Source organism: Elaeis guineensis, chromosome 2 (genome assembly GCF_000442705.2).
Source record: "Elaeis guineensis isolate ETL-2024a chromosome 2, EG11, whole genome shotgun sequence".
Classification (NCBI taxonomy): domain Eukaryota; kingdom Viridiplantae; phylum Streptophyta; class Magnoliopsida; order Arecales; family Arecaceae; genus Elaeis; species Elaeis guineensis.
In genome coordinates this window covers 99,476,707-99,544,536 of record NC_025994.2, presented here as the reverse complement: position 1 = coordinate 99,544,536, position 67,830 = coordinate 99,476,707, and the positions used below count along the sequence as shown (strand labels likewise).

Genomic DNA, 67,830 nt, shown 5'->3' with positions numbered 1-67,830 from the left:
TTTAATTCAAATAAAAAATATAATTTCAAATTATTTTCCAAATTTAAAATTATTTTTTTAAAAAATATCCCAAAAAATCTTTAAAATTTAAAAAAATAAAAAATACCATAAAAAAAGAAAAATGAGAAAGAAATGATAAAAAATAAAAATTATAATTTAAATTTTAAAAATAAAAATTTTAATTTTTTAAATAAAAACTATCATTTTAAATTACTTTTTTTATTTCAAATTAATTAATTTTTTTTCTTCATACCGCACCATATATAGCTGTTCGTGCTCGTACTAGATTGAGATGTACCAGTGCGGTCCGATTCATCTCATATATCGGCTTGAACTTTGATGGTTCCCCACCGACTTATCTGATTTAACTTATTTTTAGATATTTTAACAAATATAATTAAATTATCTGATATATTATTATTATTTATGTTATAATTTGTGTAGCTTTTTTAGCATAATTTTTTCTCTCCTAATGTTCTGAGGCACATTAGAGTATGTGTATCCATATCCATAAAGCATAATATTCGATCGTTTAAAATTAAATAATATAAAATAAAATTAATAATTAATAATATTAAATAGAATAAAAATGTCAAGTGTACAAAAAATAGTACAATAAAAGTTTCATATAAATCTAAAAAAGACTAAGTCCCACAAGGATGTCGTGGTGCCCATGGTCGCTTGGACCTTCTCAGGAAGGTCCTCAAGGGCTGCTCCTGCTCCTGCTGTGATGGCTCCTCCCCTATATCAGTGGAGAGGTCTACTGGTCATGCTGCTCAGGAATAACTGATGCTGTCGGATCATCTACGGACTGAGCGACCCGCTCAACCCTCTCATCTGGATACACAGATGGGCCTGAAAAGAAAGTATCATACTCATATGGCCAACTGGTACCCGATGATGTCATCTGAGAAATGTAGGAAGAAGAAGGCGCTGTCATCATCTGGGAGATGTAGGAAGAAGAAGGCGCTGCCATCTGTGGATCAAAAGATGGTGGCATCAATGCAGCATCTTGTGATGACATCTGCGGAATATGCGGTGATGGCATATGTGGAACATATGGTGACGGCGTATATCTCATATCTGGCGCATCGACTGCTCCATACCAAGGTGCACAGCTATATGGATGAACATCAATCGCCACCAATGTTTCGAAACTTGTTCTCTCTATCTCACACAGTATCTGAATCCATTCATCCTCATCAGTCGTAGATAAAGCACAACGAGCGTCCAACACAAGACCCGACATAGAATCAGTCTACAAAATAAAAATAAAATAGTAAATATATGGTAAAATATAAAATAAAAATATAACACAAAGAATATAAATTAATTTTCGTAGTCTTACCAAAAGACGCACAGCAGAACTTTCGCCCTCGTATCCAGAAACTGCATACCGAGGCTGTCCAATGACTCGTACTGTAATGCTAAAAAACTAAGCCATATAGTCGGTATATGAACGGCCTCTCAAAATGAGATCACCATGAATAATGTGATCTCGACGTGCATCTCAAATATTGATATACTCTGCATGTTTGATATGCCAGTCAATACGAGTTCTCCCTCGTCGATCAATACAATGAAATCTCTGGCTGGTATCAAACTGCTCTGGGATGCCCTGAATCTGACCAAACTACCACAGGACACGATCAAAAAGATGCTACTCTACCATATCAAAACAAATAAGTGGCACCCTAGCAGTCCATATGTCATGTCCAACTATACACATCTGCAGCAATATAGCCAATATCTCATCTGTATATGGCTCCCACAAAAATTGATAGAGTTAAAATAAAAAAAAATTAGTAAGCTAAAATTTTAATAGATCATGAATACTGTAAAATGATATTTATAAAAAAATTAAATTTATCCATCTATATATATCAACTAATGTATCCAACTGGCACCTATAAATCCATGCCACTCTTGTCGATACATGATGAACGTTGAATATAACATTCCATCTATTTCACAATCTACTCATGTTAAATAATTTTATTAAATTTTAAACAGTAACTTTCAAATAAAAAAAGGAATATTTTTATACTTATATCTCAATGGTCCATCTAGTCTGAATGGAACATAAGATCATGCTGCTCTGATGGCATCTCGAGCAACTGTCATCGTAATGGACTGATAGTCAGCATATGCTCCCATATCCAAATTTGCATATTTCAAAAAATCATACATGATATACCCAATGTGAACTATAATTGAATATTAAAAATAAAAATTTTTAATTTACATACCTATAATAATATAAGATAACCATCAATTTCGCTTTGATCAGCATAAAAATCCCGACACATAGCTCTGTACAGGCAAGCTAGTACTGCACTACCCCAACTGAGTCTACGAGTGAAGTCTAAATCCTCTAATAATGGCAAAAACATCAACTTATTTTATTCGATGAAGTATCGGGTAACAGGATATCACCTAATAACCGCAGCACCTGACCCCTAACATACTGCTGCACTATCTCCTTTGGAGAATCATCCGCAATATGAAAATATCGATAACGATTGAATGATCGAAAACTAGGCGTCGGGCTCAAACCCTAGCAATCACAAGCACAAAGCCTACCACTCCAGAATGGTAAGCATGGGATCAACTTTGATAACTGAATCACCATCAATTGGTAGTCCAGTAAGGATGCTGACATCCTATAAAGTGATGGTCGCCTCACCAAATGGAAGATGAAATATGTGTGTCTCTGGACGCCATCTCTCAAGCAAAGCAGTAATAAGACTAACATCCATCTATATACGACCAATCCGATATACTCCATAGAATCCAAGATATCGTAAATAATCTAGCACTCTATGTGGGATGTCCTTTGTCCTCTAGAAATCAGCATCGGATCATCGTAGATGAAGATGTCAGGGCTCCTGCAATAAAATATAATATTAGATAATGTATATGACTTTTTAAAAAAAAATTAAATAGTAAGTAGGATTGGAATGCTTACGCCGCCATCTAAAATAGTCTGTGATCGATGGTGCTCCTGCAATGTAAGAATACTGCTGTCTCGAGGATCGGGATGTCATGGATCGTAAGTCATAATATGATAATGAATCTAAAATAATGATATTATCACAAGTATATTAAAAAATAAAAAATATAATAGTCATTCATTTTATGAGAAATATATTTTAAACACAATATTGTCACACAATACAGTTTAAACACAAAATTCAGTTCATCTCTGGATATTAAACACGTATATTCAAATACAATCTCACATAAATACATAAAATAATGATAAAAATACATCTTTGGAGCCTTTAATTTCTTCCACTGTTTGAAGTTGAAGTGTGTTGAAGTATCCTAGGACAGCGACGGTGGTCATGACCCTATTCCTTACAAATGTCGTAGTGGTTCTTACTTCTTATCTGTCTATTATCCATCTTATTTCGTAGTCTTGTTAACTTTGGTCTACCTTTTCTGCTTGGGTCTCAAACGATGATGATCAGGAATACATTTGAACATATGTGTATGCATCCAATAATCTTCATATGGCAATGGATTAAAGTCACTGCTCCAAGCATTCATATATATTATAATTGTATATGCATCATCCACAAAATCACTAAAATGTACAGTAATTTCTTGACACACAATTAAAATGTGTGAACATGGATATTTGTACATGCTCCACTTTTCACAAGAATATTTTCTTTCAGCTAAAGTAACAGTACGAAAATTTTCTCCACCTTGTAATCCTGCGCTTGCTCTCCTCGTAAGCACTTCATATATGTCTCTTTGAAGGTTGAATGCTGTTACTCGGTACTGGTTAGCTTTAACTTGATCTTCAGTAATCTTAATTACAACATGAGGAGTAAAAAGATTATTTGGATTCTCCTCTACATATCTCAAAGTTTGGGCATGCCTTGTATTGAAATATTTCACAAGACGATAAAATATCATTTGAATACAAGCTGTAATTGGCATATTTCTAGCTCCTCGTAAAATATTATTAAAAATCTCCGACAAATTTATAGTTAACACACCATAGCGCAGGCCATCATCATGTGCCAATGTCCACTTCTCCTTTTCTATCTCGGACAACCAGCTCCAAGCCTTTTCATTCACTATTCTGATCCTACCCATGATAAAGTTTAACTTGCGAACTTGATGAGTGCTTCTTACTTGCCATACTGCTATTTTCAGCTGTATATTTTTAAAATGAGTATTAAAATTACTGCAGATATGTCTTAAGCAGTTTCGGTGATAGGCACGTGGTGGACTCCATTTAATAGACTCATCTGCGATGGCATTTAATATACCTGGATGCCTGTCAGAAATTAAGCATATCCCATTTCTATTTTTGACGATATGTATTCTGAGCTGGAAAAGAAACCAACTCCAACTTGCAGTCGTCTCCTCATCCACAATTGCATATGCTAAAAGAAATATCCTATTCTCTGCATCAATTTCTATTGTAATTAACATCTTACCTTTAAACTTTTCATACAAGTGCATGCCATCAATGCTGATTACAAGACGGTAGTACGTAAAACCCTAGATATATGGTTTGAAAGCCTAAAAAATATAATTTAAAACTCAAACATTAGAATTCACAGTTTAAAAAAAATTCCACGAAACAACTATACCGAGATTTGCATGTTGAAGTGCAGCCATATAATAGGATAATTTAGCATAAGACGGCTCCCATTCTCCATAAATATCAACCAATGCCTTCTGCTTTCCACACCATGCTTTCTTGTATGACACTGTATATTGAAATTGATCATTAACGGTTGCCACAATAGCTTCAACTTGAACACCGAGATCTTTCTCAATAATATGTCGGACTAGTGTGCCAATCATCCTTCCACTGACATGTTTGTGGTCTCGACTCAACCCCGTAAACAAACAAGTGTGAGGACCCTTATATTTTGTGATTTAAAAATATTCGTATTTTTTTAATAATGCAGCATGAAGCCTCCATTTACAATTTTGAACATTATCTAATGATGCACATCGTACGGACCATAATTTCGAATGCGACTGAACTACATTATATGTCCGATGCTTCATAATGTGATAAAGATCAACAGCTCTCCTTACATAATCTTTACTCTCAAACATTAGACGTTTAGAAAATTCAATCATCGAGGAGTCTCAAAACTGATAGTCAGAGTTCAATCTTCAACCAGCACTAACACAACCACCATCATCTAAATTTATATTGTTAAAAAATTATGGAGATTCGTGCAAATGAGGTTGAGGTTCTCCCATATTAATATTAGGCTGAACATCTTCATCATCATTCTCATCTTCACCATCATCATCATTACTGCTACTGTCTTCATCCATCCAATAATCTTCATCTCCACTTTCATCTGACTCAAAGCCTAAATTATTATAATTTATTCCACCGACTATCCAGTCATCGTTTCTTATATGAATGTCGTCTCTCGCACTTACACTACTTCTAGCAAAGGAGAAGTCACCATAGCAGAAGACACAGAATAAGTCACTATAGGACTCTGAATAATTGGACAACTAGGATCGACAGTAGTAGAATGTTGTTCTGCAAATATGGTCTCAACACTATCGGTTTGCACCATAGAAATTACGAAAGGTGAGGAAGGCCCAACATTATTGTCCGCTTGAGTTAAAAACCGACTATAGTATCCAAAGCTCGGTACATCTTTCTTTTCAATATATAATTCTAAAAATCGATATTCTGAATATTTCAAAGAAAATATCAGTATTTCTTCGACATGTTCATCGTCATCAATTGGAACTAAGATACACTTGCTCTGCATTAACTGTCCCGACATATTAAGAGATTTTCATTTCAATTTTATTTCATATTTTTTTTATCTACAGGAATACTGCTGTATAAATGATCCAATAATTCTTGATGTGATAATGATGAAGATACTCTAATCATCCGGTTTGCAGGGTGACTGTACTGCACACCAGTTTTGTCATTCTGTATCATGCCATCATAATACAATAGTACACAAACTCGAATACTGGCTATTTTCTTAGAGAAACCTATGACAAAATCAAAATTAAAAAATTTAGTACTACTAATTATTTTATCGTTTCAAAAGATTTACATGATAACTGCATCATATCATCAACAAATAGGTACAGATAGATCCTATCCCATTCAAAAATTGTATTAATTCTATAGGTCAGTTACATTAATCAAACGATATGCAAAATAGATCGAAAGAAATTTCGATAGTATTTTTCTTTAGTTCTCCCCACACGACTGAAAATGTGTGAGGAGAACTAAAGAAAAAGACTATCTGAAATTTTTCTCGAACCCTCCGCATATTATTCGAATAATGTAATTACCTATAGAATTAAATATAATTCTCAAACTGTCCAAACTGGACAATCAATTGACCAATATATATATTTTATGGTACTCGTATAAAAATATACAATCAAATATATATTTTATACCGATATCGTAGAATATCCTACATTGGTCAACTGACAGGCCTATATTTTCATTAAATATAATATATTTTAAAATTTTTAAATTAGAATTGAATCAAATTTTAAAATAAATCTGAATCTAATAAGATAAAAATAAAAAATAAAAAATAATGAGATAAAAATAAAAAATAAAAAGATCGAAATAGAGGGACGCCGCAGGACCGCACGGGCCTGCCGCGGGCCCACCACTGGAGGGCTGCCAAGGGACCGCCGTCGGGGGGCCGCCACGGGGCCACTGTCGGGGCCCACCGTCGGGGGGCCGCCGTGGGTCCGCCATCGGGGCCTGCCGTCGGGGCCCGCCGTGGCCCATCGTCGGGGGCCACCGCGGGGCCGCCGTCAGGGCCGGCCGTGAGGGCCCATCATCGGGGGGCCACCGCGGGGCCGCCGTTGGGGCCCACCGCAGGGGGGCCACCGTCGGGGCCTCCGTTGGGGGCCCACCGTTGGGGAGGGGCCGCCACGTGTGGGGATGGGGCGGGGCGGCCAAGGAAAAAGAGGGAGAGAGAGAGGAAGAGAGAAGGAAGAGGGGGAGAGAGAGGAAGAGAGAAGAGAGAGGGGGCCGGCCAAGGAAAGAGGAGGGGCGGGGTGGCTACCAGCGGCCCACCGACGGACCAACCCGGGGGGCGCGTGGGCCCGCCGTCGGCCGTCTGTCACCGGCAAGCCAAGAAAAAAGAGGGAGAGAGAGAGAGGAAGAGGGAGAGAAAAGGGAGAGAGAGAGAGGAAGAGGAAAAAGAGAGGGGGCCGGCCAAGGGAAGGGGAGGGGCGGGGCAGCTGCCGGCGGCCCACCGACGGACCAATCGGGGGGGATCGCAGGCCCACCGCCGGCCATCTGTTGCCGGCAGGCCAAGGAAAAAAAGGGAGAGAGAGAGAGGAAGAGGGAGAGAGAGAGGAAGAGGAAAGAGAGAGGGGGCCAGCCAAAGGAAGGGTAGGGGCGGCCGCCGGCGGCCCGTCGACGGACCAACGAGGGGGGTGCACGGGGCTCGCCACAGGCGGGCCAAGGAAAAAGAGGGAGAGAGAGAGAGAGGAAGAGGAAGAGAAGAGGGAGAGAGAGAGGAAGAGAAAAGAGAGAGGAGGGAGCTCACCGCCGTCGGGAGCTCGCCGTCGTGCCGTCGGAGAGGAGAAAATATCGGAGAAACGTCGGAGAAGAGGGAGAGAGGGGGTTTTTTTTTGGATTTTATGGATCAAAAATGCCAAAAAGAATGGCATTTTCAAAAATGCCATTCCCTTTGGCATTTTCTTTCATTTTTTTATTTTTTTCCCTTTTTTATGGTATTTTTAATTTTTTTAGTTATTTTTATGTGATTTTTTAATAAAAAAATTAATTTAAAATGGGGATAGTAATTTGAAATGATAATTTTTTATTTAAATTAAAGTTAATTATTTTTTTTCAATTTATAATTATAATTTTTATTTTTTTACCATTTTTTCTCCTTTTATTCACTTCTTTTATGGCATTTTTTTTATTTTTTGAAATTCAAATTAAGCTTTTTATAATTTAAATTTTTAATTTTAATTTTCTTCCATTTTTGATCTTTTTGGAATTTTTTAGGTATTTTTTTCTTTCTTTGAAATATTTTTTAAAAATTAAATTTAAATTAATTTAGTAATTTGAAATGGTGTTTTTCATTTGAATTATAATTATAATTTTTATTTTTTAAACTCAAAATTAAAATTTTTATTTTTGAATTAGAATTACAATTTTTATTTTTTTCAATTCAATTCTTTTCCCTTTTTTCTTTTTTTTATGGTGTTTTTTATTTTTTTACACCAATTTTTTCCTTTTTTCAAATATTTTTTTAAAAAAATAATTTAAAATGGGGAAAGTAATTTGAAATGATATTTTTTTATTTAAATTAAAGTTAAAATTTTTATTTTTTTTAAATTTCAATTTACAATTTTTATTTTTTTCCCATTTTTTCACTTTTTTATGGCATTTTTTTATTTTTTTATTTTTTCTGAATTTGAATTAAAATTTTAAATTTTTTATAATTTAAATTTTTTTCCTATTTTTACCATTTTTATATTTTTATGACATTTTTTTAAATATTTTTTTCATTTGTTTGGAATATTTTTTAAATAAATTAATTTGAAATGGAGAAAGTAATTTGAAATAATATTTTTTATTTTAATTAAAATTAAAAATTTTATTTATTTTAAATTTAAAATTATAATTTTTATTCTTTTCTCATTTTTTAATTTTTTTCTTTTTTTATGGCACTTTTTATTTTTTTGACATATTTTTTAAAAGAATTAATTTGCAATGGGAAAAGTAATTTGAAATGATGTTTTTTATTTTAATTAAAATTAAATTTTTTTATTTTTTAAATTAAAAATTATAATTTTTATTTTTTTTCTCATTTTTTCTTTTTTTATGGTATTTTTTATTTTTTTTAATTTTTTAAGATTTTTTTTAGATATTTTTTAAAAAATTAATTTAAAATGAAGAAAATAATTTAAAATGATGTTTTTATTTGAATTAAAATTAAAATTTTTATTTTTTAAAATTTATTCAAAATTATAATTTTTATTTTTTTTTCATTTTTTTCTTCTTTTATGATATTTTTTTTAAAAAATTAATTTGAAAAGGAGATTGTAATTTGAAATGATGATTTTTATTTGAATTAAAATTATAATTTTTATTTTCTTAAAATTTAAAATTATAATTTCTATTTTTTTCAATTCTTTTTTTATGGTATTTTTTTTTATATCAATTTTTTTAGATATTTTTTTAACAAGATAATTTGAAATGGGGATACTAATTTGAAATGATGATTTTTATTTTAATTAAAATTATAATTTTTATTTTTTTTAAATTTAAATTTAAATTTTTTATTTTTTTCTATTTTTTTTTTGGGGAGAAAAATTAGAATCGTCAAATAAAATGATATTTTTTAAAATGCCATTTGATTTGATGATTTTTTTTTCATCCACATGGAAAATAGGTGAAATAGGGTGGTGACGTGGATATCAAAAAATATTATTTTGAATGGCATTTTATCCTGTTTGTATCATTTTAATAAATAAATTATAAATTTGATTATTTTTTTAAATAATTTTTTTTTAAAATTAATTAGGTAAAGCACTCTTGCAATGCAAGTCAAGAATCTAGACGGCAGAAGCCAAATCTAACTAACCCGAAAGCTAAGTTTGTAGACTTTTTTAATGCTTCTCTCATCTCACATGACAACCAATGGTTAAAAGCAGCAGACGCATGAATGGTCCAGCTCGGACCAAGTCTTTCAAACTTCATCGGCTGGCCCAACCCAGCTCATTCAATGTGGATAATGATTTACATGCCTTAGCATTCGCTTTCCTTTCCCTGAAGTGGTCCATCCCCGCTGTCCAGGTTCTAATTATTACTTGGCCTAGGTCCAGTGGACCATGCCAAATCCCATGGTGGGTAACACGCCACACTAGCCCTTTTTTTTTTTTTTGATAAAAATAGATAATTCATATAAACCTAGTATGAGTAAATATAATGAATTAAAAAATAAAATATCTCTAAACCCTTTCAGAGTAGCTGAATCATTAACTCATAGCACATCCATTAAATGCTGAGCCACAAAGGAGGCAACCTAATCTATTGTACTTGCATTAAAGGACCTATCGGGCCGGATCGGATTTTAAAATTGGATCTATTCTATTTTTAGGGTTAGATCTAGATTTACTGAATTCAAACCTAACCAAATCTGATCCACTTAGTTTCATGCATTGATTTAGATCTTATACTCAACGATGCGACCCAATCCGAAATCAATATTAGATCCGAATGGCTGAATCCATCCATAAGTCTCAACCTGTCAGTACCATGAGATTTATAGCTTTGTACATTTCATTGTGATTGGTACTTTGTACATTTTACCATGATGGTTCTCATGGTTTAGATGAATACATGATTGGATTCAAACCATATATCAGTATAAGTCTTGGTCTTTTTTCTTGACCTTCAATTGATACGTGGTGCCATCCTAGTTTTCAGTCTAAAGATGTAAACCATCTCCTCTCCCTTCCCATGTAAATTGTAAATCTAAGCATGATGACTTCTAATTGATATATATGTTGATGAATATGCTGCATGCAGTAATGAAATGTTAGAGGACCTGGTAATATGTTCCCAACTATTTTAGAAGATCAATTATTAATAGTGTCTATCAAAATGCATATTTCTTCTGAGTGAAACTATTTAAAAGTTTTGTTTGGTTGTTGGGGAAGTAAGAGAGAAGGTATTTAGGAAGGAATCTTCTTCCAATTAAACGAAAAAACTTAGAGAGAGGAAGAAAATGAAGTTTAGTGGAAAGAAGTAGATAAAATTATAGATTACTAACATGGTTAAAAAACAGATACAATAGTATTTTGGGATTATAGATCCGGACCCGAATCGGATCCAACTCGGACTCGAAGCAAATCTGAATTTTTTGGATTGGGGCTAGTTATATATGGATCCGACTTAACCCGAATAATTTGTTCGGAAAAATTCTTGTCCATGAACCTAACCCAACTCGATCTGATCTTCTATTGGGTTGGGTCTCGATCGAACATTACGTTCTAATCAAGGAAATGAGTCTAGTTGGGATCGGGGTTACTCATGACCTGATCTCCCCAGACTCATTTGCACTCATAATCATGGCTGAGTCCTCAATAATCAACTAATCAGCCCAAAGTACTCGTTGCGCATGAGTGATGCTCATCCAAGCCACCCTTAGCTCAACTTTCGGGATAGTATTGAAGAGGTGACTGTCCTTTGCTGCTACAAAGCCTACTTTCTAGACATGGATCACAAAACTCACACCTCCACTATCATTAGTCAAATTGCTATCAAAGTTGACCATGAAAAAGCTCGGAGATAGGGGCTCGCAGGAGATGAACACCAAGCGGCTTGATCCAAGAGTAAAGGGGAGACCCAGGTGTCCCAAGTTGTCAATATCCTTCCATTAGAGGAAAGGCTAGTGAACTCCATTGGTTTGGTCCAAGGCTCTCTCCAAGATAAACCTGGCAGGCTGCCTCCTGTCTCAAACACCTGGCTATTCCTCGTTACCCAGATCCAGTAAGCCATATAAGTTACTCTGATGGCTCAAGGCGTAAGAGAATCACCCCTCACACAGAATCATCCCTCATGCGCCTCTGCAAAGTTTGAAGAAAGCCCCTGGACCGGCGCCTTCTTCTGGGTGAATGCCAGAAGAGCACCTATGAAACTCCAAACTTGCATGGCTCTCAAACATTGAAACATGCATGATTATCTCAGTATCACCCTCACAACATGGGCAAGTCGATAGGATATCCATCCCTCGCTCCCTCAGCCCCGCTTTGGTCAACAAATAGCCCCATGCCACCTTCCAGAGAAAAAGGATAACACTCAAGTGCACCTGAAGTCTCCAAATCCAAGCAGCTTCAAGTCTTCTAGATGGCTCCCTCCTGTAGAGGTCATAGAAATCTCTAAAAGATGGTTTGGTGCCGCAGGTGGACTCCAAACCCTCTCACATCCTGGCACTCTTGGATAGAGATTGGTAGGGCAAGAATTTGCTCTGCCAATTGATTTCCAAATGAACGGATCACCAAAGTGGTATTCCACCTTTGCTTTCCAATAGACAAGAGCTCACATACCCTACAAATCTCGATCTCCTCCATATTGACTAAGTTCATCAGCCACTGATCAAATGAGAGATTGGAAACCCAATCGTTAGATGAAATATCCACCATCCATATTCAACCAATTCCTGATTGCACATTATCCACCATGCATGTGCTCTGAGTTTGCCCCAGTCCCTCGGACCTAGGAAATGCAATAATTTCTTCGGTCTGGAGGCTATCTTGAAGATCTTCCGATGGACTACTTGCTCAACAAAGTCAGTTGATACATATTGTAAATTTTTCTGATACACACTCAATAGTGATCTGATAGATATTTATAGATAAATTAATATATAGTTTATCGAATTTAGTATTCACTAGTACACAGTATATGACCAGTTAATACATATCTAACAAAATATTCATCCTATATCTCAATACATACATCTAGGTAAAGCATTACAAAGTTTTCAAAACATAACCCTTATTAGTAACCAAATGCTATATACTAAATGGCTTAATGATACATACTGTAAATTTTTTTTGATGTATGCCCAGTAACAATTCAATACACACCTATAGATAAATCGATATATAGGCCATATGTATCAAAAAAAATTTATAATATATATCAGTAAGCTGTCTAGTGTGTATCATTTGATCATATGCTATATATTGATGAGTGCTATATTTTAAAAATTATGTATCACTTTATTTAAAGGTGTGTATTAAGATGTCGGATGAATATTTTGTTCAGTATATATCAACTAGCCATATACTGTGTATCAGTAATATATATTTCGATAAATTATATATCAATTTATGTGTAGGTGTGTGTTGCATTATTACTGGGCATGTATCCAAAAGTTTATAATATGTATCAATTTATTTATAGATGTGTATTGGCTTGTTTGATGATTAAATTTTTTAATATGTATCGTATGGTTATATAGTATGTATTACTATAAAGTATGTACTAAAAATAAGAAAGTAAAAAAATATTATTTTTTAATTATAAAATTAATAACTCTATAGAAAAAAATTTTGATTTTTATATTTACTTTTTAAAATTAATATTAAAAAATATGACAAACTATGCAACCATCATATTTTTTGGTGTCCGCCCATTTTATTTTTGTTCCTTTCCGACTCATTGTTGCCACTTCCATTCCAGAACACAACGGCGAGAGCGAGATATAGAGAGAGAGAGTCGAAGGAAAGGCGGAGGCTCCTCGCTGAGTGGTGGACGAGACGTACAACCATCGAAAGTCCATGATCCCGTTCACTACAAATTCTTTGCTAGTGCTTTCAGGATTCTATCTCTCGTCCCTCCCCTCTTTCTTTTCCCCTTCCCTCTTCTTCTTCTTCCTTTCACGAGATCCTTGGTCCTAGTATTTTGAATGAATGCCGAGTGTTTCTAACCTAGGGTTTAGATTCTTGCTTCACCTTTGTGTTTTTTAAAGTTCCAGTAGAAATTAACCATTTCTTGTTCCAATGGGGTTTTCATCGATTCTTGGAGGGTTTTAGCTTGTGGGGTTTTGATTCTTCGTTAGTTTCTTCTGTTCTTTGATTTATATTATCATTGAGTTTTTCTGTTTACTTTTGAAAGGCTGAAACTAAGGGAAGTGATGCAAGGTCGGTAACTTAACCGAGTAGATGATGATCAAGTAAGATATGATCTTGATGCAGTGCCGATGGACATGACGGTGGTATGGGCCATGCTTAGTATTTATTTTTTTGTTTATTTTTAATTTTCAAAGAGCTACTAAAATATGGTGCAACGTTGCTTCCTTTAATCGAATATGAATGAAATTTTTAACCCAAAAGGAGGTAGAGGGACCTTATCAATGATGATGGCTTAGATGCATGAGGAGGACTCGAAAGTGATGATGAGAGGAGAGGATCGGGCGAATTTGAGAAGGAAGTAAGGAATAGGATATTGTAAGAAGATATAAAAGATATATGAAAATTTCATTAATTTATATATTATTTATTTTAGCATTATCGAATGACAAATTCTCCAACTGAGGGGACTCTGTTGGAAGAGCTTAGGTGAAAATATATTCTGTTCTAATATTTTATCATCAGAAAAACTAAAGATAATATTTTTTGATGTCGGTGAACTAGTTTTAATATCACTACTGCTAAAGCAAATGAGCCATCCATGATGGACTCAAAGAACCAGGCCCATATCCAAGCCCATATTGCCACTTCAAGCCTCAAAAAGAGAGGCATGTGATTTGCAGTTTTGTAGAGCAAAAATTGTTCACATAGTGGAAGTTTTTTTTTTGAACTTCAGATTTATATGGAGAGGAGCACCACTGATAGTGGTTATCTCATCTGATTGTGAAGATACGACTCTGGTGTATGGAGGCAAAAACAAGAGAAATTGAAAACTCTTCTCCGATGCCTTAAGTGGGTGCTGCTCCTTCTTTCTCAAATTAATTCTAGTGGAGTACACTGCAATTTGAGGTAACTTTAGAATGTGAACATATGATTATGGTTCGTTTTATGTAATCATAATTGAGACTATATGATACAATAGGTTGAATTTTAAGGTTGTTTGCATATAACCTTGAATTTGTTCATGATTCAAAAATCTTACATTGATATCAGAGCTGGATTATTGTTTATCCTAGTCTAAATATGATGCACAACAAGATATATGTATGCTAGAACAATTAAAATTGCATCTGTGATTTATTTTTTTTCAATTCTAGAATTTTGATAACATGATCATCGGGCCATGTTTGAGGGTGCCCCTTTGTTTTTGTTACAAAGATGGAGCGCGTGTCCCTTCTGGATAAGACCCAAAAGGGAATGCTACTTTGTTTGTTACGGTGAAACAGAGGGGCATGTGCCCCTTCTAGATAAGTCTTTTTGTTACGATGAAACAGAGAGGCGTGCGCCTCTTCTGGATAAGCCTTTTTGTTATGGTGAAACAGAGAGGCATGCATCCCTTCTGGATAAACCGTTTTGTTATGGTGAAATAGAGGGGCTTGCAGGAGAAGGAAAAAAAAAAGAGGAGGCCTCTTCTTTGAATTTTGAATTCAATAGAAGGGCCATGCCCCAATCCGTTTTCATGCGATTTTCTATGAGGGATTTGTTTCTTATGATATTTTGGTTCCTTCGGGGTTTCGAGATGGATTTTTTCATCAAAAAAAATTCCACTAAATCCAAAAAAATTAAAAATATTGGTGACATAAAAATATTGGTCACTAGAAAAATTTTTTTATAATTATTGTTTATCCTTTTTTTTATGAAATAAAATGGTATTTCAATAGATCTTATTTCTATGTTTGTTATAGAAAATGGTGCGAGTTATAAGAACTTCGAAGAGAATCTTTTTTGCTCAACAAAGGGCTAGGGTGGATGGAATGATCAATGAGTTGATCAGTATTAAAACGGATCCTGCAGACACTAATAATGAATTGGTTCAACTGGTGAACCTCATCATTAGGGTATATGGCTTAATGCAAGAAATTATTTGGGAAGGTGGTATGAAAATTGAAGTAGAAAAATATAGGGCTCTAAGAATGATTTTACCAACACCTAGTCAAAAAAGGATCATAGATTCACTTTGGTGTAAGGAGTCAGAGAGCTCTTGGATCCTATCGACGCACTGTGAAGAGCTTGATCCAGGAATATGTTAATTGGGTAGCTAGGAAGAATTCATGTTCTTCCTTAGGGCTGCCTCTTCGTGATGGAAAGCGAAGAGCTTTGGTAAAACCGATGCTGTCGAAAGTAGTTTACGAGTTTTTCGAAGGCCTCTATGATGATCTTGTTAACTCAATTCTAGTTACTTGGATTTCATGTGGAAATTGATTGTTGTTTCCATATTTTTGCTATGAATTGAACTATATTAGTTTTGCTATTAGCTATTTTTTGTTTAGGATGTTGAACAATATGTTTTGTGATATAAATATTATGTTATTTTATTTTTACATATTTATATATTATTGTTCAATTTTCAGTTTCCCTTTTTATTTATTTATTTTCTTTGAAAATTAAATATAGGTTAAGGAAAACTTAATAAATTTATTATTGAATAAATTTATTAGGTTATCAAATTTAAGTTATTTAAGAATATTACCTTTACATAATTAATTATGTTACTTTTATTATACATTAGGATATTAGATGATGATTGTGAATATAGTGAATTTTTTATTCTAAACCTAATGCAGAATAATTGTTAGTATGATTGATAGTGTTAAGGTAGACGTATGTATGCTATTAGGTGCTCATAAATATGTATAAAATATCTATATACAGAACATTAGTGTTCAAATGGCATCAGCTGCAAAAGACATAGTGGCTGAGCTTAACAAAGGTGAAAAGCTCAATGATGACCATTATGAAATCTGGAGCATGAAGATCCAGTATGTGCTAGAGGAGCAAGAGGCTCTTGAAGCTCTTAACCTTATTATGGAAGTGCTTGAAACTGGCAACACAGCCCAACATAGGAGGGACAGTGAGATGTATGACGTCTGGAGAAAGAAAAATTTAATTGCTCATGTTACGTTGCTAAGTAGTATGGATGATGACATTATATGAAAATTCAGAAAGTATGACTTTGCGAAGGACATATGGTGTGCACTTAAGAAAAAGTTTGGAGGCATATCGGTCGCCAAACTTGAGGCTCTCGCCATTAAGTTCGACACTTATAAGAAGCATCCTGAATATGACATGAAAAAATATCTGAGGGTCATGTTTAACATGGTGAATGAGCTGAAGGATGTCGGTCATGTCTTAACTGATGAGCAGTAAGTCTAGGCAATGATACGCTCTTTGCCTAATAGCTGGGAGCATATGAAAATGCACATGACCCACAATATCCATATTAAGAATATGGAGGATGCTCTGCATCACCTTGAGCTGGAGGAGGAACGCCTCCACTTCAGCAAGCCAAGTACAGATGTGTACGTGGCCAGTTTCAGCTTTCAGGGAGGTAAGGGATGCAAGCGCAAGAACCAAGGAGGGAACCAACAAGGAAAGGGTAAGGGTGTAGCCAACAAGAAACCAAAGAATGAGAAAGAAAAAGGTCCTCTCAAAGGGAAGAAAAAGAACATTATGAAGGTCAAATATTTCAATTGTGGCAACAAGGGACATTTTGCTCGTGACTGTACCAAGCCCAAAAAGATAAACGGTCTTTTAGCACTTAAGAGTGCAATAAATGTTTCTAGTTCTATTTTGCTAACTAAATCTAATCCTTTGTGGACTATAGACTCAGGCGCCATAGACCATGTAGCAAAGTATCAAGATGCCTTCGTAGATTTTTAGTGATATGGGGCGAGATGGATTTATGTCGGGAACAACTCCAAAGTAGAGGTGAAGGGGGTTGGCACATGTAGGTTAGTCATGCATGGCGGTCGAACCCTAATCCTGCATGATGTTTTGTTTGCTCTAAAAATTCATTGGAATTTGGTTTCTATTTTAGTACTGTTAAAATATGGTTTCACTATATATTTTCATGGATGCAGTATGAATTTGTTTTTAAATTCAAGTTTTTATGGTTCTAGATATTTTCTAGATGGTTTCATTGTGTTGGATATTGTTAATGATTCCAGTAATGTACCTTGTTTTTTATTTACATCTTCTGATGAGTCTTTGAATGATGTGAATGTATGGCATGCTAGATTTGGCCACATAGGTCAACAACTTAAGCAAAGACCGGCCAAAAAGGGCGTACTAGCTAGTATTAATAAGGTAGAATTGTTTACTTGTGAATATTGCCTAATTGGAAAAATATGTAGAAAACCATTTGGAAAGGAAATAAGAGCTGAATTTCCATTACAATTAATTCATTCTAACATATGTGGTCCAATGAATGTAAGAGCTAGGCATGGGGCTATTTATTTCATCACATTTATAGATGACTTTACCCAATTCGATTACGTTTATTTGATATCTCATAAATTTGAGGCTTTAAGTTGCTTCATAAAATATTTAAATTTAGCTAAGAATCAATTAGACAGAAAAGTAAAGGCTTTAAGAACTGATCAAAGATGAGAGTACTTATCTGATCAGTTCAAAGAATTATGTGATGAAAGAGGAATAAAATGACAGTTGACTATTCCAGATACACCGTAACAAAATGGTGTTGTGGAAAGATGAAATAGAATCTTGATAGAAATGGTTAGGTCAATGATGGCACAAGCTAATTTGTCAATTACCTATTGGGGTGATGCACTATTAACAGCCACATTTGCACTTAACTGAGTGCCTACCAAATTTGTTACTTCCATGCCATATGAGTTCTAGATGACATGCAAACCAGACTTAGGTTTTATGAAACCTTGGGGTTGTGCTGCATTTGCTTAGGAACCTTCCTACAAATTTGAAAAATTAGATCCAAAGGAGAAGAAATGTATCTTTATAAGATACTCAGAACAGTCAAAAGGATATGTGTTCATCGGTGAGCAAGACAATGGAAATATAATAGAATTTGAATCACGAGATGTCACATTCTTAGAGAATAATTTTTTATGGCAAAGTGAGATAGGTCAAGACTTATCTCTGTAAAAAACTCTTGATTAAGATGTTTTCGCTATAGAAATTCAATTGGATACACTTCTGAGTGGGAGTAATTTGAATAATGATAAATTTGTTTCTTCAAATTTGCAATTGCATCCTGAAATGAGTCCAACTGAGATACCTAGTTTGAGTGGGAGTAACCAAGTCATTGAAGAGTCAATGCCACTATGATGAATGAGTCGTAAAAGTGTTCCCTATCGACATTTTGAGATCGAAGGGGAAGCATTTATCATTACTCCTGATGAAGAGGAGCCAAGGAACGTTAATGAGGCTCTTTCATATCCTGCTAAGAAAAAATGGATTAAGGAAATGGAAGAGGAAATGGAGTCTATGAAATCGAACCAAGTTTAAAATTTGGTTGATTTGCCTTTGGGATGTAAAGCAATTAGAAACAAATAGATCCTCAAAATAAAGCATAAGGATGACGGCAGTATCGAGAGATACAAAGCTCGTCTAGTGGCTAAAGGGTATACACAACAGAAAGGAATAGATTATGAGGAAACTTTTTTACCTGTTGTAAGGTTCACCTCAATAAGATTAATTTTGGCTATGGTGGCTAACTTGGATCTTGAACTACATCAAATGGATGTGAAAACTACTTTTCTCAATGAAGAATTGGAGGAAGAAATCTATATGGAACAACCCATAGGTTTCGTTAAAGAAGACCAAGAGCACAAAGTGTGTAGACTTTTGAAGTCAATCTATGGTCTCAAATAGTCTTCTAGACAATGGTATATAAGATTTCATAATGCAATCATATTGCATGATTTCACTATGATCAATGAGGATCATTGCGTATATACCAAAAGGTCCAAGGATAAATTTGTAAACTTATCTTTGTATGTGGATGACATACCGATAGCCAGAAAAGATAAGGGGTATATTAACACTATCAAAGGATGGTTATTATCTAATTTTGAGATTAAAGATATGGATGAAGCTGCATATATCCTTGGAGTTATTTCAAGGGATCGCTCAAAGAAGTTATTGTCTCTTTCACAAGAGTCGTACATTGAGAAGATTCTAGAGTGATTCAATATGCAAAATTGTAAACCCATAGATACTCCCATTTCTAAAGGTGAAGCTTTAAGCCAAAGGTTATGTCCTAAGACTCCACAAAAAAAGGATCAGATGAGAAATGTTCCTTATGCCAATGTGGTTGAAAGTCTTATGTACGCTATGATGAGTATTAGACCTGATATTTGCAATGTAGTCAGTATGGTAAGTAGATATCAATCTGACTCTAGGCAAGCACATTAGATAGTAGCGAAAAAGATACTATGGTATCTCAAAGGCACAGCTGATTACTCATTGTGTTATCAAGGAGGTGATCTGCAATTGAAGGGCTATACGAATGCTGACTGGAGAGGATATCTGGAAGAGAAAAAATCTATCTCTGGATGTCTTCTTACTGAATGATGGCGCCATATCATTGAGCAGTGTTGGGTATAAAATACCCCCAGCCGAAGTTCGTAAAAGGCCGACCCTCCCAGGGCTCTTTCGGCTTCGACCTTGTGCGGTGTTTTTTTGAACTCCCCCGGCTGTCCGAGCTTCCATAATACCATCCGAACTTCTCCAATAATGAGCTCCCCCTTTCATCTACCGGACTGCTCCAAATGCTCTTCGGGCTTCATTATCGGCCGACTTTCTACAGTGATCGGCTACCCTCTGAACCTCTTTCAGACTTCTTCCTGCCACGAGCGACTTTACTTCGAACTTCTTCCAGACTTCGTCAATGTCCGAGCTTCTCCAACAGCAGGACTTCTACAGTAACCAGACTCCATCCAAGTTTCTATGACGGTCGATCGCCTTTCGGATTTCATCGGAGCTCCTACAAGAGTCAGATCCTAGCCGAACTTCTACAGCGGATGGATCCCAGACGAATTTCTACAACGGACGGGCTCCACCAACAGGATCTCTACTCCGAACTTCTATTGCAAGAGGACTTCATCCGAGCTTCTACAATAAGAAGTCTCCATCCGAGCTTCCACAGCAACTGATTTTCGTCCAAGCTTCTACAATAAGCGGCCTCCTTTCAGACTCCTACAAGAGCTGGACTCCGTCTGAACTTCTACAACAGAATTGAATCCCGGACTCCTCCAATGTTTGACCTTTCCTAGTGTCCTCAAGACTCCTCCAGCGAACGAACCTCCACAGCGCCATCCGAACTCCACTATCGAACGACCCTCTGTCGAATTTCTCATGAAATCAGACCTCTCCGACAGACAATCTTCAGACGAGCTTCCACATCAGATAAATTTCAGACGGATTTCTCTAGCAATCAAACTCCTGTCGAACTTCTCCAATAGAAAGTCCTCGTCCGAGCTTCTACAGCAGATGACTTCTGCCTACAGCATCAGCACCCAAGGCATCCGACAACAGTGGACTCGTCAGCAACCTCGAAAATATCCAAGCTTCTCTTAGATTGCTGAGACAGAGAGCCATTCCACTCCATCAGACATCCCAGCCGAGCTTCAGCCATCAGGCCCGAACTCTCTGGCAAGTCACGACAATGGCCACTACCCCACTCCACCCTCTGTAACAGATCTCACGTGGCCCCACCACTCTCTGACAAGTCGCGACAACGGACACCACTCTACTCTCCATAACAAACTCCACATGGCCCTGAACGGTCCACTGACGCCACTACTCTCCGTAACAAACTTCGTGTGGCCCCAAACGGCCCACTACTAGGTAGTTACGGACATCGCTATCAATCAGTTACATTCTCCTGTCTATAAAAGAGATCCCCAGATACATTCTTCTCTAAGCTCAAAATTTTATCTCGAAACTCTGCTAAAATCCCATTCGAGTGCTCCATTTCTGTTGAAGCAGAGTACTGACTTGAGCGTCGAAGGGTCTTGCCAGAGCACCCCCAACTCCGGTTTAGACTTTTTTTGCAGGTCCCGACGGTGGCCGCGATCCTCTCGACTCCAGCTTCTCCAACATCGATGGAATTCTGCACCAACAGAATTGACGCTAGAGGAAGGGGTGTATCTTCACAGGACCCTTGTTCTTAAAGGAGTACTCAATGGGACTGTCTCCGATCATCTTCTTCAACATCTTCTCCCTCTTCTCTTGCCAATCTCCACTTGATGCATCCCCGAAAGGCATCCACCAGATGATCCACAGCCTCCGCGGCCAGATCTCAACGAGATCCGCAAGCTCCGATCTCGTCTCCAATTTTTCAGGCTCCTCCTCCTACGACAATGGCAGTCGGCATTGAGCAATTCGACTTGCTGGTTCAACAGGTCAGGGACCTCACCGAAGCAGTGCAGGCCATGCAGCAGCAGCCGCAGTAGCCACAGGCATCTGTGCGGCTGGAAAGAGCATCGTCGGAGTTTCAGAATCCAACAACCGGGGGGGCCACTTGGGCCAGTCGCCCTGTCTTCCCTAGAAAAGAGAAGCAGAGGGCAAAGAGCCCACCGTCTGATCACGATTCCACCCCCGGAGGGTCCCTACCTCCATTCTGCCAGAAGACCCTCGAGACTCGCAGTCGAGAGGATCTCCTAGATCAAAGGTTTCAGGAGAGGAACCGACGGATCGAAGAGCTCCGCCATGCTCTCCCTGCTTACGGTGAGGACATTTGTACTGACCCTCCTTTCTCTCAAATGATTATGTAGGAACAAATCCCGCCAAACTTCAAGCTCTCCTAATTTGAGAGCTACGACGGGATCTCGGATCCGGTTGACCACCTGGAGGCCTTTCGGATAATGATGCTGCTCCATGGCGTGCCAGATACCATCCTGTGCCGAGCTTTTCCGTCTACCTTGAAGGGAGCAGCAAAAAATTGATACTCGACACTGAAGCCAGGTACTATCTTCTCTTTTGATCAGATGAGCCACAAGTTTGTGGCTCATTTCGTCAGCAGCCGACGTCCCCAGAGAGGTTCGGAGTTCCTTATCAACATCAAGTAAAAGGAGGGAGAATCCATCCGAACTTACGTTAACCATTTTAACACCGCCGCATTGGAGGTCCAGAACTTGGACCAGTCAGTTGCAATGGCCGCCCTGAAGAGCGATCTTTAAAAGAACGATCTTCTATTTTTTCTGGAAAAGAAGTATCCCAGGGACTTCGCTGATCTGCTGGCTCAAGCCGAAGGATATGCCCGAGCAGAGGAAGCATTCAAGCTGAAGGACGAGGAGGCTGTGAAGGAGTGGCTGGCGGGTGACTCCAGCAAGCCCGCAGTTGAAAAAGGGCCGAGTGAAGCTTGGCCACGTTCTCGAACTCTCCTCGGACACAAGCGTGTCCGCACTCCTCCCCAGGCTCGTAGGCAGAGAAGCCTGAACAGCAGAGTTTGACGGAGCTCTCCCCCAGGAAGGTTCCACAGCTATGCCCCTCTCAATGCTCCAAAAGCTCAAGTGCTGATGGAGGTCAGGGAGCAGCTGCCAAGGCCGAAAAGGATGCACACACACCCTGGAAAGCACAATCCTAACAAGTTCTGCCTCTATCATCGTGACCACGGCCACGATATGGAGGAGTGTATTCAGCTTCAAGATGAGATCAAAGAGCTCATCAGACGAGGTCGGCTCGATAGATTCATCCGACATCAGCCTGAAGGTAGGGAAGATCGATCGAGGGCCCTACCACAACCAGAGCCACCTAGGAGGGAAGAACAGCCTGGAGATCGACCTCCAATTGGGATCATCAACACCATCTCTGAAGGACCCCGATGGGAAGCAGCCAGTGGATCGACCAGACCGCCCAAGCGGCAGAGGACTGAAGAATCTATAACCTTTACTGAAGAGGATGTCGGAGAAATTCAATTCTCCCATAATGATGCAGTTGTAGTTTCTTTAAATATTGCTGATTATGATGTACGCTGCATTCTTGTTGAAAGTGAAAGCTCTGCCGATATTTTATTTTACGATGCATTCTCAAGAATGTCCATTCCGGATGGTCGATTAAGGCCAATAAGCTCCCCATTGGTTGGGTTCATTGGCGATGCTGTGCCGGTGGAAGGAGTAATAACTTTGACCGTAGTTGCAGGTCGGTACCCAAAATAATCTAGGGTACAGGTGAATTTTCTGGTGGTAAGGGCGCCATCTACCTACAACGCAATACTCGGCCGACCTGACCTCAACGCCCTCCGAGCTGTGGTATCGACCTATCATTTGAAATTGAAATTTTCTACTAGCCAAGGGGTCGGAGAGGTCAGAGGAGATCAAGTCCTGGCGAGACACTGCTATAACATAGCCCTACAAAGAAATGGTCAGTCTGACTCCTGTCCGGTTGATGGACTAGACACCCGCGACGACCTTGTCGAAGAACGGGGTGAGTCGATTGAAGATCTTGTCTCAATTCCTTTGAACGATGGGAACAAGGAGCATGTGGTGAAGATCGGTTCCAACCTGAGAGAAGAGGTACGGACACAGCTCATCAGTTTTCTATAAACGAATGCGGATGTTTTCGCTTGGGTTCCGACGGACATGCCGGGGATTGATGCGGAAGTCATGGAACACCGTCTAGCCGTTGATCCCAAACATCGATCGATGAAGAAAAAAATCCGAGGTCATGCACCAGAAAGGTAGAAAATAATAGCTAAGAAAGTTGATAAACTCCTGAAAGCCGGGTTCATCAGAGAAGTCAACTATTCAAACTGGATCTCCAACGTGGTTCTTGTCAAGAAGGCAAACGGCAAGTGGAGGATGTGTATAGACTTCAAAAAGCTGAACAAAGCCTGCCCGAAGGATAGTTACCCTCTGCCCAGAATTGATCAATTAGTGGATGCAACCTCGGGCCACGAGCTTCTCACTTTCATGGATGCATTTTTCAGCTACAACCAAATCAGGATGGCACCAGAGGATGAAGAAAAAACTGCTTTTATTACTAACCGTGGTCTTTATTGCTACAGGGTCATGCCTTTTGGCCTCAAAAATATAGGGGTGACCTATCAATGGCTGGTGAACAAGATCTTCAAAGAGCAGATCAGCCGCAACATGGAGGTCTACGTAGATGACATGCTTGTAAAAAGCAAATCCATAATGAATCACGTCGCCGACCTTGAGGAAACCTTCAGCGCCCTCCGAAAATACAAGATGAAACTGAATCCGGCCAAGTACACTTTTGGAGTAACCTCAGAGAAATTCTTGGTCTTCATGGTATCGGGGTGCGGGATCGAAGCAAATTCGGAAAAGATTCATGCCATCCAGAAAATGACCACCTCGAAGTCAATAAAGAAAGTTCAGCACCTTACTGGGAGAGTAGCAGCTCTGAATCACTTCATCTCAAGGTCGGTTGAATGATGCCTACCTTTCTTTCAGACTCTCAAGCAGCCGAAGAACTTCTGTTGGACCACTGAATGTCAGCAGGCATTCGAAGAATTGAAGAACTACCTCGATTCATCACCGTTATTGGCAAAGCTCGAACCCAAAAAGAAGTTGTTCCTGTACCTGGCGGTCTCCCCTGTAGCTCTCGCAGCAGTTCTGGTTAAGGAAGAAGCAAAAATTCAACGATCGATCTACGAGTATTGAGAGACGCCGAAACCAGGTATACTAAGTTAAAGAAACTAACTTACGCCTTGTTGATTGCAGCTCGAAGGCTCTGACCTTACTTTCAAGGGCACACCATAACATTGCTCACCGACCAGTCGATTAAGGCAGTTCTGCATCGAGCGGATGCTTCCGGAAGGATAGTGAAATGGACAATCGAGATCACAAAATTTGACATCAACTATCGACCCCGACCGATGATAAAAGTCCAGATATTAACAGACTTCATAGTGGAGTGCACTATTCCGGAAGAGGCCGAACTTGAACGAGGTGAAGCTGACAGCCCAGGGCTCCAGCCGAACTCCCCTGAAGAAAGAACAGATCTCCCTGATGGTTTTTGGGCCCTCTATGTGGACGGTTCCTCCAACATGTCAGACGCAGACGCGGGCCTGATCTTGGCCAATCTAGAAGGAATTATCATGGAGTACGCACTGCGCTTCGAATTCCCTGCGATAAATAATGGGGTAGAATATGAAGCTCTGATTGCAGGACTGAGGATTGCCAAAGAGTTAGAAGTAGATCGGCTCCAAGTCTACAGTGACTCCCAATTGGTAGTGGGATAAGTCAGCGAAAACTATGAAGCTCGGAAGGACAGTATAGCCAAGTATCTCGAAAAGGTAAAAGAGATCATCCCTGCCTTCGGCAGCTTTGACATCAAGCAGATTTCAAGAGCAGAAAATACCAGGGCCGACCTTCTCTCCAAGTTGGCTACACTGGCTCCGGCTGAATTGCCCAAGGAAGTCTTCCTCGAAGTTCTGAAGTGCCCGAGTACGGAAGAACCGCAGCTTGTGATGGAGATCAGCCATGAACCCAGCTGGATTGATCCACTGGTTGCATACCTCAAGGATGGGGTTCTTCCTCATGATATAAAAGAAGCTCGAAAGCTTAGAAACCAGGCCTCCCGATATATCCTTTATGAAGGCAAGCTGTACAAGAGGTCATACTCTCTGCCCCTTCTGAAATATCTCTGATCTTCTGAAGCCGACTTTGTCTTGTGGGAGGTACATGAAGGAGTCTGCAGAAGTCATCTGGGAGCCAGATCTTTATCCCACAAACTGCTCTGACAAAGTTATTATTGGCCTGCAATGTACCATGACTCCATTGAATATGTCAGAAAGTATGATCGGTGTCAGAGATTTACGAATATCCAAAGACAGCCCGCCTCCGAACTTACACCCTTGAGTACCCCATGGCCGTTCGCATAATGGGGGATGGATATCCTCGGATCTTTTCCCATGGCATCCGAGCAACGGAAGTTCCTCCTAGTAGCAATTGACTATTTCACCAAGTGGGTCAAAGCTGAACCTTTGGCGAAAATCACAGAAGCTAAAGTGTATGACTTCATCTGAAAATCAATTGTTTGTAGGTTCGGCTTACCCAGAACTCTCATACTAATAATGGGCGATAATTTGTTGGAGCAAGGTTTGCTGAATTTTATGAGGACTTAAACATCTCCCATAACTTCACATCAGTAGTCCATCCACAGGCAAACGACGAAGCTGAGGTGACTAACAGGACCCTGTTGTAATAAATCAAGGCGAGACTTGAAAAAGCAAAGAGAACTTGGGCAGATGAGCATTATCATGTGTTATGGGCATACCGAACTACCCAAAGACTGCCCACGGGGGAGACCCCCTTTGCCTTTGCCTTCGGCATAGAAATCGTGATCCCGATTGAACTCAAGCTTTCGTCGGTGCGAGTCGTGGCATTCGACGAGCAGCGCAACTCACAGGATCTCAAAGCCAACCTCGACTTATTAGAAGAAAAGTGAGAGACAGCTCAAGTTCGGATGGTAACCTACAGGCAGAAAGCAGCCTGCTGCTACAACTCCCGGGTCAAGAGCAAAGCATTCAGAGAGGGGGACTTAGTGCTTTGGTGAGCCACTGTTTCACAATCCAGAACCAAGAAAAACTTGCCCCGAACTGGGAAGGCCCATATGAGTCAAGGAGGTAGTCCGGCCCGAAACATACTATCTAAAAGAGCTCGGAGGAGCAGACCTTCCGCGATCATGAAATTCGAAAAATCTATGAATGTATTACCGATGACTTTGTCTTAAATAAAAGTTTCATATTCGTATATCTTTTCTTTTGGCATGAGCTTATTATGACAGGAAGTAGCTCCTTCAGACAACCGAAATTAAGCATGTTAGGAACAGGAGGAGAACCCCATCCTAACATGAGCAAGATTGAAGGCCCGATTATTTAGAGACCGGATGGGGGGAGAGGCCCTTGCAATGGCCCTTATGCGCCCCCACAGCCATGCTAGGAACAGGAGGAGAATCTCGTCCTAACATGAGCAAGGTCGACGGTCCGATTATTTAGAGACCGGATTGGGAGAGAGGCCCTTGCAACGGCTCTTATGCGCCTCCACAGTCCTGTTAGGAACAGGAGGAGAACCTCATCCTAACATGAGCAAAGTCGAAAGTCCGATTATTTAGAGACCGAATGAAGGGAGAGGCCCTCGCAATGGCCCTTATGCGTCCCCACAGTCATGTTAGGAATAGAAGGAGAACCTCGTCCTAACATGAGCAAAGTCGAAGGCTCGATTATTTAGAGACTGGATGGGAGGAGAGGCCCTCGCAACGGCCCTTATGCGCCCCCACAGCTATGTTAGGAACAGGAGGAGAATCTCGTCCTAACATGAGCAAAGTCGAAGGCCCGATTATTTAGAGACCAGATGGGAGGAGAGGCCCTTGCAACGGTCCTTATGCGCTCCCACAACCATATTAGGAATAGGAGGAGAACCTTGTCCTAACATTAGCAAAGTCGAAGGTCCGATTATTTAGAGATTGAATTGGGAGAGAGGCCCTTGCAACGGCCCTTATGTGCCCCCGCAGCCCTATTAGGAATGGGAGAAAAATCTCATCCTAACATGAGCTGAAATTGACTGTGTCATGAACAGGAGGAGAACCTAGTCCTGACACAAATGAAGATCTGGTCGTTTGAGACCGAATGAGGAGAAAAACCTCATCAATGACTCCTTTACACCCCTACAACCCTATTAGGAGTAGAGAAAAAACCTTCGCCCAAACATAAAAAAAAGAGGAGAGACAAAGGAAAAATGATGAGCTACACCAGAGATAAGGAAGAAACGAACTACATCTAAGACTCAAGGGACCTCGTCCCAACGAGGAGGGAGACTCTTGTTAAAAACCCTCAGTCTCTAAGGGGGAACCCAACACTGGCAGAAGAAAATAGACTTTCTCAAGATAACGAGAAGTTCGGACCCCCAAGCTCAAGCACCGGGTGGAAGCGTTAAACTCGAATGACCTCAAAAAGACCTTCGATCATGAACAAAAAGGATGAATCAATACGACGATGATCAGAAATCTTCAAACAATATCGACATCGAATAAGACAGAAGACAAAAGAAACTCGGTAAACGATAATTTAATACCAGAATAGACAAGATAATGAGAAAATTTCTTTTCATTTCATTAGTAAAGGGTGCATTACAAAGCCTTTGAAGGCCAAAAAAAAAGAAATCGACTAGAAAAGAAAAGAATATATGGAAGAATAAAAGGTAAAAGAAGCTCTAAGGAAGCTCGGCTTCTTCTGACTTCGAACTCTCGGTTCCAACCATCATCAGGGATTGCTTTAAGTTCTCAACTTTTTTTTCTAGTTCTTTCTTTCTTAACAGCATCTCTCGATACATTTGGTGGAACCACCGACTCTCGCCCTCTGACTCCCAAAGCCGCTTCTTCAGAACTTCGAACTCTGCCTCGGCATCCTTGACCGTCTACTGCTCATAGGTCAGCTGAATCTTCAGCCGCTGCAGTTCGTTCATCTCCTGCCCAAGGGCCATGGACAGTTCTTCCATGGTCCCCCTCAAGGAGTGAAGCTCGTCGGAGCCTTATACCGAAACGGCCTAGACTCTCTCTGACAACTGCCTCTGAAGGTGGGCAACCTCGTCGGTCGCCATCTTGAGCCTCCTTCGACAGTCGTCTACTTGCCCGCACCAGCCGACTCGGTAGGCGTTGTAGTTCGCCTCGGCATCCTGCAGCTGCTTCTGAAGATCGGAGAATTTCTTCAACCAGTCCCGATTGCGGTCGGCCTGAGTTGTGAGCCAGGACGAGCTCCCTTCCAACTGACCAATCTTCTCCCGTGCAGCCGCCAGCTCGACCTCAAGGGAGCTGTTCTTGGAAGCCTGAGTCCAAGATCGATCGTTGGCGCATTTTCAGAGTTTCTCAAGCTCCTTCACGAAGTCAGCCTTCCTCCGGGTGTAATTCATGAAGCCCTTTTTGTGGAGGTCCCGAAAGCGAGTAGCCTCCGCAGTGGCTTCTGAATGGCTCTTCCTCAGTCGATCTCGGATCATCGACTTCAAAGGGATCTCCTGTGGCAGGAGAAGAGCTTCGGTAGGGCACTGTTGTTGGGAGACAAGAGCGTCACAACACGAATCAATGCAAGAAAATAAAAGAGAAGAAAAAAGATGCAGAATAAGAAAAATGAGCTCTCTGTAAAGAAGAATCCGATTTTATTGATTAAATAGTTCTTAAGTACAAGAGAATGAGGAAAAGTTGCAACAAAAGGAAAAAATACAAAATTAGAGGTTTCGAACCTCTGAGACAAAAGTGGAGGAGCTCAGCGCCCCCGGAAGGTCGGTCACGGCAGCCGCGGTAGTCGAAGAAGTTTCGATTGGAGGAAGATCGACAGCGGCTTCAGAAGGTCCGGCTTCATCATCGGATGCCTCATCCAGGAAGCTGAGGTCCAGTTCGAAAAACTTCCCGACCATCTTCTCCTGGCAGAGCTTGAAGCCCTTGATGTAGGCGGTCTGGCCGAACTAGACCTACAGATCCCTCATCTCGGAGGAGGTTTTGAACTCATCCACTGCTCGGACCATTGCAGGCATTATTGCACCGTACCTAGAGCAACGCTCCAACGAAAATTTTGAAAAAACCTTTTCGGGTTGCCTCGATTTGAAAAGACTCCGGCATCGGTGCGCCAAATGCCAAAAATATCTGAAAACAATCAAGTACGAAAATCGAGGGAGACAACTTCAGCTGTGAAAGTCTCTCTGTACTTCCTTCATTCGAAACCCGAACTCGAAAGTAGGGAGACTGGTGTTGGGTATAAAATACCCCCAGCCAAAGTTCATAAAAGGCTGACCCTCCCAGGGCTCTTCCGGCTTCCGACCTTGTGCGGTGTCTTTCTGAACTCCCCCGACTGTCCGAGCTTCCATAATACCATCCGAACTTCTCCAATAATGAGCTCCCCCATTCATCTACCGGACTGCTCCAAATGCTCTTCAGGCTTCATTATCGGCCGACTTTCTACAGTGATCGGCTACCCTCTGAATCTCTTCCAGACTTCTTCCTGCCACGAGCAACTTTACTCCGAACTTCTTTCGGACTTCGTCAATGTCCGAGCTTCTCCAACAGTAGGACTTCTACAATAACCAGACTCCATCCAAGTTTCTACAGCGGTCGATCGCCTTTCGGATTTCACCCGAGCTCCTACAAGAGCTGGATCCTAGCTGAACTTCTATAGCGGATGGATCCCAGATGAATTTTTACAACGGACGGGCTCCATCAGCCGGATCTCTACTCCGAACTTCTATTGCAAGCGGACTTCATCCGAGCTTCTACAATAAGAAGTCTCCATCCGAGCTTCCACGGTAATCGATTTTCGTCCGAGCTTCTACAATAAGCGGCCTCCTTTCAGACTCCTACAAGAGTCGGACTCCGTCCGAACTTCTATAATAGAATTGAATCCCAGACTCCTCCAACATTCGACCTTCCCTAGTGTCCTCAAGACTCCTCCAGCGAACGAACCTCCACAGCGCCATCCGAACTCCACTGTCGGACGATCCTCTATCGGATTTCTCATGAAACTGGACCTCTCCGGTAGACAATCTTCAGACGAGCTTCCACATCAGACAAATTTCAGACAGACTTCTCTAGCAATCAGACTCCTGTCGGACTTTTCCAACAGAAAGTCTCCGTCCGAGCTTCTACAACAGATGACTTCCGCCTGCAGCATCAGCGTCCAAGGCATCCGACAACAGTGGACTCGTCAGCAACCTCAAAAACATCCGAGCTTCTCTTAGATTGCTAAGACAGAGAGTCATTCTACTCCATCAGACATCCCAGTCGAGCTTCAGTCATCAGGTCCGAACTCTCTGGCAAGTCGCGACAATGGCCACTACCCCACTCCGCCCTCTGTAATAGATCCCACGTGGCCCCACCATTCTCTGGCAAGTCGCGACAACGGACACCACTCCACTCTCCATAACAAACTCCATGTGGCCCTGAACGGCCCACTGACGCCACTACTCTCTGTAACAAACTCCGCGTGGCCCCGAACGGCCCACTACCAGGTAGTTACGGACGTCGCTATCAATCAGTTACGTTCTCCCATCTATAAAAGAGACCTCCAGATACGTTCTTCTCTAAGCTCAAAACTCTATCTCGAAACTCTGCTAAAATCTCATTCGAGTGCTCCATTTCTGTTGAAGCAGAGTACTGACTTGAGCGTCGAAGGGTCTTGTCGGAGCACCCCCAACTCCGGTTTAGACTTTCTTTGCAAGTTTCGACAGCGACCGTGATCCTTTCGACTCCAGCTTCTCCGACGTCGGCGGAATTATGCACCAACAAGCAGTAAGAAACAATCATGTATAGCCCTGTCTACAATGAAATCTGAGTTCGTCGCATTTTCACCTACTGTGCAAGATGCAGTTTGGTTAAAGCGATTTTTGATACACTTGGGAGTGTCTGACAGTGCTATTGATCTGGTGACTATGAATTATGATAGTCAAGTAGCAATAGCTTATACAAAGGATCCTAAGTATCATGAAAAAGCCAAACACATAGACATTAAATATAATTTTGTTAGGGACATGGTTGCATATAGAGAAGTGAACATGAAGTATGTTTCTACGCATGAGATGATAGCAGATCCATTCACAAAGCCTATTGCAAAAGATGTTTTTCATAGGCATGTAAAGTCACTGGGTTTGCGTAGATGTTGCTATACCTGTACTTGAATTTATTTCCCAACATGTTCATGTAAATAACATTGTTTGTGGTAATGTTATTGATACTTAATTGCCATTTGTTGCGAAAGATACATACACATTTATGTCGAGTACATAAACCAATTATTATGAGAAGTATGTCAGACAAATAAGAAGATTGGCCTTCTCACACGAGCAATCACCTCCATGACCTAAGTGAAAATGGAGATGAGACTGTTATAAGTTTTATTATCTAGATGATAATAGTGAGAGCTCAAACTTATAACACAGAAAATCATCTCGAGTGAAACAAGAATAAAGAGTCACATTATGTGATTGAGTCACATTATCTGTCTTGAATGTCAGATGTGACTTTTGATGTGTAAAGATAGAGTAGACTAGGCAACTCAAAGTTAGGCATTGAGTGTGCTTGAATCATTGTCTATACGGTATCTGATATAGAGATATATGCTCCATGGGAAAGGAGATGATACCATAGCACGTGATTCATACCACATGTGCTTGTGTCCAATAAGGAGAATACAAGTTAAGATCTCTACTTGTTATCATGTGAGACCCAAAAGATTATAAGTAATCTTCACCTGTACCCTCATGACTCCGATCTGTTACTTAAGACTTAGTTTAATGTTTGCTATCTTAGGGTGTTGCCAAAGGACTATGTTAGATACGGTCTAGCGGGGCATTCCTAAAAAAGTAAGTTAAATTAAGATTGAGAGAATCGGAAGAAGAGGAAGATCATTGAGTACTATCACATTGGTTGTGTTCATTGACTAGTCAATTATGTTTGTCTAAGTGATATGACATAATTATGAACTCAAATGCATTTAATGAGATCAGAAGAGATGTGAATGTGATAAATGATCTAGGGTATAGCATACTGCATCTACTCTAACTCCACCAATTGAGGAGATATATTATTTTAACAGATGTGTAGCACTTGAGCTCTTGAAGTATGTACTGGTCGCATGGTTTATTTGTTTAGTATGAAAGTTACAATGGTTGAGAATGAAAGTTAATCCCATCATGTGTGAGTGAGAGATGAAGCAAATGAACCACCCATAATGGACTCAAAGAACCAGACCCGTATCCAAGCCCATGTTGCCACTTCAAGCCTCAAAAAGAGAGGCATGTGATTTGCAGTTTTGTAGAGCAAAAACTGCTCACGTAGTGGAAGTTATTTTTTTTTAACTTCATATTTATATGGAGAGGGGCACCACTTGTGGTGGTTATCTCATCTGATTGTGAAGATACGACTCTGGTGTATGTAGGCAGAAACAAGACAAATTGAAAACTCTTCTCCGGTGCCTTAAGTGGGTGCTGCCCTTTCTTTCTCAAATTAATTATAGTGGAGTACACTGCAATTTAAGGTAACTTTAGACTGGAAACATATGATTATGATTCGTTTTATGTAATCATAATTGAGACTATGTGATACAATAGGTTGAGTTTTAAGGGCATTTGCATGTAACCTTGAATTTGTTCATGGTTCAAAAATCTTACAACTGCATTTGCGAAAATATTGTGTGTAATATTTCCTGAGGTTTTATTCCTTTTCAGTCACTATCACCGAAAATCACATAATTGGTTCTTGTTTCTTCTTCACTTATTCTTGTTGTTTGTATAGGAACAGTATTTGCATATATTCTTTTCTTTAAATCCATTGGTAGTGTGAACCATATCTGTGTCTGGAAGCAATGTTTTTTTTTTTCTTACTCCAGAATCTCTTAATCTTATCACTGTGAAACTGAGGAGAATTTGCTACTTTGAACATTTTTTTTCAATGAAATCCTTAATTATATCTATCAAGAATGAAAAAAGGCATTTGGTATTCCCCCACAAAAAAGGCATATGAACAATTAAAATCATAGTAAGATAGTTTGAACTCTGCCTGATAAATATATTTGTAGAATGAAGTCCATGAATTCCCACACACATAAAAAAAAAAAAAGAAAAAATGAAAAAGAAAAGAACTCATGTCACAGATTTCTATCGACCTTCAATTGTAACTGTAAGGTTATTGTTGGAAGACAAATCTCTTTCCATCAAAGGAGGTGCTATGCAGAAGCCTGGCCTTTCAGGCTGAGGTAGCAGTGCACTTTCAGTGCTTAACATGAGCACTACCTCTGTCATTGTTGGTCTATTTTCACTCCCTTCTTGCACACACAAGAAAGCCACTTGAATACACCGTAATATTTTAGACTCTGGATATGCGCATCCCACTGATTCATCAAGAATTTCCAAGCATCTACCTTCCATCCATAGTCTCCATGCCTGTGATAATCCATGTCCGTTAGAATGAACAACTAGAAGTCATATTTAGAATGATGACATTATTGCATTCAAGTACTTACATGTCCTAAAAGGTTTACACAAGCTTCTGCTTGATCGATCATTCTATTCTTCTTACCGCTTAAGATTTCTAACACTAGAACACCAAAGCTGAAGACATCTGATTTCACTGAAAAGATACCACCCATTGCATACTCCGGCGACATATATCCACTGCATGTCATTAGCAAAATTAGTTTATGCAACTAGGATATTGCACTCAGATTTATACTTTATGAATTGATACACTTATGTACTTACTATGTCCCAACAACTCTATTTGTATTCTCTTCAATTTGGTCCATCTTAAAAATTCTTGCGGTACCGAAGTCTGAGATTTTTGGGTTCAGCTCCTCATCAAGAAGAATATTGCTGGCTTTCAAATCTCTGTGAATAATTTTCAACCTGGAGTCTTGGTGAAGGTAAAGAAGTCCTCGAGCAACTCCTAAGATGATGTCGAGGCGCTTTTGCCAGTCCAAAAATGCACTTCTTTTCCTATCTGGTCCAAAGTCACACTCCTTATTAGCTTGACAAATGTATTCTGAAATTCAACTTAGCCACCTGTTCTTTACCTTTTTTTCTTTGAGATAAGTCCACTACATATTTCAAATAAATATAATCTATCATTTACCAATATTATATTCTTTAAATCCATGATTAACCTTATAATCATAAGTTGCACTTATATTTAGCACAAGGAAGAATGCCTTATATGCTAATCCTTATCCAATTTGAAATAAAATCATTTTGCAACTTAGTTTATTAGCAAGGATGTGAGGTTCAGATTCTGCCCATTTCATTTCAGTAGGAGGTCTAATCATAGTGGTGAGATTAAGCGTAAAGAAAGTGCCAAGTTAGAGGAATCAGATTATCTACTGCCATCATCACCACCACCTCTGCTCATCTTTTAAATAACCAACTTGATTAACTAAAATGCATTCGGTCATAATTTCAGTCCCTACAAATTCATACCATATGCACCCTTTTTTTTTCGAATGATAAAAATCTATATGGTCTATGAAAAGTCGAATAGATATTCTTCATGGCAGTCTAAGCTTAATTAGCAATTATTATGTTTGAAATAAGTTCACCTGATATGGAAAAACAATATATTCATCTTAATTGTTAATCCATTGCCTCATCAATCCAGTCTTAGTTTTCTAAAATCCTGCATAGTTGACCTACACAGAAGACCTAAGCAGAAGTCCAAATATAAATTATGATCAACTAAAACAAATATATCTACTAAGCCTTTGAGATGTCCATCAAACATTGCACTGAATATAGAGCATAAAGTAGTCAAATGGTTCAAGGATAAAAGACCAAACCGAATATGAAATGGTCCAAACTTGTATTTTGCAAGTACTCGTACACCAGCAATCGTTCCTCTCCTTCAATGCAGCAGCCAAGAAGGCGAACAAGATTTCTGTGCTGAAGTTTGGCTATCAGCGACATCTCATTTGTGAATTCATGTATACCCTGCACAGAACCTTTGGACAACCTCTTGACGGCAATCTTTTCTCCATCTTCCAACTGACCCTGATAATTTCTATATTTAGGTGAGTTCCACAATGCTCTTTTTTCAAAGAGTTTGTTTCTTGTGTAACTGTAGGATCAAACAGCAGTATGCCCTATAGTCAAAAAAAATTACCTTGTAAACAGGGCCAAATCCACCCTCTCCAAGTTTATTATCTTCAGAAAAGTTATTGGTGGCAGTTCTTATTGTATGTATATCAAATAAAGGTAACTCTAGCTCGTTTCCTCTGCCTTCCCTGTAGTGGGTACTAAGTGTTTCACCTAGCATGAAAATTTAGTATAACAAGATCAATTATGTGAGCTTCTTGAATTCAACTGTGCTTGCATCTCCATCCCAAAATGTTTCGAAACAAAAAGAAAAATAATACTTGTGAATAGAACAACAACAAATTCATTCAAGACAGCAATTATTTTAATTCATTCACAAGTATGTATTTACATGGGCACAAATGTGGAATTCATGGTTGACAGATTGCTAGGTATCAGGAGCTAAAGAATATGCTAGGTAACAATCAGAGCTCGGCAAGGTCTGTCCTAGAAAACATGCTTAGATCAATTAAAACTTGGGTGTCACTCTGCACTGGAAAGAAAGCTGACAGTCATGCCATGGTTCAGTGGAGATTATCAAATACATTGTAATTCCTTCCTCTATTAGCCTGCAAATATCATTTACACTAATGGGTTGTGGGGGTCCTATCCTTGTTTTTCCTAATCACACACACACACCCACACGTGTATGTACCTAATTAGCAGATTAATGATGAAACAATGTTGAGGTAATATTATAGTCATTATACGGTTTTTCGGACACTGGATTCACATGGTCCAACCCCTGGTTAGGATTCTTTTATGTGTCTTTTCCAGTACATCATCGCATATGTATCCTTGCATAGTATTGCTTTCCATATTTGCTTAAAAGGAGTCTGAAAGTTCTCTCTGAGTTTATTTTTGGTTTTTTAGAATATATATTGTATTCATTTCTTATTTATATAAAATTATTCTGAGGTACTTTTAAACCATTATCTGAATATAGGTGACACCTAAAGATTTGCATCTCCCTTCAATAGTGGCCATAGAGCTTCAGCAGCTCAAGAAAGTGATACGCACACGACTTGTCTTAGGCATTTTTTGGATATCAAAAACTCATTAAGAGTATAGCAGCTAAAGCTTCCTCCCCTTGAGACACAATAAACTCAAAAGCTAAACAAAAAGATTATCTACATAATGTAAAAAATAGATGCAGAATCATGAGAGAAATTAATGTTTGTTTAACTAAAATTGAGCCAAGGCAGACTCTAAACATTAAGGTGTTAAATGGATAGAGGAAGAGAACGAGAGAATTAGCAGCTTTCCACCTTATTGATCTTTACTGCATCAAATTTTTATCCCTAGGGATCATTTACTGATCAATATGTTCACTAATTATTATTTCTTGGCCAGAGCTTTTTCTAGAAGGAAAACACTCAACTGAACCTTTTTGTAGAACCTTAAAACACAATTCTATTACAATTAGTGGTGGTAATGCTTAACCTATCTAACTTGATTCAATAAATAGGTTGGGTTTGGATAGATAAATTTTTGACTGATCTCATATTCGGCCTGCCCTGATTGCCACCCCTAATTACAATGAGCTTAACATTTGCTCATATGTTTTGTTTCGGAAGAGTGAATTAGGAAAATAAAAATTTCCATTCCCTGTTTAACTTCTCTTAGATGCCAATTCCAAGAAGGATTGTGATGTATTGAGGCATCCACAAACTAGGTCTAATGAAATCAACTAGTGTATTAAGATAGGACTGAAATGCCTGTAACTTGACTAAAATAGTGCGACATAGATGAAGTGGTCACTGGTGCCTTAAATTATCTAAAGAAAGCTATTTGGTGCGCAGGACCAATACATTGCACTTCTAATGGACTCATGAACGATGTCAACCTAATTATTCTATGCATTGCGCAACCTGAATAAAATCATATTACTTGTTAACTTGAGCATTGAATACTATTTTACTTCAGTAGCAGGCATAAAATTGTTTGATGGATTCTTAGTGCCAAATGTTGATGAAGTCTGTTCTGAAAAATGTTGAAGAAATCAATGCTAATACCAGAACTAAAATTCATTAATATTATATAATAGCTTGTATAAATGATAGATCATGTCTGTTTGTGTAGGTAAAGGTACCTTGCTTTCTTTTTCTGTTCTTCTTCCACAGAAGTTGAATACCGCACACAAGTAGAAGAAACCCTGCCAGTGAAGAAATGATGATGCTTATGACAAGCTTCTTTTTACGGTAATTACCCCTTGTCTGACCTGCACAACAAATTTTTGGAATCAGGACTTTCACTTAGGGTACATTTCTTATGATATGGAATGTCAGTTAGATATTTTGGTCTGCACTGACCTATCATATGTGTTTTGTGACATGCATGTTGGAACAGATATACTAATTTTATTTCCACTTTGTCATAAGATCATGTTTCTAGATTCAGTGTGTTTATGATCACAAACTTAACAGAACTATATCACCAAGTCACATTCACTCAGAACCATATAAAGTAAAATAATATGGTTATTTTGACAAAACCAACAAAATATGTTAAGAGGTCTATGATAATTTCTTCAGTCCTCTACCTCCCCTTCACTCAAAAAAAGATAATCTCTTTAGTCATCCGATGCAACCCAACAGCCATATCCAAGTCCTAAAAAGTTTCAGATGCAGTCTATATTACTAGTATATTCCACATCTGACTCGCGCCTTTTCCTTCCCCTCTCAGGAAATAATCGTTACCTAATTCAGAAGATGCAAGCCGAATATATAGATTCTCCCCTCCGTCAGTGAACAGTCTAATATCTACAAGATTTCCGGTCCATGTCACACATCCAATCCCTCCATTGATAGCATAGGCACCGCAAGTGCAGTTCTTCAGGCACAAGTCTTCACACTCTTCCAGACTTTTGTTGCTGTGCAGGGTGGCATTTGATGTATCAGGCAACTTTATTTGTTGAAGCTCAAAGAAACCATCCGATGAACAATTTAAAGCTGTTCTCCTTACACAGCCATCAGAATTGTTTCCCAATCTCCAATTTTGAGGAGACTTGGGACTGAATCCCCTCAAACAATCACAGGCCAATGTGTAGCTTGCAGTGCATACGCCATTAGCTCCACAGATAGCATACTTGTCGCACTGGTCTTTCGGAAACCTCGAGTAAGCGACCCATGCAAGGTTTGGTTTAACCCGCACCAAACCTTGAAACGCTCCAGTCTCGGTCAACAAGTTACGATATAGAATAGAATTGTCGAGTATTTGGAAGGAGTAGGTGGCCTCATACTCATTGGAAGGTAGATTATATGTGAACGAGTTATGTGGTTTCGTATCTGGAACGCCAGCAAATCCACGCCCATTCCAAGGTCCAATGCGACCTACTTTTTGGACAGATCCTCTCCATATGAAAATCTCTGGTACTGCATTGATGTGTATCTTGCAGGAGTATTCCCCTGGAGAAGGGTCAGAGGAACTCTTCCATGACGTGTAGGTGCTGTCAACGTTGGTTCTTAAATTCCGTTCAAGCTTCATACCTGGTAGCATGGTGTCACCTGGATGATCAAAGCTCTGCCACAATAAATTATTCGAAGTTCCTTCATTCAGGACAAGATTTCCCGAGTCTAGGAGCTGTACAACGGGATTATTTGCATTTGATGTGCCCGTCGACCAAATAATATATCCGGTGCTGTTTAGAAGTACCAGATTTCCATCACCTGTAAGATTGAGAACCCCCGTGGCGCCACTGAGGGGAGAGATTCTATTGGCAACCCATACAACTGTTTTATCTGGAGCTCCGTAATGTATCCCCAAGTATCGATTCTTCGAGACACCAAGGCTGAAGAAGCCCAGTTCGAAGGTCCCACCTGACGAGATTAAGGTTTGTCCATCTGCAATGGATTTGGTCGGCGTCATCGTATCTCCTGCAATGGATACAGTCGAGAGATTGAAGGAAAGAGATTAAGGTTTCCATTATTTGATTTAGAAAATGAAACGAGATTATGAGAACGAAAATATGATTCAAGTTTTCGCATGCTGAAACCCATTTTCAGCCACCGGCATTTATTAGGAAAGAGAATGTACATCGACTAGGAAAAGATATTTCATTTACTAAAACAAAGGAGTTTTAGCCGCTAAGACGGTAAGACCCTCAAAAAATCATCGAAGGGGTCCTGCTCCTCGACACCTATACTCATGTAAAATGGCCCGTCAAGCACGACTCGGTTACTGAGACCGTGGAGTCAGGAAAGACTACCTGAAGTCATGCACCTTGTCTTTATTGATAATTTTCTAAAATAAAAGGTAAACTTGAATTATGCATGTAAATTTTCTTGTGTATTACCTTTATCTAAAGCACCAGCTTACAAGCTATAAATCTGAAATCTTCACCGGGTCTTTGATTATGATGACGGATATACCACACCCATTCCCTTCTTATATTTCTTACCTAATTTTGTTAGACATGCTTCGAATTGAGAATTAAGAATTTCTTCATCAAGACTTGAAAATCAGTACTTCATTCAACGGTAGGAAAGACTACCTGAAGTCATGCACCTTGTCTTTATTGATAATTTTCTAAAATAAAAGGTAAACTTGAATTATGCATGTAAATTTTCTTGTGTATTACCTTTATCTAAAGCACCAGCTTACAAGCTATAAATCTGAAATCTTCACCGGGTCTTTGATTATGATGACGGATATACCACACCCATTCCCTTCTTATATTTCTTACCTAATTTTGTTAGACATGCTTCGAATTGAGAATTAAGAATTTCTTCATCAAGACTTGAAAATCAGTACTTCATTCAACGGTAGCTAAGGAATAAGGGTCCTATAACAGATTAAGATCTGAGTTAAATAATTGTGACAGTATTTTGAAATATGTTATAATCATTTCTTGTTTTGGATTATGCTATTTTTATAATAGTTCATAATGATTTTGTTGTGAGATCATACAGGGAGAAGAAAGAATTTTCTCAACCTGCTCAACCTGAATATCTCAAAAAAAAATATGAGAAAATTGAAAAATTATAATCGAAAACTAAGCTACACAATATTTACTTATAATGGTAAGATCCATTCTTGCATGGTTTGGATCGGATTCCTCTTCTTAATTATTTTTTCTAAAATAGATTTGATTTGTTGAAACAAACTGGAAAACACTAAAATTCTTTAGGAGGTAGATCTCACTTCTCTATCAATTTTGCCTTCTATCACTTCATCTGATTCATTGTAGATTGAAAAATACATTCGGTCAAATTTCTACTTCAAAAAAAAAAAAAAAATGGTTTGATCAGGCTATTTCAAGATCTAAATGATAGAATTTAGGATTGATCGTTAGAGCAATGTCTCTCAAAGAGTAGAGCGTCATGTCATAGATTTTGAAAAGCTATTCAATTTTTTTAAAAAAATATTTTAATCAGATGTCATATGATTAAATTATGCCTATTAAAAGTTTGGCTCATAACTCGGCTTCACGTTGTGATAGATCTTGCTCTTAAACATTCGGCCTTATCCATGGTAGTCAAAATGATAGCTTGTGTATTTTTTTTTTAGAAAAACCACCAAGTGTTGAACTTATAAATTTTTGTGAACAAATAACACTTATAGCCAACTCTATGAAATATGCTAGAAAACTTGGGTAGAGCTGCAAGAAGAGCCCATAGACTGATAAGGGAATCAATTCTGAAGAATTAGATGACTAGATTCTAGTTTCAGACATGTAGAAAGAACAAAAACAAGGGATATCCTAAGCTGTGCTTTCTTTGCATCAAGGGAAAAAAAATGGGGAAAAACTGTGCTTTCTGCATCAATGGAAGCGGGGGAACAATAAGCTCTGGATAGACACGAGCATTCATACCTGGCTGGCCATGAACCAGGATTGTAGCTGCCGAGAATCCAAGCAATAGAAACCATTCCAACAATGCCATCTCTCCTTTTGCTTCGTGGTACTTAGAAAGTCTCATCTATTAGTACCATTTGTGTTATGCTAAGCCATCGCTTTCCCACGGAAGGGAGAAATTATTGCATGGACCACGACTTTGGAGAATGGTGGATAACGCACAATCTGAAATTGGTGAAACACAAGGGTAATGGGGTGTGTTATCCACCGTGGGATTTAGCCTGGTCCATTTGGACGTAGTCCAAGTAATAAGTAGACCCCGGGAGGAGCCATTAAAGAATAGTTTAAAGCGAAAAAGATAGCTGTCTTGCCTGAATTTTTTTTTTTTTTTTTTTTTTTTGGAGGAAAATAGAGGAAGTAAGATACTTCCACCAGTGAGTAATAATATATTTATAATGTTATAATAAGGGAGTACATATACATATTCTTTAATGTGGATACCTTAGTTCATGGGAGAACGGAGGACCAAGGAACAGAGCATCTCAACCTCCGGATACCTGAAGACCGTTATAAAATACAGGCTTTCACAGAAACTTAACAGAACTGGGTAAAACCCGCAAGGGACCTTGCAGACCTTTTTCAGAGCCTATCAATTTTCTGTACGCAGACGGCCACTGTTTTTCCATCCGCATTCCACCAACCCTGGTAAGTTGAGAAGCCATTAATCTTCTAGCTGGGGCACCCTTTGGAGCACGGCCTGGGAGAGCTGAGAGAGCAAGAGTATGACGCTTGGATGAGAGACAATCGATAGCCAGTCCATAAAAGTATTGATTGCTTTTTGTGCCGTTGCAGGGGGCATGGTGGCATGGAAACGAAAGACTCTGGAATTTCGTTGCTTCCAGAGGCACCATGCCGAGGTTATGAACAAGCATTCTAAAGCAGGGAACCTTGTTTTGACCTGAAGAGAATACCTCCATGAATCCCAGACGTCTAAGAAGGACAGTGGCAGGTCAGGAATGTTGAGCGATGAAAAGATGATACGCCAAAATGTTCTAGACAATGAGCACTGCATCATAATATGATCTAGGGATTCACCATATTCGTCACATAGAGGGCAGTTCCCAACAACATTAACTCCTTTTTTGATCAGGTTCTCCCTAGTCAAGATTTTGTCATGATAACTGAGCCAGAGAATAGTTTTGCCTTCTCTAGAATTGGGAGACTCCAAAAGTATTTTCCTAGACGTGAAATCACTCCGCCATGCATTAGAAAATTATAGCAGGAGCATACTCTATAGATATTATTAGAACTCCACTTCCAATGCCAGGTATCCGGTTCTGAATTTAGGGATATAGCCTGCAGGAGGGTCGAGAGGCGCTGGAGCTCTCTAGATGCCTGGGAGCCCATTGGGCGTCTGAATGAGGAGTAGAAATTTGACTGATGTAAGAATTCGTACACTGAACAGTTTTGCTTCATGACGAAGAAGAAAAGACTAGGGAGCAAAATACTGAGGTCACAGTCGCCAATCCAGTGGTCACACTAGAAGAGAATTGCGCAGCTGTTACCCACTAACGGAATGAACCATTGCTTGTACAAGGCCGACATCTTAATCACATTTTTTTAGAAGGAAGATGAAAGATTTAGCAGACGACGTGATGATCGTAGAAGGGGTCGTCTAGAGTGGTAGGCATGCTTGATTAGCAGGCACCAAGGCTTTTGAGGATATATAGTTGTCTTACCTGAAATTACCAAAAAAAATATAACACTGATCCAGTAATAACCACTTGAATAACCTCTCTTGAAGAGTAGGTGGAGACATAAAACAATAAACAGATTAAAAGAATTGAGGAGAATCTCCATCCCTTTTTTGCTGATATCCTTTTTATTTGAGCAAGAGATATTTTTATTTACTGAAATAGCAAGCGAACACCTTTTATTGATAAGTTAATAGCAGAGTCATTTTGAAACATCTTGAAAATTTGAAAAATAATTTGATACTTTTTAAGTCGAGAAGATCTAATTGAAATTGGACTAAAGATCAATTCATGTAATTTATCCAAAAAACATAACTCACTAATCCAATAATATCCACTTGAATGAGTGCTCTCGAAGAGTAATTGGCAAACAAATAGATTAATAAAAATGAGCGGAAGCTGCAGAACCTTGATATCGTTTCCCAGTAGCAATGAATTATTTATACCCAAATGTCTATAAGGTCATTGACTTTGACAACAAGCTGAAGTAGACCTTTTAATAACTAATAACAATGATAGGGATTAGAAGTAGGCTTTGTTTATCCAAGTTGCCGGGAACTAATTCATATTACTAGTCTAACTCTGAAATATGTTTTTGATTAAGTCAACCCCCTAAAATCTTAGCATATGGAGCAACTTAAAATTTGTAGCAGTACCAATTACAAAATAAAGGAGCTTTGGGCAATTAGAACAAGAAATTATGATAATTAGACAAAGTAGAAGTTGCTCAGCTGATTACTGCAAAACTTGGCAATAAAGAAATAACTAAGTGAACTTTTCTAACAGCCAGTCTTGTTGTGGCCAATTTCCTATCATCTGTCATCGGTGATGAGTACCTACAAAACAGCATCTTCACATAACAGCATCTTCACATATCAGAGTTGTGTCCGGCGGAGACTCTTCAATGCTTAAGTCAGAGAAGAAAAAGAGTAGCAGAGTTCTGGCTCAAAAGTGTCTTATCAGGCCATAATTTTGGTTGATCCGACGTGTGCTACCATGTGGTTTCGTCACGTAAGAAGCTCCCTCTCTACACCCCTTGAATGGCTCAAACCGCATATGTGAGGTATGTCTGCTTTGATTTATGACCATCTTTAGGTTTCAATGGGTCTTGATCATTTAAAGCCTCACAGTTTTATCTTTTAAAAAGTGCCTCACGTTGGGAGAGAAGGTTCCAATCCATATAAACTATATTTTCTCTTAACTCATAATCGATGTGGGACTAAAGAAGCTCTCTCAAATCTCAAGCAAGTCCTTTTAGATAGACCTCTAAATATGAAATAAGAATTGGGGCTTTCAACCCTTGGAGCGTAGTCTACAATTCTACACACCGGCATGGCCGGAAAGCTGCAATCATTTTCCGTAAGTACCAGATTTCTCTTAGCGAGAAGATGGAAGTATTCGTCGCATCGGAGGCGGCCATAACGGAGATCACCGTAGTGCCAAAGTTGTACACGTAATATGAAACACGGGTGTCAAGAACGTCATAGCCAATAAATGGGCTTGTATTCTGACAGTCTTAACTAATACACACACACAAGAAGTCGGTTATTGTGCCGTATTCATAGATATAGTCTCTAGAAAAGTTTTTTTCCTACTGATTAGTTATGTGGTCTTTTGTTTTTATCTTTTCAAGCCAGGATTATCAAACCGAGCGACTATTTATTGAAAATATGGTAGATATCTGAGCAGTCTTTCCGGTTGATCAGTGCACTCACGCTTGTTAATCATCTTGTCCCTCTGTTTCTCTCCAGGAACAATGCAATTTCTGAAGGCCGAAGCTGTGAATTATAGAAAAGCCGGTTATATAAATCTTGCTGGCTAGAAATAAAGTCTTTTCTTTTGATAAATTTGCTCCCATAATCCGATTTATCATTTCTGGGGCATCTTTACTTTGGTTTATTATTTCTGTGCTCCTTTTCTGTTCGTGAGAACAATTACCGGGCCCATCTTTTGCTAGAAGGTACATAAAAAGTAAGTCTTTTACAATCGGACCGGACGGTGAACCGGCAAGTTGGCTTGGTTACCAGGTCAATCGGTCCTTGGATGCCGCTCTTAGGATGCTGGCCAGGACATTTTTTGACGAGCAATGGTACCGTCTCAAATTTCATCTCAACTTCTTAAAAGCTGGATAAAATAGATTTATCGTTTCAGACTAAAAATCAATCAAAATCTACCAAAATAACACCAGGGGATTATCAAATCCTTCCAATAAGAATTTTTTTTAAAGAATTATCAAACAATTTTCAGCCAGGAGATTTTTTTTTTTTTTTTTTAGGAATTGGTAGGGGAGTTGGACCAATTTTCTTATTAGAATTAGGGTCATTTTTATCCTCAAATTTTAGTCCGACATCACTGTTTGAAATGCTTTTGGAAACTCATCCTCAAGAATTAATGGACCTAACATTATTAAGTTGCATGGTAATTTAACAAGTAGGAGTGATTTAGAATCATTGAGATATCACCAAATATAGTAATCTTGACACCTCCACTTGCACTAGTGTTGATGTAACGGTTATCGCTCTAGACCACGTTATCAGCAGTTTTCAACATTCTACATTGAAAGCTGTCCTTGTGTTTGGTTTCATTTGCCAAACTTTGAAGTTTTCAACCTTGTGAGTTGTGGGACACCATGGACCGAGTCCAAGATAGCGTGTATAGCCACATATTTTCTATGACCTATTACAGGTCTGGCTGCAGGAGAGGCACAAGATGGTAGTTAAATACTTTCTTCCCATTCAGGACAAGGATTAATGGAGTTTGATAATGAAATTCAGACCATAGCAAAGCTTCAGCATAGTTATTACTTGGTCATGAGGCTGCCAGGAGTCCAACCCACGTAATGAAGTGTGTGGATTGCAACCGAAAGAATATTCTTAACCAAAGAAGGCTGGAATTAATCATGCTTTTTAGAGATTGACTTAGTTTTATTTGAACTAGGATGAGGAATCCGATCCGAATTATTAAAGGCCAGATATCTTCTAGAAATTAAAAAGTTCTTCTTGAAAATAGAAAGAGGAATTCTAGTCAAATTGTGCAAGAAAGGACTTCATTGTTATAACTAGAGGCTATATACCTCAGTTTATATAGAAAATCAATAAAAAAAAAAAGAAAAAAAAGACTTAAGTTGTACTTTCAAAAATCTTCTTTTCTTCTACTTTCTTTACTTTTATGAGATTCAAGTTGAATAAGTTGAGAAATATCTCCCTTCTCAATGTGGGCCTTAATTCATAGTTTGGATATGCAAGCAATACAAGCAATCAGGAGAAAAGCTATCTGTGCTTCAAGTACATCAAAGGATAAATGTGAAGATAGTTGCTAGTTCTTCCTTGGTGGATGATGAGATGAAGTGATGTCTCATATAATTAGAGGAGAAGATTGCCCGACTCATTAAAATCATCTTCAGATTGACGATACCTTCAATGCAAGCACAAATGCCAGCAACTTCTGTTATGAAGCTATTTTCTATGTTTAGCAATGAAGATCCTCTATCCAGTGAGGAGGATAAGCAATATAGAGATATAAAAGATCTTACTACAAGAAAACAGGGGTTTTATGATGGAATTATTTACTACGAAAATATTTTTATTATAAATACCTATATTTATAATAAAAAAATATTTTCATAGCAAATAATATATTATTTATGATAAAAAATATTTTTTATCATAAATAATAGAGTATTTACAATGAAAAAAATATTTTCATAGCAAATATAAATTATTTGCAATTAAAAATTTTGATCACAAATAATTGATGAAAAATCAAAAATTTTAAAAAATAAATGACAGATTATTTGCAATGAAAATTTTTAGTCGCAAATAAGCTATATTTATGATGGAAATTTATTTTTCACCATAAATACTAAATTATTTTTGATGAAAAATTTTTATCATAAATAATCGATGAAAAATTAAAATTTTAAAAAAATAAATGACAGATTATTTATGATGAAAATATTTCATCGTAAATAATTTTTTTTACGATGTAAAATTTATTTTTGTTGCAAATACTAATTTATTGTGATGAAAATTTTTTATCATAAATAATCAATGAAAAATCAAAAATTTTTAAAAAAATAAATGATAGATTATTGGGGATGAAAAAAAAATTTTGCCAACTTTTGCCCTGCTTCTTTTTTTCTACCGACTTTTATCCTTTTATTATACTAACATTATTTTCAACCAGCTGCAAATTTCGGACTTGCAACTCTCCAAACTTCTTTTTCCACTCATCCCGATCATCTTCTATCCTTTTTTTTTTGTACTAACTCTTAAATTTTAAGAGTTTTTGGACCGTTAGGCTTACTCAGAAAAAAAAAATGTGGATTCGAGCATGGCAAAAACTGAAGGGATGAACAATTGATGGATGCTATATTTTCATTACTAATGCCCAATTATTTGTGATGAAAAATTTAGGATCGGTCTAATCGGATTGATTCAAATTGGGCCACGGATCAATCTGACTCATTTGCACTTCGAAGATCGTGAGCATCAAACAGTATGGATCTCGTATTGCATCAAACGACATACATGCCACTTCACTCAGTTATTCCTGAGCAGCATGATCAACAGATCTCCTCCACTGATATAGGGGAGGAGCCATCACAGCAGGAGCAGCCGGCGAGGACCTTCCTGAGAAGGTCCAAGCGACCACGGGCATCGCGACGTCCTTGTGGGACTTAGTCTTTGTTACATTTGTACTTAGTATTTTTTACATTTTTATTGTACTATTTTTTGTACGTTTGACATTTTTATTCTATTTAATAATATTAAATATTGATTCTATTTTATATTATTTAATTTCAAATGATTGGATATTATACTTTGTGCATATGGATACACATACTCGAATGTGTCTTAGAACATTAGGAGAAAAAAAATTATGCTAAAAAGATTATAAAAATTATAATGCAAATAATAATAATATATCGAATAATTTAATTATGAGATGAATCGGATCGTACTGGTACATCTCGATCTGATACAGACACGAATAGGTACGTATGATGTGGTATGAAAAAAAATTAATTAATTTTAAATAGAAAAAATAATTTAAAATGATGTTTCTTATCTGAATTATATTTTTTATTTTAATTAAAATTAAAAATTTTATTTCTTCCAAATTTAAAATTATAATTATAATTTTTTTTATTTTTTATATTTATGGCTTCTTTACGATACTTTTTATATTTTTAATTTATTATTTTCTTTGATATTTTTTTAAAAAATTTAATTTTAAATGAAAAAAGTAAGTTGAAATGATATTTTTTATTTGAATTAAAATTAATTTTTTTTTTAATTCAAAATTATACCTTATATTTTTTTACCATTTCTTTCTCATCTTTTCTTTTTTTATGGTATATTTTATTTCTTTAATTTTTTAAGATTTTCTTTGAAATATTTTTTTAAGAAAAAATTTTAAAAGGAGAAAATAATTTGAAATTATTTTTTTTATTTGAATTAAAATTAAAATTTTTATTTTTGAAATTTTAAATTTATAATTTATATTTTCTTCTCATTTTTTATTTTTTTTATCTTTTTGGCATTTTTTAGGTATTTTCTTCCTTTATTTAGAATATTTATAAAAAATTAAAATTAAATTAATTTAGTTATTTAAAATGATATTTTTTATTTGAATTATAATTAAAATTTTTATTTCTTAAAATTCAAAATTATAAATTTTGCTTTTCAATTAGACTTACAATTTCTATTTTTTTTCAATTCTATTTTTTTCCCTTTTTTCTTTTTTTATGGTATTTTTTATTTTTTTACATCAATTTTTTTCTTTTCTTCAGATATTTTTTTCAAAAAATAATATGAAAGTGACAAAATAATTTGAAATGATTTTTTTTTTGAATTAAAGTTAAAATTCTTATTTTTTTAAAATTTTTAATTTATAATTTTTAATTAAAATTTTTATTTTTTTAAATTCAAATTTATAATTTTTATTTATTTCTCTTTTTTTCTTTTCCTATGATATTTTTAATTTTTTAAATTTTTAAGATTTTTGTTTAGATATTTTTTAAAAAAAATAATTTGAAAAGAAAAAATAATTTAAAATTATCTTTTTCATTTTAATTAAAAATTCAAATTTTTATATTTTAAATTGCATTCAAAATTAAAATTTGTATTTATTTCTAAATTTAAAATTATATATTTTATTTTTTCCCATTCTTTTCCATTTTTTTAGTTTTTTAAAATAATATTTTTTATTTCAATTATAATTAGAATTTTTAGTTCTTAAAATTTAAAATTATAAATTTTGTTTTTCAATTAGAATTACAATTCTTATTTTTTTTCAATTCTATTTTTTTCCTTTTTTTCTTTTTTTATGGTATTTTTTATTTTTTACAATATTTTTTCTTTTCTTCAGATAATTTTTTTAAAAAATAATTTGAAATGGACAACGTAATTTGAAATGATATTTTTTATTTGAATTAAAGTTAAAATTCTTATTTTTTTAAATTTTAATTTATAAATTTCTTTTTTTTCATATTTTTTCCTCTTTTTTCACTTTTTTATGGCATTTATTTTTTTTTCAAAATTTAATTCAAATTAAAAATTTAATTTTTTTAATTCAAACTTATAATTATATAATTTTTCTATTTTTTTCATTTTTTTCTGTTTTTATGAAATTTTTTTAGGCTATTTTTTTATTTGTTTGGAATATTTTTTAAATAAATTAATTTGAAATTGAGAAAGTGATTTCAAATGATATTTTTTATTTTAATTAATTTTAAAAAATTTATTTATTTTAAATTTTAAATTATAATTATTATTTTTCTATTTTTTAAATTTTTGATTTTTTAATGGCACTTTTTGATTTTTAAATTTTTTATTGTTTTGAACATTTTTGGAAAGAATTTGGAATGATGTTTTTGAATTAAATTTAATTTTTTTATTTTTTTAAATTTAAATTTATAATTTTTGTTTTTTTTGCATTTTTTCTTTTTTTTTTCTTTTTCTATGATATTTTTAATTTTTTAAATTTTTAAGATTTTTGTTTAGATATTTTTTAAAAAAATTAATTTGAAAAGAAAAAAATCATCTAAAATTATCTTTATTATTCGAATTAAAAATTTAAATTTTTATATTTTAAATTTCATTCAAAATTAAAATTTTTATTTATTTATAAATTAAAAATTTTAAAATTTATTTTTTTTCTAATTTTTTTTTATTTTTTTTTGTTTTGAGAGAAAAATTAGAAAATGCTATTTTGAATGACGTTTTTAAAAATGTCATTCAAAATGGTGTTTTTAAAAACGACATTTTAAATGATATTTTTAAAAATATCATCTAAAATGATGTTTTCTTTTTTTTTTTTAGACGACGTCTACATGAAAAATATGGATGACGTGGTTTGGAGAAAACATCATTCAAAATAATATTTTTTTATATTATTTTTATAAATAAATTAAAATATATATTATTTAAATAAATAATTTTTTTTATATTATTTAGAAGAAAGGCTATCTCATATTCAATCAACGATGGAATCACCCTCAACAAAAAAAAAAAAAAAAAAAATCTCCTTCATTTATAGCTCATGTCTCATCCAAATGACATGGAGAGATGAATCTCGGCATTGAAGAGATGAAAACCCCTAATAACCAACAACCTCCGGATGACATGGACCGCACCATTCCTGTCATTCTCAATGCTTCTGTCAAAATTGACCTGTATTTCATCAATTCCAGATTGCGCGTTATCCGCCATGGATATTCGTGAGATTTGCAATAATTTCTCCCTTCCGTGGGACGGCCGCTGGCTTATCACAAGACAAATGGTACTGATAGACGAGACTTTCTAGGTTCCACGAAGCAAAAGGAGAAATGGCAATGCTGGAATGGTTTCTAGTGCTCGGAATTTCGGCAGCTACAATCCTGGTGCATGGCCAGTCAGGTATGAATGCTAGTGTCTATCCAAAGCTTATCGTTCCCCTGCTTCCTTTGATGCAGAAAGCACAGTTTCTCCGTCCTTTTTTTTTTTCTGGATGCAAAGAAAGCACGGTTGTATTCTAGTTTAGGATATCCCTTGTTTTTGTTCTTTCTACCTGTCTGAAACTAAAATCTAGTCATCTAATTCTACAGAATTGATTCCCTTATCAGTCTATGGGCCCTTCTTGCAGCTCTACCCAAGTTTTCTAGCATTTTTCATAGAGTTGGCTATGAGTGTTATTTGTTCACAAAAATTTATAAGTCCGGCACCCAGTAATTTTTTTAAAAATATATAAACTATCATTTTGGCTACCATAGATAAGGCTAAATAGGGCTTAAGAGCAAAATCTATTACAATGTGAAGCCGAGATCATAATTTGCTCATATGACATCCAATCGAAATGCTCTTTTTTTTTAAAAAAAATTGAATATCTTTTCAACATCTATGACCTAATGCTCCACACTTTAAAAGGGATTGCCTTAACGATCAATCCTAGACTCCAACATTTAGATCTTGAGATGGACCGATCAAACTAAAAATTTATTATTTGAAGTAGAAATTTGATCGAATGTATCATCTAATCTAAAAAGAATCAGATGGACTGACAGAAGTAAAAATTGATAGAGAAATCGAAATCTACCTCCCAAAGAATATTAGCTTTTTTAAGTTTATTTTAACTAATCAAATCTATTTTGAAAAAAATAACTAGAAAGAAAAATCCGAACCAAATTATACAAGAATGGATCTTATCATTATAAATAAATATTAAGTATCTTATCATAGTTTTCAACTATCAATAAAAGAAAATGAGACTTAAGTCTTACTTTCACAATTATTCAATCTTCTTGTAAATTTCTTTTGAGATATTTGAGTTGAACATGTTTAGAAAATTCTTTCTTCTCCCTGATATGATCATTACAACAGAATCACTATGAACTATTATAAAAATAGCATAATCCAAAAAATATAGTTATAACATAATCTAAAATAAAATTCATAATTATTTAACTGAGATGTTAACCTGTTATAGGACCCTTATTCCTTAGCTACCGTTGAATGAAGTATTGATTTTCAGGTCTTGGTGAAGAAATTCCTACTTCTCAATTCAAAGTATATCCATCATCATAATCAAAGATCTGGTAAAGATTTCAGATTTATAGCTTGTAAGCTGCTGCATTAGATAGAGGGAATACACAAGTAAATTTACACGCATAATTCAAGTTTACCTTTTGTTTTAGAAAAATATCGCATGACTTAAGGTAGTCTTTCTTGACTCCACCGTCTCGGTAACCGAGTTGTGCTTCCCAGACCATTTTACGTGAGCATAGATGTTGAGGAACAGGACCCATTCTATGATTAATTGAGGATTTTCCAAGCAACATTGGAGTCTTACTGCCATAGAGACTACGATTGTGCCTAGAGATCAGGTTTCTTTGAGCAAAGTGCGTCGAGATAAGTTAAGCAACTAAACTCCCTCGTTGTAGTAAATGAAATACCTTTTCGTAGATTACCAAGCCTCGAATACCTATATGAGACATGAAAGATGTAAAGGATGGGAAAACTTGATGTAATAATTAATCATATTTTCATTCTCATTTCATTTTCCAAATCAAATAATGGAAACCTTAGTCTCTTTCCTTTAATCTCTCCGCTGTATCCATTGCAGGAGATACAATGACGCCGACCAAATCCATTGTGGATGGACAAACCTTAATCTCGGCAGGTGGGACCTTCGAACTGGGCTTCTTCAGCCCCGGTGACTCGAAGGGTCGATACTTAGGGATACATTACAGAGGCACTCCAGATAAAACAGTTGTGTGGGTTGCCAATAGAATCTCTCCCCTCAATGGCTCCACTGGGGTTCTCAATCTCACGGGTGATGGAAATCTCGCACTTCTAAACAGCACCGGATATATTATTTGGTCGACAGGCACATCAAATGCAATTAATCCCGTTGTACAGATTGTAGACTCGGGAAATCTTGTCCTGATTGAAGGAACTTCGAAGAATTTATTGTGGCAGAGCTTTGATCATCCAAGTAACACACTTCTACCAGGTATGAAGCTTGGGTGGGATTTAAGAACCAATGTTGACAGGCATCTCACGTCATGGAGGAATTCCTCTGACCCTTCGCCAGGGGACTTCTCCTACAAGATACATGTTAATGCACTACCAGAGCTTTTCTTATGGAGAGGATCTGTCCCAATATATCGCAGTGGACCCTGGAATGGACGTGGATTTAATGGCATTCCAGAGATGCAAACAAATAACATGTTCTGGTTTAATCTAACTTCCAATGAGTATGAGACCACCTACACCTACGAAGTACAGGACAATTCTATTCTATCTCGTATTTTGTTGAACGAGAATGGAGTGGTTAAGCATTTGGTGCTATATAGACCAAAGCTTAAATGGGACCTATACTGGCAGCATCCGGAAGAGCAGTGCGACGAGTATGCTCACTGTGGAGCTAATAACTTATGCAGTACAAGCTACGTATCGGCCTGTGATTGTTTGAGGGGATTCAGTCTTAAGTCTCCACAAAATTGGAGATTGAGAGACAGTTCTGATGACTGTGTAAGGAGAACAGCTTTAAATTGTTCATCGGATGGTTTCTTTGAGCTGCAACAAATGAAGTTGCCTGATACGTCAAATGCCACCGTGCACAGCAACAAAAGTCTGGAAGAGTGTGAAGACTGGTGCCTGAAGAACTGCACTTGCAGCGCCTATGCTATCATTGAAGGGAGCGGATGTGTAACATGGACCGGAGATCTCGTCGATATTCGACTGTTCACCGAAGGAGGAGAGAGTCTATATGTTCGGCTTGCATCTTCTGAATTAGGTAACGATTATTTCCTGAGAGGGGAAGGAAAAGGCGCGAGTCAGGTGTGGAATGTACCAGTAATATAGACTACATTTGGAACTTTTTAGGAGCGGGATATGGCTGTTGGGTTGCATCGGATGACGAAAGAAATTATCCTTTATTGAGAGAAAGGGGGGTAGATGACTAAAGAGATTATCATAGACCTCTTAACATATTTTGTTGGTTTTGTCCAAATAACCATATTGTTTTACTTTATATGGTTCTAAGTGAATGTGACTTGGTGATATAGTTCTGTTAAGTTTGTGATCATCAGCACGCTGAATCTAGAAACATTGTCTTATGACAGAGTGGAAAGAAAATTAGTATATCTGTTCTAACATACTTGTCGGAAAATACATTTATATGATAGGTTAGTGTAGACCAAGATATCTAACTGAGATTCCATATCATAAGAAATGTACCCGAAGCGAAAGTCCTGATTCCAAAAATTTGTTGTGCAGGTCAGATAAGGGGTAATTACCGTAAAAAGAAGCTTGTCATAGTCATCATCATTTCTTCGCTGGCAGGGTTTCCTCTACTTGTGTGCTGTATTCGACTTCTGTGGAAGAAGAACAAAAAAAGAAAGCAAGGTACCTTTACCTACACAAACAGACATGATCTATCATTTATACAAGCTATATTATACAATATTAATGAATTTTAGTTCTGGTATTAGCATTGATTTCTTCAACATTTTTCAGAACCGACTTCATCAACATTTGGCACTAAGAATCCATCAAACAATTTTATGCCTGCTACTGTAGTAAAATAGTATTCAATGCTCAAGCTAACAAGTAATATGATTTTATCCAGGTTGCGCAATGCATAGAATAATTAAGTTGACATCATTCATGAGTCCATTAGAAGTGCAATGTATTGGTCCCGTGCACCAAATAGCTTTCTTTAGATAATTTAAGGCACCAATGACCACTTCATCTATGTCACACTATTTTAGTCAAGTTACAAGCATTTCAGTCCTATCCTAATACTCTAGTTGATTTCATTAGACCTAGTTTGTGGATGCCTTGATACATCACAATCCTTCTTGGAATTGGCATCTAAGAAAAGCTAAACAAGGAATGGAAATTTTTATTTTCCTACTTCACTCTTCCAAACCAAAACATATGAACAAATGTCAGGCTCATTGTGATTAGGGGCAGCAATTGGGTTGGGCCAAACATGAGATCGGTCAAAAATTCATCTATCCAAATCTAACCTGTTTATTGAACAGGTCCCCATGCTTGATCATTTTATTAAACAAGTAATCCGCACCGACCTACAATAAATTGAATCAAGTTACATAGGTTAAGCATTGCCACCTCTAATTGTAATGGAAGGGTGTTTTAAGGTTCTACAAAAAGGTTCGATTGAGTGTTTCCCTTTTAGAAAAAGTTGTGGCCAAGAAATAATAATTAGTGAACATATTGATCAGTAAATGATCCCTAGGGATAAAAATTTGATGCAGTAAAATCAATATGGTGGAAAGCTGCTAATTCTCTTGTTCTCTTCCTCCATTTAGCACCTTAATATTTAGAGTCTGCCGTGGCTCAATTTTATTTAAACAAACACTAATTTCTCTCATGATTCTGTATCCATTTTTTACGTTCTGTAGATAATTTTTTTGTTTAGCTTTGAGTTTGTGGTGTCTCAAAGGGAGGAAGCTTTAGCTGCGAATCGTCATTGGCTATCCTCTTGATGGGTTTTTGGTATCCAAAAAATGCCTAAGACAAGTCGTGTGCATATCACTTTCAAGAGCTGCTGAAGCTCTATGGCCACTATTGATGGCAGATGCAACTCTTTAGGTGTCACCTATTTTCAGATAATGGTTTAGAAGTAACTCAGAATAATTTTATGTAAATAAGAAATGAATACAATATATATTCTCAAAAACCAAAAATAAACTCAGAGAAAACTTTCAAACTCGTTTTAAGCAAATATGGAAAGCAATAGTATGCAAGGAAACATATGCTTTAGATGTACTGGAAAAGACGCATAAAAGAAATCCTGACCTGGGACCGGACCATGTGAATCCAGTGTCCCAAAACCTGTATCACCGCAGCACAATCCAATGTCTCCCCAATGAATATGGTTCTGGTGGAGAAAATAGGGCCCCACATTTTACACGATGCCCAAAATAGAGAATAGTACGGCAGCTATTCAACACCAACAGCTTGTAAGTCAGCTAGTTGGTACCCAATCCCTCCAAGTGAGAGGTCTCATATTCAAACCTGAGTAGTGGCGCCATGGATCAAAAGACCAACAACTCGTTAAAAAATAATAATAATAATAATACCAACGGCTGATTAAGCCACATTCACAGTGGTCCCATGATCCAGTGTTCATCCCAAATGCAAAACATGCATATATTAGTCGTCGGTAGTATAATATTATAAGCTCCAGAAAAACCACAGAATATATTAATGTCAGCCCAGTTGCGAATAAAACTAACACATCCCAGTTGACAACCATTTTCAATTGTATTAAATGCTTTTGTCTTGAATATATTGTATTCTTTTTTTTTTTTTTGATGAATTGGAGAGTAGTGGGGACAACCGACTAGTCTCGAATATATTGTATTCACATATCGAGTTTTAATATTTTTCTTCACATGTTGCCGCTAGTAGCTGGCAATTCTACCCATCTACATTTCATTGGCATATTATTTTGAAAACAAATTTTCATGGCACTTTGCATTTGTTTTTATTATGTTCTGCAGGCTTGTTCTACATTGACGATGACTACAAAATTTCCTCAATATTGTTTCATCATTAATCTGCTAATTAGGTACATACATGTGTGCGCGCGTGTGTGTAATGAGGAAAGACACAGATAGGGGCCCCACAACCCATTAGTATAAATGATATTTGCAGGCCAATGGAGGAAGAAACTACGATGTATTCGATGATCTCTACTGAACCATGGCATGACTGTCAGCTTTCTTTCCAGTGCAGAGTGACACCCAAGTTTTAATTGATCTAAGCACGGTTTCTAAGACAGACCTTGCTGAGCTCTGATTGTTACCTAGTATATTCTTTAGCTCCTGACACCTAGCACTCTGTCAACCATGAATTCCACATTTGTACCCATGTGAATACATACTTGTGAATGAATTAAAATAATTGCTGTCTTGAATGTAATTTTTGTTGTTCTATTTACAAGTATTATTTTTCTTTTTGTTTTGAAACATTTTGGGATGGAGATGCAAGTACAGTTGAATTCAAGAAGCTCGCATAATTGATCTTGTTATACTAAATTTTCATGCTAGGTGAAACACTTAGCATCCACTACAGGGAAAGCAGAGGAAACGAGCTAGAGTTACCTTTATTTGATATACATACAATAAGAACTGCCACCAATAACTTTTCTGAAGATAATAAACTTGGAGAGGGTGGATTTGGCCCTGTTTACAAGGTAATCTTTTTGACTATAGGGCATAGTGCTGTTTGATCCTACAGTTACAAAAGATACAAACTCTTTGGAAAAAGAGCATTGTGGAACTCACCTAAATGTAGAAATTAGCAGGGTCAGTTGGAAGATGGAGAAAAGATTGCTGTCAAGAGGTTGTCCAAAGATTCTGTGCAGGGCATAAATGAATTCACAAATGAGGTGTTGGTGATAGCCAAACTTCAGCACAGAAATCTTGTTCGCCTTCTTGGCTGTTGCATTGAAGGAGAGGAACGATTGCTGGTGTACGAGTACTTGCAAAATACAAGTTTGGACTATTTCATATTCGGTTTGGTCTTTATCCCTGAACCATTTGACTACTTCATGCCCTATATACAATGCAATGTTTGATGGACATCTCACAGGCTTAGCAGCTATATTTGTTTTAGTTGATCATAATTTATATTTGGACTTCTGCTTAGGTCTTCCATGTAGGTCAACTATGCAGGATTTTAGAAAACCAGGACTGGATTGATGAGGCAATGGATTAACAATTAAGATGGATATCTTGTTTTTCCATATCAGGTGAAATTATTTCAAACATAATAATTTAATATATATATATATATTAGAAAGCAGAAACCAAGAGAAGATTGATTAGAAAATGAAGCTGTCCACTTAAGCAGCCAAGTCTCATCTGTGCATGCCATGTGGACTCTTCTACCTAAAAGCATTGAATGCAAGTCTTATATTCTCAATGAACAGAATTAAAACCCACTTATGTACATTAACTGATGTTATTAAAATCTGCCATTATTAACATTAAGAATATGGACGGACATTATGTTGCTATTCTTAAAAAATCTTTTTTCAAACATGATCAATTATATGATCTACAAACCCATGCGCAACACGCGGGCTCAAAACTAGTTGCTAGTTAAAGCTTAGACTGCATGAAGAATATCCATTTGACTTTTCATACACTACATAGATTTTTATCAGTCAAAAAAAAAGGGTGGATGTGGTATGAATTTGTAGGGACTGAAATTATGATAGAATGCATTTTAGTTAATCAAGTTGGTTATTTAAAGGATGAGCAGAGGTGGTGCTGATGATGGCAGTAGATAATCTGATTCCTCTAACTTGGCACTTCCTTTGCCCTTAATCTCACCACTATGCATTAGACCTCCTATTGAAATGAAATGGCAAGAATCTGAACCTCACATCCTTGCTAATAAACTAAGGTGCCAAATCATTTTATTTCAAATTGTATAAGGTTCTGCATATAAGGCATTTTTCCTTATGCTAAATACATGTGCAACTTATGATTATAAGGTTAATCATGGATTTAAAGAGTATCATATAGGTAAATGATAGATTATATTTATTTGAAATATGTAGTGGACTTATCTCAAAGGGAAAAAGGTAAAGAACAAGTAGCTAAGTTGAATTTCAGAATACATTTGTCAAGCTAACAATGAGTGTAACTTTGGACCAGATAGTAAAAGAAGTGCATTTTTGGACTGGCAAAAGCGCCTCGACATCATCTTAGGAGTTGCTCGAGGACTTCTTTACCTTCACCAAGACTCTAGGTTGAAAATTATTCACAGAGATTTGAAGGCCAGCAATATTCTTCTTGATGAGGAGCTGAACCCAAAAATCTCAGACTTCGGTACTGCAAGAATTTTTAAGGTTGACCAAATTGAAGAGAATACAAATAGAGTTGTTGGGACATAGTAAGTACATAAGTGTATCAACTCATAAAGTATAAATCTGAGTGCAATATCCTAGTTGCATAAACTAATTTTGCTAATGACATGCAGTGGATATATGTCACCGGAGTATGCAATGGGTGGTATCTTTTCAGTGAAATCAGATGTCTTCAGCTTTGGTGTTCTAGTGTTAGAAATCTTAAGCGGTACGAAGAATAGAATGATCAATCAAGCAGAAGCTTGTGTAAACCTTTTAGGACATGTAAGTACTTGAATGCAATAATGTCATCATTCTAAATATGACTTCTAGTTGTTCATTCTAACGGACATGGATTATCACAGGCATGGAGACTATGGATAGAAGGTAGATGCTTGGAAATTCTTGATGAAGCAGTGGGATGCGCATATCCAGAGTCTAAAATATTACGGTGTATTCAAGTGGCTTTCTTGTGTGTGCAAGAAAGGAGTGAAAATAGACCAACAATGACAGAGGTAGTGCTCATGTTAAGCACTGAAAGTGCACTGCTACCTCAGCCTGAAAGGCCAGGCTTCTGCATAGCACCTCCTTTGATGGAAAGAGATTCATCTTCCAGCAATAAACTTACAGTTACAATTGAAGGTCGCTAGAAATCTGTGACATGAGTTCTCTTTTTTTTTTTTTTGTGTGTGTGTGTGTGGGGGGGGGGGGGGGGGGGGGCGGAATTCATGGACTTCATTCTACAAATATATTTATCAGGCAGAGTTCCAACTATCTTACTATGATTTTAATTGTTCATATGCCTCTTTTGTGGGGGGATACCAAATGCCTTTTTTCATTCTTTATAGATATAATTAAGGATTTCATTGAAAAAAATGTCCAAAGTAGCAAATTCTCCTAAGTTTCACAGTGATAAGATTAAGAGATTCAGGAGTAAGAAAGAAAAAACATTGCTTGCAGACACAGATATGGTTCGCACAACCAATGGATTTAAAGAAAAGAATATATGCAAATACTGTTCCTATACAAACAACAAGAATAAGTGAAGAAGAAACAAGAACCAATTATGTTATTGTCCGTGACAGTGACTGAAAAGGAATAAAACCTCAGGAAATATTACACACAATATTTTCGCAAATGCAGTAGTGATATTAAAACTAGTTCACTGGCATCAAAAAACATTATCTTTAGATTTTCTGATGATAAAATATTAGAACAGAATATATTTTCACCTGAGTTCTTCCAACAGAGTCCCTTGGGTTGGAGAATTTGTCACTCGATCGGTAATGCTAAAATAAATGATCTATAACTTAATGAAATTTCATATATCTTTTATATCTTCTTACAATATCCTATTCCTTACTTCCTTCTCTTTTTTGTTTGAGGCAAATGGAGGCTGAGGAGCAGCCACCTGACTTTATTAGGGAAGGGAAAAGAATATACAGGTGCTGCCTCCATTGCTGGAGGCAGACAGTAACAGTGACAGACTATCCCAAAAAAAACACCACCCTAGATGGTGGAGAACAAAAAAACCACCAAGCCTCTAACAGGAAATAAACAACAAGGAAAGAAAGCCTCAAAAGGCCACCATCAGTCAACAGAATTTTAAGGAACAGAATCTGGCAGGCTTCTGACTTGATTCCAGATTTTTCCATGCTCGACCAGGAGGTTATCTTTGCAGAGGGTGGACCACAGATTGAAGAGATGAATCCCATGGGTTGCAATAATGGCTGAACAAGAGCGTTTGTTGAGAAAAATTCTCGCATTTCTCTCATTCCAGCAAACCCAGGTTATTGCTCCAATGAGCATGAGCATCACAGGATGGGATTTCTTGGAGAAGTTCCGATGAAGCCAACTCATGCACAGGCTCTCAAAGCTAGTATGGGAAGGCAATACCTGCAGCAGTAAGCAGACATTTCTCCAGATGTCGCCAAAAAAAAATTGCAATCCGAGAACAGATGATCTACCGACTCCACTCCACTTTGACATAGAACACATCCACCAAGGTTCTTGTTCAGTTTCCTGGAAAGAAGATCCCAGGTGCAGAGCATTTTTTTCCAACAGAGCCATAAGAAACATTTGATTTTCAGGGGAACGCAAAGGTCCCAAAGAGAGCCTGCAAATCTGCACCTTACGCCTGTTGAGTTGAGGAAGTGGTACATTGATGAGCAGAAAAATTCTCCTTTGTTTTCCTGGGTCCAATCAGCTTGTCTTGTTGCTCGTCAAAGGCGATCGGTGCCAACATCGAAAGCAGCAGGAGAAGTTGCTGGTGGGTGCTCGGATGGACAACATCGAAGGTCTGAACGTCCATCTTTGAGATCTATGGTTGAAGAAATCATAAACTAACCCATTCTTTTTAGTGCTCTTTGCATACAAGGTGGGGAAAATGACTGTCAAAGGGGAGTCACAAAGCCAGGTATCTTTCCAGAACATGGTTTCTTTCCCATTTCCTATTTGAACCCAAACCCGGTTCCAAAAGGCCGGCAGCGAGTTGATCACATTCTTCCATAAGTTGGAACATCTTCGAGGTGGTGTCCAGCAAGGAGATCGTTTTACTTTTTATGGTAAGCAAACTCTATTTGACAACACCACAAACCTGAATCATGCTTTAGGAGCCACCAACCCCACTTAGCAAGGAGAGCCATATTCATCTGGGTAATGTCCTTGACCCCTAAGGCCCCTTCATCCTTCTGGCGACAAACCATTCCCCAATTTACTTTGCAAGATACACCATAAGCTAAGGAAGCACCAGACCATAGAAAGGATCTTCTACACCTATCGATCCTTTTGATGACCCACACCGGAAGTTTGAAAAGGGACATGAAGTAAAGGGGAAGAGCAGTGAGAGCTGAATTGATTAATGTCAGCCTACCGCAAAAGGATAGATGCTTAGATTTCCATGAAGCCAGCTTCCTTTCTAATTTTTGAATGAGAAGAAGCCAATCAGCCTTGGATGGTTTCGCGCCACAGAGAGGTAAGCCTAGGTATTTGAACTTATGCGCAACCTTAGGACAGTTGAGCCATAAAGCACAGTGTCTAATTGAATCAGAACTTCTTCCAATGCAAGAAATGGACCTCTTCCGAAAATTCACCGATAAACCAGAAATTAACTCAAAGCATAAGAGGATAATCTTCAAGACAGCACAATATTGCCTTTCAGCTCTAAGGAACACAAGGGTATCATCAGCATATTGCAAGATTTTTGTCCCACCACAACGCCAAGGATTGCCCGCACCCTCATAAATTTTTGCTGCTGCCGCTGCGTTCAGCATTTTGCAAAGGGGGTCCACCGCAAGGATGAAAAGAAAAGGAGAAAGTGGGTCACCTTGTCTTAACCCCCTCTTGCAAAAAATCCAATTGGTGAGCTCGCTGTTGATGTTCACAGCTACTTTAGAGGAGAGGAGAATATTGGAGACCCAAGAGATCCAGCGAGGGGGAAAGTTCCTATTTGCAAGGAGATGGATGAGGAAGCGGGAACCGACTCTATCAAAAGCCTTCCTAAAATCAAGTTTACAAACCGCCCCATGAGTTTCAAATCTTCTTGAGTGGTGGAGAATTTCATTTGCACAGAGGACATTGTCCATGATACATCTTCCTTTGATAAAAGCTGTCTGAGAAGGATAAATAAGGTCCTGAAGATAAGGTTGAAGATGGTTTGCCAAAATTTTGGAAATAATTTTGATACAGCTATGCACCAAACTGATCGGCCGGAAGTCCGACGGGTCCTTAGCCGCCTCAATCTTAGGAATAAGACTAAGAATGGCATAATTAAGTCCGTCTAAATCCAAGTTTTGATCATAGAGTTGCTGAAATAAAGCGAACACATCCTCACAAACAAGGTCCCAGAAGTTCTGAAAGAACACCATGGTGAATCCATCGGGACCGGGGCTTTTGTCTCCCTTGAAACTGAACACAGACAATTTTATTTCCTCTCGAGAGAAGGGCGCATCTAACTCGGTGAGGCAAGGGCCAGAGGGATAGAGTAGCGACCAGTCCAGATCGAAATGTTGAGCTTCCGCTTCATCAAAGATATTCTTGAAGAAATCAACAAAGATTCTCTTGACTGACTTCATATCTGAGAATTCTGCACCATTCCATTCAATGCAAGATATCCAATTGAGCTTCCTTTTGAAATTTGCCATTTTGTGAAAGAATGCATGTTGTCACCTTCCTTAAGCCAATGAATTTTGGATCTCTGCTTCCAATGGACTTCCTCCTCTTTAGACAATTGATATAATTTCCGTTTACAAGTGTTGCGCAGATCCCTTTCTTCAGCTGAAAGCGGAGAAGACTCTTCTTTCAGGTCCAGATCATGTACAGTCAAGAGCAGCTTGTCTTTGGCTGATCTAAATGCTGAATTGGTACTTGCAGCCCAAGTTCTGACGGCCCCTCTAGCTGCCTTCAACTTCTGTACAAGGTTTGCTGCAGCATTTCCACTAGAACCCACAGCAGCCCAAGAATGAGCAATGACCTCCCGGAGACCTTCCTTTCCAACCCAACATCGGTCAAATCTGAACATTCTTTTTGGCAATTTTTGACTCCCTAAAGATAATTTGATTGGTACATGGTCCGAGCAAGGGTTGGCCAAGGCTTCAAGAAAGGAATGCGGGCAGCAGTCCTCAATCTCAAGACAAGATCAGAATCCTGTCTAGCAACACAAAGGTTGGTTGCTCCCTCTTGTTGCTCCAGGTGAACAACCTCCCTTTGAGAGGTAAGTCAGTGAGTTGCGCCGCTCAGATGAAGTCACAAAAAGTAGTCGAGACTTTGCTTGGCTGAGGTGGTCCAGTCCTATCCTCAACTCTACTGATAGCATTAAAATCACCCCCCACAACCCAGGCGCCAGGGATGGATGCATGAATATCCCCGAGTTCTTGCCAGAAAAGTGGTTTGAGACAGCACTCAACCGGACCATATACACATGTGAAGGACCAATTTAAGTGAAGAGCTCTATCCCACCAATGAACTGTAACAGAGAACCTCCTGCTATCTGTATGAGAGACATCAAGTCTACTTTCATCCCAACCAATGAGAATGCCACCTGCGGAGCCCCTGGCATTACAGGCTGCCCACCTGTTGATCTTGGAACAAGAAAGGGACCTCAAGATGCCTGCGGAAGGGTTTTCGAGTTTTGTTTCTTGAAGGCCAACAACAAAGCAGGTATTGGATTCAAGGAGATCTTGGACAATTTTTCTTTTTACAGGATCACTGAGACCCCTTACATTCCAACAGACCATCGACATGATATGCCAGCTAAGAAACCGTACATAAGACGAAGGAAGACAGTAATGTGCCAAGGTGAAGGACAACTTTCCCCGAGAAATATCCCTAGAGGAGCATGTGACATCCATAGATAGACGCACTATAAGTGGAAGGAACAAGACGAGAAAACAAGGAGATAACTAGGTAGTCACTGTGACAGACCATATCGTAATTGCGATTCCCACCCAACTCAAAACAACAGGCTTTGAGATAAACCATGGATGTCAGAGGTGCCAAGGCAGACACACACCAACACTTTTTTCCTCCAGACTGAGAAGCGAATTGGTGAAGTTGTCAGCATCCGCATCCGCAATTTTTACGCATCCGCAATTTTTACACCCGACTTCCTAGCCCAGTCTAGGATCAAGTCCGGCTCAGTTGAGTGAAGCGGGAGTGCCACTACAAGAAAATAGGATTTAAGCGACCACAAAATCGATTGCAAAAAAAAAAAATTGTTAATTTATTTTGTAATCGATTTAAATCGGTTGCAAAAATTCTGGTTGCAAAATATTTTGCGACCGATTTTTTCGGTCGTAAAATTTTGCGACCGATTTAGCGATCGAAAAATAAAAAAATAATTTAAATTTTATAATATTTTATTTGTTAAAAATCGATTGCAAAAATCGATCGTAAAAATCGATCACAAAATCGAATGCTAAATTTATTAAAATATTTTTTATTAATAAATCGATCGCAAAAACAGTCACTAATTATTTTTTAAATTTTTTTATTAATAAATCAATAGCAAAATCATTCGCTAATTATTTTTAATTTTTTTAATTAATTTATCATTGCAATATCGATCACTAATTTTGTTAAAATATTTTTTATGAATAAAATCGATCGCAAAACCGATTGTTAATTATTTTTAAATTTTTTAATTAAAAAATTGATTTTAAAATATGTCGTAATTTATTTTTTATAATATTTTAATTTTCAAAATCGATTGCAAAATCAATCACTAAATTTTTATTTCATATTTTTATATTATTTTTATATTATATTTTTATTTATTATATATTTTATTTTTATATTATTATTTAAAATAAAATTCGGCCGATGTGGTCCATGGAGCGAGGCATGGACCAACGACTGGTTTCTCGAGGTCCATTATGGACCGAAGGGTGTTTTTCGTCCGTTTCTCACAGCTCACCTCTCTATGGACCGACGAAGGTTGACGCCAGTGACAACATGGAGCATGGTGAGGGGAGGCCATCGTGGGCGGACCAGCAAGGAGAGGCCATCATGGGCGGTCATCGAGGGGAGGGGGGCCGTCGCGATGGGGCCAACGACGGAAGGCCGTCGTGGGCGGTCGCTGGGGAGGAGAGGGGGGCCTATCACAGGCGGGCCAGTAAGGGGAGGCTGAAGGAGGGGCCATCGCGAGCGAGCCAGTGAGAGGAGGCCGTCATGGACGATCGTCAAGGAGGGGAGGGGGGCCGTCGCGGGTGGGCCGTCAAGGGGAGGCTGTCATGGGCGGTCACTGAGGGGAAGAAGGAATTCGAATGCCGGAGAGGGGGGGCCATTGCAGGCGGGCCAGCAAGGGGAGGCCATCGCGGACGGTCGTTGGGAAGGGGAGGGGGGGCCGTCACGAACGGGCCAGCAAGGGTTGGCCATCACGGTCGATCGCCAGGAAGGGGAAGAGGGGGTTTGGGTACAACTGTGGTTGGGAGAAGGGGGTTATAAAGAAGATTTAGCAACCAATTCATCAATTGCTAAATCGGTCTCTAAAAATAAAGGCACCAATTTTTCTTTTCAAAATTCAAATTTGCAATCGATTTTTCGGTTGCAAAATATGAAAAGATTTTATGACCGAAAAATCAATCGCAAACTTAAATATAGAATAAAAAACAATGCAAAAATTTTGCGATCGCAAAATTGATATTTTGCAATCAAAAAATCAATCGCAAACTTATTTATAGATTAAAAAATAATTCAAAAATTTTGCGATCGATTTTTCGATTGTAAATTTTTTTAATATTTTACAACTGCAAAATCGATCGCAAATATATTTTACAATTGAATATAATTTTTTTTATTTTTCTCTGAATATGGTATAATTTTGAAATTTAAAATCCATCTCACCATTCACTATCTAAATAATTATCGTTAGAGTATCGTCATAAAAGACCACCTCGATCTGATAGCCCTAGCTATGTCGATTAATAATATTTGATTTCAACGATCATGAACGACTGCATAATGATTTGATAGATAGAGACTACGGATGGGTCCGAAAATCTGCAACGATGATCTCAATGATATTCGTAGCACAGTATCAAAATTTTACTTCAATCGAATATCATTATCATGGTTAATTTGGCATGAGATGATTTAGGTCGTTGAATAAAAAATAAGTAATCAAAAGATCAAACGACATCCGATTATAAGATGATTTTTTAGATAAATGATCTTTGCTACTACTTTGATCGTTTGTATGGTAGTGATTGTAAAATTCAAACCGCACATATATGAATAATCCAAAACTATATATCTCTTGATACTCATTCTTAAAGTTCTTAAGTAATTATACTTGTGCTTTTGTAAGATCTGCTTAACGTGAACGGTTCGTACATGCACGGTTTGAATTTTACGATCACCACCATACAGATAATTAAAGTAGCAAAGATTATTTATCTAAAAAATCACTTTATAATCGAATGCCATTTGGCCTTTTGATCAGTCATTTTTCATTTAACAATCCATATCATCCCATGCTAAATTAATCATGATAATGATGTCCGATTGAAGTAAAATTTTGATAGTATGCTACAAATGTCATCGAGATCATCGTTGTAAATTTTTGAACCCATCGATGGTCTCTATCTATTAGATCATCATACGGTTGTTCGTGACCATTGAAATCAAATTTTATTGCTTGACATAGCTAGGACTATCAGATCGAGATGATCTTTTGTGATGATATTCTAACGATAATTATTTAACTAATGAACGATGAAGATAGACTTTAAATTCTAAAATTATTACATATTAAAAAATAATAAAAAAAATTATATTCGATTATAAAATATATTTGCGATCGATTTTTTGATTGTAAAATATTAAAAAAATTACGATCAAAAAATCAATCGTAAAATTCTTGAATTATTTTTTAATCTATAAATAAATTTGCGATCGATTTTTCGGTTGCAAAATATTAATTTTGCAATTA

General features: G+C 37.5%; 2 protein-coding genes and 1 long non-coding RNA gene across 6 annotated transcripts; 2 read left to right on the top strand and 1 right to left on the bottom strand.

The window, feature by feature from the left end:
• The first annotated feature begins 13,191 nt into the window (after positions 1-13,191).
• LOC140855740 (uncharacterized) lies at positions 13,192-40,259 on the top strand. 2 transcript variants are annotated; one of them, XR_012138863.1, is made up of 4 exons: positions 13,192-13,739; positions 14,383-14,502; positions 38,064-38,182; positions 38,667-40,259. It is a non-coding gene; the product is annotated as an uncharacterized lncRNA (long non-coding RNA). The 2 variants fall into 2 exon arrangements; XR_012138862.1 differs by having other exon boundaries at positions 14,330-14,502.
• LOC105037350 (G-type lectin S-receptor-like serine/threonine-protein kinase At4g27290) lies at positions 34,007-41,928 on the bottom strand. 2 transcript variants are annotated; one of them, XM_073252354.1, is made up of 8 exons: positions 41,794-41,928; positions 38,681-39,856; positions 38,074-38,202; positions 36,010-36,155; positions 35,687-35,897; positions 34,620-34,857; positions 34,382-34,532; positions 34,007-34,301 (listed from the first exon to the last, which is right to left on the bottom strand). In XM_073252354.1, the coding sequence occupies exons 1-8, from the start codon at positions 41,897-41,899 to the stop codon at positions 34,017-34,019; spliced, it is 2,442 nt and encodes an 813-aa protein (XP_073108455.1). In that variant the 5' UTR covers positions 41,900-41,928; the 3' UTR covers positions 34,007-34,016. The 2 variants fall into 2 exon arrangements, with proteins under 2 accessions (XP_073108455.1, XP_073108456.1); XM_073252355.1 differs by lacking the exons at positions 35,687-35,897; positions 36,010-36,155.
• Positions 41,929-51,269: 9,341 nt separating this feature from the next.
• LOC105049973 (receptor-like serine/threonine-protein kinase SD1-8) lies at positions 51,270-60,108 on the top strand. 2 transcript variants are annotated; one of them, XM_073252358.1, is made up of 8 exons: positions 51,271-51,430; positions 53,133-54,308; positions 54,791-54,919; positions 57,595-57,740; positions 57,852-58,062; positions 59,212-59,449; positions 59,537-59,687; positions 59,768-60,108. In XM_073252358.1, the coding sequence occupies exons 1-8, from the start codon at positions 51,361-51,363 to the stop codon at positions 60,050-60,052; spliced, it is 2,406 nt and encodes an 801-aa protein (XP_073108459.1). In that variant the 5' UTR covers positions 51,271-51,360; the 3' UTR covers positions 60,053-60,108. The 2 variants fall into 2 exon arrangements, with proteins under 2 accessions (XP_073108460.1, XP_073108459.1); XM_073252359.1 differs by lacking the exons at positions 57,595-57,740; positions 57,852-58,062 and having other exon boundaries at positions 51,270-51,430.
• The last annotated feature ends 7,722 nt before the right edge of the window (positions 60,109-67,830 follow it).

What these genes read in the sequence shown, in the direction of transcription:
- LOC105037350 (XM_073252354.1), bottom strand. Translation starts at nt 41,899, where the DNA reads ATGAGACTTTCTAAGTACCACGAAGCAAAAGGAGAGATGGCATTGTTG. An exon ending in GATTTGGCCCTGTTTACAAG is followed by an intron (nt 35,898 to 36,009) that starts GTAATTTTTTTT and finishes AGAAATTATCAG; the next exon opens with GGTCAGTTGGAAGATGGAGA. An exon ending in TTTGGACCATTTCATATTCG is followed by an intron (nt 34,858 to 35,686) that starts GTTTGGTCTTTT and finishes ACTTTGGACCAG; the next exon opens with ATAGGAAAAGAAGTGCATTT.
- LOC105049973 (XM_073252358.1), top strand. Translation starts at nt 51,361, where the DNA reads ATGGCAATGCTGGAATGGTTTCTAGTGCTCGGAATTTCGGCAGCTACA. An exon ending in GCTTGCATCTTCTGAATTAG is followed by an intron (nt 54,309 to 54,790) that starts GTAACGATTATT and finishes TTTGTTGTGCAG; the next exon opens with GTCAGATAAGGGGTAATTAC. An exon ending in TTTGGACTATTTCATATTCG is followed by an intron (nt 58,063 to 59,211) that starts GTTTGGTCTTTA and finishes ACTTTGGACCAG; the next exon opens with ATAGTAAAAGAAGTGCATTT.